Genomic DNA, 72,089 nt, shown 5'->3' on the forward strand with positions numbered 1-72,089 from the left:
GTGGAGGTGATGGAATTCCAGTTGAGTTATTGCAAATCCTGAAAGATGATGCTGTGAAAGTGCTGCACTCAATATGCCAGCAAATTTGGAAAACTCAGCAGTGGCCACAGGACTGGAAAAGGTCAGTTTTCATTCCAATCCCAAAGAAAGGCAATGCCAAAGAATGCTCAAAATACTGCACAATTGCACTCATCTCACACTAGTAAAGTACTGCTCAAAATTCTCCAAGCCATGCTTCAGCAATACATGAACCGTGAACTTCCAGATGTTCAAGCTGGTTTTAGAAATGACAGAGGAACCAGAAATCAAATTGCCAATATCCACTGGATCATGGAAAAAGCAAGAGAGTTTCAGAGAAACATCTATTTCTGCTTTCTTGACTATGCCAAAGCCTTTGACTGTGTGGATCGCAATAAACTGTGGAAAATTCTGAAAGAGATGGGAATACCAGACCGCCTGACCTGCCTCTTGAGAAACCTGTATGCAGGTCAGGAAGCAACAGTTAGAACTGGACATGGAAAAACAGACTGGCTCCAAATAGGAAAAGGAGTACATCAAGGCTGTATATTGTCACCCTGTTTTTTTAACTATATGCAGAGTACATCATGAGAAACGCTGGGCTGGAAGAAGCACAAGCTGGAATCAAGATTGCTGGGAGAAATATCAATAACCTCAGATATGCAGATGACACCACCCTTATGACAGAAAGTGAAGAGGAACAAAAAAGCCTCTTGATGAAGGTGAAAGAGGAGAGTGAAAAAGTTGGCTTAAAGCTCAATATTCAGACAACAAAGATCATGGCATCTGGTCCCATCACATCACAGAAAATAGATGGGGAAACAGTGGAAACGATGTCAGACCTTATTTTTGGGGGTTCCAAAATCACTGCAGATGGTGATTGCAGCCATGAAATTAAAAGACGCTTACTCCTTGGAAGGAAAGTTATGACCAACCTAGATAGCATATTAAAAAGCAGAGACACTACTTTGCCAACAAAGGTCAGTATACGAGTCAAGGCTATGGTTTTTTCCAGTGATCATGTATGGATGTGAGAGTTGGACTGTGAAGAAAGTTGAGCGCCAAAGAATTGATGCTTTTGAACTGTGGTGTTGGAGAAGACTGTTGAGAGAGTCCCTTGGACTGCAAGAAGATCCAACCAGTCCATCCTAAAAAGATCAGTCCTGGGTGTTCACTGGAATGACTGATGCTGAAGCTGAAACTCCAATACTTTGGCCACCTCATGCGAGGAGTTGACTCATTGGAAAAGACCCTGATGCTGTGAGGGATTGGGGGCAGGAGGAGAAGGGGATGGCAGAGGATGAGATGGCTGATTGGTATCGCCATCTTGATGGACATGAGTTTAGGTAGACTCCGGGTGTTGGTGATGGACACAGAGGCCTGGTGTGCTGTGATTCATGGGGTCACAAAGAGTCAGACACGACTGAGTGACTGAACTGAACTGAACTGGAGATTTATGGCCCATATTGTGATCTATCCTGGAGAAGTTTCCATGTGCACTTGAGAAAAAGGTAAAATTCATTGCTTTGGGGTGAAATGTCCTATAAATATCAATTAGGTCTAACTGGTCCATTGTATCATTTAAAGTTTGTGTTTCCTTGCTAATTTTCTGTTTAGTTGATCTATCCATACATGTGAATGGGGTATTAAAGTCTCCCACTACTATTGTGTTACTGTTAATTTCCCCTTTCATACTTGTTAGCATTTGACTTACATATTGCAGTGCTCCTGTGTTGGGTGCATATATATTTACAATTGTTATATCTTCTCCTGGGATTGATCCTTTGATCATTATAGTGACCTCTTTGTCTCTTTTCACGGCCTTTATTTCAAAGTCTATTTTATCTAATATGAGTATTGCTACTCCTGCTTTCTTTTGGTCTCCATTTTTCGTGAAATATCTTTTTCCAGCCCTTCACTTTCAGTATGAATGTGTCCCTTGTTTTGAGGTGGGTCTCTTGTAGACAGCATATATAGGGATCTTATTTTTGAATCCATTCCTCCTGTCTTTGTCTTTTGGTTGGGGCATTCAACCCGTCCACATTTAAGGTAATTATTGATAAGTATGATCCCATTGCCATTTACTTTGTTATTTTGGATTCAAGTTTATACACCTTTTCTGTGTTTTCTGTCTAGGGAAGATCCTTTAGCATTTGTTGAAGAGCTGGTTTGGTGGTGCTGAATTCTCTCAGCTTTTGCTTGTTTGTAAAACTTTTGATTTCTCCTTCATATTTGAATGAGATCCTTGCTGGGTACAGTAATCTAGGTTGTAGGTTTTTCTCTTTCATCACTTTAAGTATGTTCTTAAATGCAATGTTCTAAGTTGGACTGCATCCAGGAATAGAAGAGTACACTAGTGGAAAAACTGATGGAATTTCAAATAAAGTCTGTATTTTCGTTAACAGCATTGTATTATTGACATCTTAGTTTTGGCCAAAATGTACATAGTCATTAACATTTGGAAAAACTGGATGAATGGTATAAGGCTACACTTGGTCAGTCAGTTCAGTTCAGTTGCTCAGTCGTGTCTGACTCTTTGTGACCCCATGAACCGCAGCCCTGTCCATCTCCAACTCCCGGAGTCCACCCAAACCCATGTCCATTGTGTCAGTGATGCCATCCAACCATCTCATGCTCTGTCATCCCCTTCTCTTCCTGCCCTCAATCTTTCCCAGCATCAGGGTCTTTCCAAATGAGTCAGCTCTTCACTACACTTGGTACCATCTTTATAATTTTCCTGTAAATACAAATGTATTCTAAATTTTAAAAGTCTTTAAAAAATGGTTTAGCATCAGAGAAAAGGATGGACTTCCTGTGAAAAGGAACAACATATGTAAAGACTAGAAGGAAAATGAAAATGTGTCTTGTTCATATAACAATGAGGAAAATGCTTTGTTGGAATAGAGAATGCATAAGAAATAGGTGTGGTATTTGAGATGATGGAGAGTTTTGAAGGCTAGACTGAGTAGAATGTGGCTGAGAAGATCAAACACTATACTCTGGTGAAGACAGAAAGCAAGTTCGGGCCTGGCCAAGGAGTGAGATTTCTCCAGGTATCATAAATCTCTCAAGACAACTTCCTCTTCATCACTCAGCTCACCCATCCAAAGATACCTGTTCTTTATCATGTGCCAGGCTCCGACTGGGCGAGGGGACAGAAGGACAAAGCCTTGTCCCCTAGAGCTACAGCATCTTGGCAGAGGCACACAATCAGGCCTGAGTCAAAGTGACCAGGATGGGAGCTTTCCTGGTGGTCCAGTGGTTAAGAATCTGTCTGCCAGTGCAGGGGACACAGGTTTGATCTTTGGTTGGGGAAGATCCCCTATGCCATGGAGAAACTAAGCCCATGAGCTGCAAATACTGAAGCCTGAGCACCTAGAGCCATGCTCTGCAACAAAGAAGCCACTGCACCACCCACAAAGAGTAATCTTCACTCACTGCAACTAGAGAAAGCCCGAGAGCAGCAATGAAGACCCAGTGAAGGCATAAATACATAATTAAAATAATAAAATAAAATAGCAAAAATAAACATAGGGTCTGTCATCTTTATTTGTAAAGAAAGTAACCGGGATGATGGTGTGTGTGTTAGCATGGGAGACAGTGGGCTGAGGAGCCAGGCTGCTGCTTCCTCCCTCCCAGGGAGGACTTCCCAGGGGAGGTGACGCCTGCACTGAGACATGAAGGATGAGCAGGAATTGGACAGGCATACAAGAAGGAGAGGGTTCCTGAGAAGGAAATACTATGATGTACAAAGAATGGGGTTTGATGTTGACTTGAGGAACTAAAAGCAGTTTGCAGAAGACTCTGACTATGGTTCCAAGAGAGAAAATGACCCAGTCTCCCTTGATAAAGTAGAATGACACAAAATGTATTGAATATTTTGTACAGGCTAAGAACAAAATCTCACATTTATCACCTGAAACAATGTGTTTTAATATTAGGTAAGCATTAGGGAAATGATCTGAATTTCACTGACTAAAAGAAAAAAAAAATTCAAGCAATTGAAAAACATAAAAGAATTTAAAGCAAAACACTTCGCACATGGAAACTGACTCCCACAGGGGAAGAAGAAAAGAGATGGTAAGTCAGCAGTATTTGAGGAAAATTTGCAATTTTGCTTAAATATAAGTGCTTCATTGTTGTTTTTCAGTTGTTCAGTTGTGACCAGCTCTGTGACCCCATGGACTGCAGCATGCCAGGCATCCCTGTCCTTCACTATTTCCTGGAGTTAGCTCAAAGTGCTTCATGATGGGGTGTTTTTTGCTAAGTGACTTCTACCTAAATATAAATTAATAAAAGTTGGAGAAGCTATCTAAGGTTAAGAGTCCTTGAGCAGCTTGAATTTAAAATAATAATAAATGCAAAACTCAAACCTTGTTTTTAGATAAAGACCCCAGAAAAAATACTAACTGGGTTTCTCTATGATTATTGACCAGAAAACCACATCCATGCCACCTTGGAGTCCTTCCCCGGATAGCCCTCTAGCCTCCCAGCTTGTGCTGAATCAGGCTCAAGCATACAGCAGTCACAGTGAGGAACACTCAGATTCAATGCAGCACACATAACCTACACACATCCCAGAGCACAGACAAATCCAAAACAACCCAGTAATTAAGTCTGGAGAGTCAAGCGATCATCATCTGAGAGGTTCATAAGCATCTGGCAAGCACATTGCCAGTGACAGTGCATCCAACAACAGCTGTCACTTGCTATAATCAGTTTGGAATTATCTTTAAATCTCTAAGAACTAACACTGAGTGACCAATGCAACCTTCTGTGACAGATTGCAAGAGACAAGCCCATGGTATTTTGATGGGAAGAAATGTTAGAGTAAGGCTCCTCTGTCATCCACTGTCTCCCAGAGTTTGCTCAGATTCATGTCCATTGAGGTGGTGATGTTATCTAACCACCTTATCCTCTGTCACCCCTTCTCCTTTTGCCTTCAATCTTTCCCAGCATCAAGTTCTTCTCCAATGAGTCAGCCACATCAGGTGGCAAAAATATTGGAGCTTCAGCTTTAGCATCAGTCCTTCCAATAAATATTCAGGGTTGATTTCCTTTAGTATTGACTGGTTTTTACATTGAATAGCAGTGGCTGTTAGCACTCAACAAATCTTGCTTATCCTTCAGTTTGAGGAAGAGACACTGGACAAAGAAAAGGCTGTCCCCAAACTGTCTTTGTCCAGTACTTTTGCCTGGGAAATCCCATGGACGGAGGAGCCTGGTAGGCTACAGTCCATGGGGTCGCGAAGAGTCAGACTTGACTGAGCGACTTCACTTTCACTTTTCACTTTCATGCACTGGAGAAGAAAATGGCAACCCACTCCAGTATTGTTGCCTGGAGAATCCCAGGGACGGGAGCCTGGTGGGATGCCATCTATGGGCTCGCACAGAGTCAGACACGACTGACGTGACTTAGCAGCAGCAGCAAACTGTCTTTGTCAATTCTACACATTTTGTCCCTCACCGGCCCAGCCCTCAGCCCCTCTTGGAGGAGTTAATTTTTCATTCCATTCTCCACAGCCACAGGACAGATGACTTTCCAGCACCATCTAACATAAGCGATGACCACTCACTATCACAGTTTAATGGAAACTTTCTGTACCCTGTGTCTAAGGTTATGTTAGACAGTGCACATGATATACACAGCAAGCCACTTTAAGCACATGGGGATGTCTGCTTGAGTGAGATATGCTGAATGATTCAGTCCCAATGTTAGAGTAAGGCTGTCCTGGGGCTGTTGACCGTGCCCATTCCAAACTCTTCAGATCCTCTGGGATCGCACAATGCCTCCAACGCTAGTGTCTTCCTAGTCCTAGTCCCAAACATGTTGCCTAGTCCTCCTGGTATGGGTCCCTAAATACCTGTTGATCTTTATACACTATCAGATCCTTTGTGGTACTTCTGTCAGATTTTAGAGGTGCAAACTGTTCTTCAGAACACAAATGCATTGCTAAAAGGGAGGTTAGCATAGAGTAAACATTACACATCAGAAAAAACTTTCAACATTAGATACAGCCATGGAGGCTCAGGAGCAGAGAACAACTGCAATGAGCTGCATTTATACTCAAGCCAAGTCTGCAATGGCTTGCACACTTATTTTCATTGGCTGAAACAAAAAGACAGCAGTAAGAAAGAGGGGGGATTATATATTTTTTTTCTTTACATAAAGAACCCAGATGCCTGAGTGACCCCTTGGAAAAGAAGTACCAGGAATATCAAGTCATTTGGTCACTTATATGGTTACAGACTGAAATATGGGCAAGAAATACACTTTAACTGTGTAATCTCCAGAGAGTTGGGAGTTGCTTGTTAGAAAATAGCAATACCAGTGATGATGTGTTTGACGTTCAGAGCCTGGCACGGGTGAGGGCACAGGGCAAGTCTCATGTCTTTACTTATTAAATCTAGAGGGAAGCTACTGACACAAGGTGAGGTATCAATTTATGCAATTTAAAGTTTCTGTGCCACATGTACCCCAATGTTCATGGCAGCACTGTTTACAATAGCTAGGACATGGAGGCAACCTAGATGTCCATCTACAGATGAATGGATAAAGAAGATGTGGTACATATATACAATGTAATATTACTCGGCCATAAAAAGGAATGCATCTGAGCCAGTTCCAATGAGGTGGATGAACCCAGAGCCTATTATACAGACTGAAGTCAGAAAGAGAAAAACAAATATGGTATATTAACACATATATATGGAATCTAGAAAGATGGTACTGATGAACCTATTTGCAGGGCAGCAATGAAGACACAGACTTAGAGAACAAACTTATGGACATGGGGGTGGGGGAGGAAGGAGGAGGGTGGGATGTATGGAGAGCAACATGGAAACATATATTACCGTATGTAAAATCGATAGCCAATGGGAATTTGCCATGTGATTCAGGGAACTCAAACCAGGGCTCTGTAACAACCTAGAGGGGTAGGATGGGGAAGGAGGTGGAAAGGAGGTTCAAGAGGGAGGGGACATAGGTATACCTATAGCTGATTCATGTTGATGTTTGGCAGAAACCAACACAATATTGTAGAGTAATCATCCTTCAGTTAAAAATAAATAAACTTAATTATTAAAAAAGTTATAAAGTTTCTGTGCCAAGAACTGTGGTTTACTGTGAAGTGAGAGTGTGCTATGGACATGTTCCTCCTGTGGAATATCAAAACAATTGAAAGGCAAATCAATAAAAAACATTTAAATTATAATTTGTATCAAATTATCTGAAGATATATAACCACAGCTTTCTCAAATAATTTAAACATGCACACGGTGGTTACAGGAATGGACTTTGGGGTTGAGCAGACATTCTTAAATTCACGTTACATATGCATGAGCTGGGTAAATGGGTAATATGAGGTTAATGGATTAATAAGGTTGCCTTAGACTTGTTCTGAAGATTAGGTGGCTCAGTGGTAAAGAATCTGCCTGCAAGTGCTAGAGACTGGTTCAGTCCTTGGGCTGGGAAGATCCCCTGGAGAAGGAAGTGGCAACCCACTCCAGTATTCTTCCATGAAATGTCCCATGCACAGAGGAGCCTGATGGGCTACGGTCCGTAGGGTTGCAAAGAGTCAGACATCATTGAGGACACACACATGCACACACAGACTTGTTCTGAACATTAAAGAACATAGCTTGCAGTATTCTGGAATATAGAAAGCACTAAATAAATATTGGTAATTATTGTTCTGGAAAGCATTCTCTCAATTAAAATGCATTGAACCTAACTCTGATCTAAAATGGGTAGATTAAAATAAAATGTAAAAACCTAAGAAAATCTGTAAAAATAAATTCCTCAAAGTTTGATTTTTACAAGGTAAAGAGAAACCCAAGAACTGTGTCCTATTTTGCAGAGTAACCATTTGAAGCTTTGCTTATGCAAACATAGACAGGAAATCAGTAAGTTTATTTACAAGGAATAAATGTGTTACTATTTAGAAATACAGAAAGAGGATATATCAAAATTAAAGTTAGCTAAATTGTGAGGTTCTTATTTCCCCTAAAAATAGGTTCTTATTTTTTGGCAATCCATCCATCATAGATTATCTTTTAAATTGTTATTGATCAGTGTATCAGTGTATCTTTATGTGATCATAAATATAAGCTCCTTGCTTGAGAGTTCTAGGAGCAGAAAAAAAAATACATAATTAAAATGTTAGAAGTGGCTGTCAATACAAATTCTAACCAAAATTAATATAAAATTTCTCTAAAGCTAAAATCTGTCAGTGAACATAACCCTACATCCAAAAGTCCACTTAAGCATAAGTTGTACAATATTTCATCTAGTGTTGTTTTTAACGTAAGGTTCACAGGCAATTGTATTTGTTCAGCAGCCAGAGGGTCTCTTTCCAAAACAACTCTGCGCTCTTTTTGGAGGCCAGCACACCGTTCAGCCTCTTTAGTGGACTTGTACTTTGTTTTACCACAAGGAAGCAGAACAGAAAGAGAGAGCTCTGGGTTTCACAAGGGACCTTTCTATATTCTTTTAAATATTGTTTCCTTGTTCAGTAAATCTTTTTGCATCTTTTGAGTTTTGGAGCCCTCTTCTGGACATTTCTGTTTCACAATTGCAACTTCCCTAAACCCTTAACTAAGCACACGCATGGCTGACATGTTGTATACAAAATGGAATCAAAAACATAATTTCTGACCGTTAAGGTTAATACTATTTCTAATGCCTTAGGAAAACTTTCTTGCTTTTCCAACTAAATAACTATGCAAAACAGGAGTCAGTTATTTCCTAAGCTTGAGCCTATTTTTCACGGAGGTCCAGAAAGTTTGCATTCCCTCTGCAGTTAGAGAAGGTCTTATGCATTTTAAAAACAAGGGCATATAAGACTTCCCTGGTGGCCCAGTGGTTAAGACTTCACCTTCCAATGCAAGAGGCGCAGGTTCGATCCCTGGTCAGTGAGCCAAGTCCCACGTGCCTGGTGCCAAAACACCAAAACATAATGTAACAAATTAACTAAAGACTTTTAAAATGGTCCACATCAAAAACATCTTAAAAACAAAACAAGGATATCTGACATTAAAGTATGCTACTAACTTTCAGCCTAGGACTCTGAGTACCAACTATTAGCTCAGGTCTCTGTGGACAAGTATTCTGCTGAGCAAAGGGGCTGCAACATCAATGTATCCACACAATCCAAGGTGCTGCTCACTAGGGACATGAAGTCTGATGATGCAAATCAGGCCATGGTGAAATCCAAGTTCACTAGAGCCCTTGGGCCTGTGCAAGGCCCCTATAGACACTATCATTCTTACTCCATCACTCCATCATTCTTACCCAGGACCTTCCCAGAATGCTCAAGCAAAGAGAGGCATCATGTAACTAGTGGGAAGTTGCTGTATAACACAGGGAGCTCAAGCCAGTGCTCCATGATGATCTAGAGGGTAGGGAGGAAGGTTCGAGAGAGAGAATATATGTATGCTTATGGTGTACATTGCTGTACAGCAGAAACCAACACATTGTAAAGCAATTATCCTCCATCTGAAAATGAATTTTAAAAAATACCATTATCTGTTGTTATGATAGGTACCATATATGGAATGCTACAGTAAAGAGGCTTTTGAGGAAATGACTGGGGGTAGGGGTGCATCTTGTCCCCAGGTCAGGGTACTAGATTCTCCTTCAGGCTCTCCTACCACCTGAGTGCTAGACCTAGGCTGTATCTAAGCTTCACGTTTAACATAAGAGAATTGGGTCATAGGTGGTTCCTGATGTTGCTGCTGGCTCCTGCTGTGTACAGGATGCTCAAGCAGATGATTGAGATGAAATCAACTGTAACAAACGTTTGTCCAGTCTTCCCATCACTCCTAGCAACTGGACACATCTGTGTGAACAAACCAAAGGCAAAAGAGGCCAACAGAGGACATCTCACTGCATGATGAAATGTGCTCATCATCAAGCTGTTAGAATGATTCTAAAAGTTTGGCCTAAGGGTTGTGGGAGAAGCAGTAAGCCTTGTTAACAGATTGAGAAAGAGCCCAGTGCTGCACTTAAGTTCTTCTGATTTGGGCAGATATTCTCAGACATAGAAGTGCAGTGGTGGGAAGGAGTGTTAATATCAACACCACATCTTCATTAACAGCCTCATTGCTCTTGTCAATGCTGTTTGCTAACAGGTTAATTCTTTTTGCAATGTTATTTTCCAACAGGTTATTTTATTCTGACAACATGGTTAATTTTGATAAAACATAGTCTTTTACACCCATGAGGATCTTTAATTCTTCAAAAATGAAGTAGAAAGACAGTTCAGTAATGCCAGTTTGAGACAGCATGCTGGAGTACCAAGCTCAAAGCAATCCATGAGAAAAGAATAAATTGAATATGTTTCTCTCTACTGTTCATTTTTTAACATCACAAAAACTTTCACCTAAAGATAACCAAACATTTTTTATTGTAATCTTATTCTATATTTACCCCATTCTGCTTAAGGGAAAGAGTAGATCAAGCATTGGAAATGCTTCTCAACCTGAGGCATATTTATCTCTTCATTGTGCCCTTTCAACTCACCAGTCCTTAAGCATGAATCCAAGACCTTCAAAAAATACAAGGAACATCTTGGCAGATTTTCCATAATGCAGGATCCATATAGGTAATTCTTGCACAAGTAAGAAGAAAACTACATGAATTTCAAGTGCTGGAAATGAAACATGTCACACATTTATTATCATCTCATTCTACATATGTTAATTATATTTAAACATCAATCACATAATTTTGACAGAAATTGATTCTAAAATGATAAGGGGTACCCCTTAACTTAAATAATTGTTTCTGTGCAACATAGTTTGTGGTTGTGATATTAAGTCTTATAGGACAAAGGGTCTATGGTGGTAGTTTGTCTTATTGCTGTTTAGGAGCAGAATGTATTTAAAGTGGGTCTCATATAAATTTAGCCATGAGGAAACTCAATAGAATATACCCCAGGACAAGATTGAAAACAATTTTTAATTAAGTCTGATTCTTGACTGATGTCTGTTTTAACGATGCCTGATACAGGGCAACAGATGTGGAGGCACTGCAGTTGAGCAAGATGGTGGTGCTGCACATGGGACTTAATAGATACTGGATGAGGAGCAGGAAGGCAATGTTGACATATTTATTGCTTTTGCCTTGGGAAACTAAAAATACATGAATTACTTCGAAAAAAACTAGGACAGCCTTTAAAAGCATGACAGAAGTCCCAAAAGCCAAAAAAATAAAAATGATAAATCTTACTGTATAAAACTAAACACTTCTTCATGGTCAAAAACAAGAGTTTGGAAGGTCCTCTGGCTATTAAGCATCAGGGTCTGGGATGGGTAGGAGGATGAGCATTTTTTGAGAAAGAGGCTGAGGGAATATATATAAAATAACATTTCCTTAAAGAACTTAGGAATTTTCTTTGAAATTTCATATTTTGAATTCTTGTAAAAGTTCTTTATTATGATGTCTTGCTTTTACATACCTAATGCTAAGTCCTAAGGAGGTTTGTTGGAGGAATGTTCCACCCCTCTCCACTACTTTGCTTTTTGTCCCACATAAAAAAGTTCCCAAGTTCTCTTTGTTCTGTACTTGTATATGTATTGTGCAAAGTCATATCTGGAAGATGTATGTTTTGCATCTCCCTAATCAGTCCATCTTAAAGATCAGTCCTGGGTGTTCATTGGAAGGACTGATGCTGAAGCAGAAACCCCCATACTTTGGCCACCTCATGCAAAGAGTTGGCTCATTGGAAAAGACCCTGATGCTGGGAGGGATTGGGGTCAGGAGGAGAAGGGGATGACAGAGGATGAGATGGCTGGATGGCATCACCGACGCGATGGACATGAGTTTGGGTAAACTCCCAGAGTTGGTGATGGACAGGGAGGCCTGGCGTGCTGCAATTCATGGGGTCGCGAAGAGTCAGACATGACTGAGCGACTGAACTGAACTGAAACATTTGCTTGATCACTTTATTTTGCCATGTGGCTTTATTGTTTACTTTTGAAAAACATGCATGTGTTTCCTTTCTTTTTTCTTTAATTTGGTAAAACTGCTGTTGCTGCTGCTGCCAAGTCACCTCAGTCGTGTCCGACTCTGTGCGACCCCACAGAAGGCAGCCCACCAGGCGCCCCCATCCCTGGGATTCTCCAGGCAAGAACACTGGAGTGGGTTGCCATTTCCTTCTCCAATGGATGAAAGTGAAAAGTGAAAGTGAAGTCGCTCAGTCGTATCTGACTATTCGCGACTCCATGGACTGCAGCCTACCAGGCTCCTCCATCCATGGGATTTTCCAGGAAAGAATACGTCTCAAAAAAAACAGCTTTCATTTTTATTAAGCTTTCCTATTGTTTCTTTCATTTCTTTTTCATTTATTTTTGTTCTGATCTTTATAATTTTTTTCCTTCTGCTAATTTTGGGTGGGAAGTCTTTTACTGTATTGCTGTGCTCCATATTTTAGTAACTTTCACTATCTTAATCCTAAGAAATATTTTTATGTCCTTTGTGTTGAAAAGGTATACCAAGAAAGGAGATCTCAATTTTCCCCCTACTTTGCACAAATTTTCTGCACACAATTTTCAGAATACAGTAAAATAAGCATCTGTCTTTCAATTTTAAATTTTCTTTGTGATATATGCTGTTTTTGCTTTAAAAAAGTAGTCAATTCAAAAAGTGTGTAACTTAAATCCTAAGTACCTTATTATTCATACTTTTAAGTAAATTAGTATATTTCTTATGTATTCTTACATTGTTTTCACACTGAACAAGAGTAATCGTGTGTTCCTTAACATTTCTAATCCCCAGTCCACATTTAAATTTCCCAAACTTTCCCCAGTCCTCTGTACCAGGTGCTGTTTTTCCAGCTGCCATCTGACTGAGGGCAAACATTGTGCTGGATTGCAAAGGTCAAATTTCATCCAAAACACCCAGAGGTTACAAAAGAATAGAGGTAAAAAGACAGTCACTGACAAGTCCAAATGTCTGTGAGTGCTAAGTTGCTTCAGTCGTGTCTGAGTCTTTGGACCCTATGGACTCTAGCCCACCAGGCTCCTGTGTCTATGGGGTTCTCGGACTCTAGCCCACCAGGCTCCTGTGTCCATGGGGTTCTCCAGGCAAGAATACTGGAGTGGGTTGCCATGCCCTTCTCCAGGGGATCTTCCCAACCCAGGGATTGAGCCCCGGTCTCTTGCGTCTCCTACAATGGCAAGTGATTTTTTTAAAGATTTATTCCTTGGTGGCTCAGATGGTAGAGAATCTGCCTGCAATGTAGGAGAAGACCTGGGTTCAATCCCTGGGTTAGGAAGATGCCCTGGAGGAGGAAATGGCAACCCACTCTGGCATTCTTACCTGGAGAATCCCATGAACAAAGGAGCCTGGTGGGCTACAGTCCATGGGGTCACAAAGAATCCACAGGACTGAGAGACTAACATTTTCATTTATTTTAACTGAAGGATAATTTCTTTACAATGGACTTCCCTGATAGCTCAGTTGTAAATAATCCGCCTGCACTGCAGGAGACCCCAGTTGGATTCCTGGGTAGGGAAGATCCACTGGAGAAGGGATACAATACCCACTCCAGTATTCTTGGGCTTCCCTTGTGGTTCAGCTGGTCAAAAATCTGCCTTCTATGCTGGTAACCTGGGTTCCATTCCTGGTTTGGGAAGATCCCCTGGAGAAGAGAAAGGCTACCTACTCCAGTATTTTGGTCTTGTATAATCCATGGGGTCACAAAGAGTCGGACAAGACTGAGGGACTTTCACTTTCACTTACTTTACAATATTGTGATGGCTTCTTGGCAGGTGATTCTACCACTAGCGCCACCTGGAAAGCCAATTCCAAATGTCTAAAAGAGAGGAAATGCTGCCAGTCACATCGAGGGGAGGGCGCGGAGGATAACGGGAAATGTAGTCTTGAGCCCAGATGATCATCGCTCAGCACTCTGGGAACTGGTCCTCTGGGCTCCTAAAGCAAAAGTGCCTTCTCAGCCCTTCTCCTTCCTTCTGACAGCTGGGTTCCCGGGATGACGGCTTGGAAGTTTAAGCCTTACGCAGATGCAAAGCACGCAGGCCAGCGTGAGAGCCGGTGAGGGGTGAGGGGCTGAGCCTCAGGGTGTCTGGGGGACCAGTTTGGAGTGTGGACCTTTGCTGGAGTGCACCGGAGTGGCAGTCCGGAACCTGGTGGAGGAACATGCAGCCTTCGGGCGCGCTCCAGCACCTGTGGTCTCTGTGGGAAGGTGGGGCTGAACCCGGTCAGGAGCAAGCGCTTGTTTGGATGGGTGCTCTCGGGGATCCTGTTCCTGACCCTGCCTGCAGCCCCAGCGGGAAAAACGCCTGCCTACCAACTGAGAGGGGAAAGCGCGTTTGTATAGCGTTGACAAAAAATATGCCAGAGAGCGCTGTGAAAATTAATAAAAAGGAATCCTTATGTACAATGGAATCGGGAAGCCTGAAGGAAGAACTCTCACTCAAGTACCACTCATTTTTAGCCTGCGTAACCAGCACAATAAGGGAGATAAGTTATTTTGATTAGGGAGCACAGTTCCCACATAGAAATTGCATCTTGTGCTTTTAAGAAAAGGGAGGAAAATTTCTCCTTGTCCAGCAACAGTCCCAGCCAACAAGTCTGAATTCTAGGTCTCCTTTAATGAATTCGTGTAAAACAATCTTCCTAATTTCCTTCTAAAAGCTTATAAAAGCTGACCTCTCTTTTGCGCTCCAGACTTTCCTATACTTTTAAAGCTTGCATGCCACAAGCTGTAGTTCCTCTGCCATTCCTAAATAAACCCATTCTGTTGGTAAAATAACGAGATGTTTTATTTATAGGTTGACAGTGCAGGCAGTGGGTGTGCAGTGGAGGCCACACTCCACAAAGACACAGCAAACTCCAACTGTGTCACCTGTAACTGGCAGTAAGAAAAGTAACCTGGATAAGAGGTCACTTGTCTAAAAATGAGGACATTAATAACGACTACTAAATGGCATTCCTCTGAGAGTTGGGTAACTGTTTAGCCAAGTGCCAGATGAAGATACCAGCACACCCTTTGTTCCTGTGAGCAATCTCAGTTTCAGTTTGGTGAAATGAGAGCCTGAGGGGGCCAATGATTTGGCCACAACCCTAGTCCCTTTTACTTGCTTTCTATGGATTTTCTAACTCAATGGGTAAAACATTACTATGATAGTGGATAAAAATGGAGCCTGAGTCTGTTTTCTACTGTTATAATTTTAATGAAAGAGCAGTGCTTTATCTTTTTATATGCTCTAATCATCTGTTGCTGCTGCTACTGCTAAGTCGCTTCAGTCGTGTCCGACTCTGTGCGACCCCATAGACAGCAGCTCACTAGGCTCCTCTGTCCCTGGGATTCTCCAGGCAAGAACACTGGAGTGGGTTGCCATTTCCTTCTCCAAAGCATTAAAGTGAAAAGTGAAAGTGAAGTTGCTCAGTCATGTCCAACTCTTAGCAACCTCATGGACTACAGCCTACCAGGCTCCTCCGTCCATGGGATTTTCCAGGCAAGAGTACTGGAGTGGGTTGCCATTGCCTAATCCAATCATCTGTTAGTTTTTCTATTTTTTTAACTGATAGAAAAAAATTTAGAAATCTATAGATTTATGTCCCTATAATCACTTCAGTAACTTGTATGGAAAGTTTCTGTTGGTTCTACACAATTATTCCTTTTTTTTTTTTTTTTTTTCAACAGCCAAAGGGTCTTATTCCTATCAGAAACCTGCTTCCCATCTGGGGTGATGAGATTTTGTGAAAGTGAATCTGGGAGCTATAAGGCAGGACAGGTCTCTTAACCTTAGTACTCTTTCTTTCCACCCAGCTGAATCTTCACAAGGGTCCAAGAAGGACACTATACAAACACAAGTAAGCTTTTTATTCATTCTCCACTTTGTGTTTTGATGGATTTATAAAGTTTATAAAGAGTCTATACATTCAGAAAAGTAGAAATAGATATACATCAAGTTAAGCTTTAGGAAAAACATACACTCTTTTATTATTAATTCTGATTTTTACTGTTAGGATGTTAGTAAGCATCCTTTAAGTATAAATAGAGTATCTCCTATTATAGTTTACTAAAATGTTATTTTAGTGATGAATATGCAATATTATGTTCTGCTTCTGCTGCTGCTAAGTCACTTCAGTCATGTCCGACTCTGTGCGACCCCATAAACGGAAGCCCACCAGGCTCCCCCGTCCTTGGGATTCTCCAGACAAGAACACTGGAGTGGGTTGCCATTTCCTTCTCCAATGCATGAAAGTGAAAAGTGAAAGTGAAGTCGCTCAATCATGTCCGACACTTAGCGACCCCATGGACTGCAGCCTACTGGCTCCTCCATCCATGGGATTTTCCAGGCAAGAGAACTGGAGTGGGGTGCCATTGCCTTCTCCGATATTATGTTCTAGTTGTCACAAATGTGAAACCAGAATTTCAAGGTCTGAAGGTGAGCTTGGATTTTGTGCTGACAGTGTACATTAAAAACGGTGATTTGAGGCAGGGATCCTCACAGGAGGTGAACAGTGGGAAGGCAAGTGAAGCTTCATCTGTATTTATAGTCACTCCCCATTGCTTGTGTTACCACCTGAGCTTCCTGTCAGACCAGCAGTGGCATTAGATTCTCATAGGAGGTTGAACCCTACTGTGAACTGTGCACATGAGAGATCTAGGTTGCTCACTCCTTATGAGAATAAAATGCCTGATGATCTGAGGTGGAGCTGAGGTTGTAATGCTAGTGCTGGGGAGCAGCTGCAAATACAGATTATTGTTAGCAAAGAGATTTGACTGCACAGGGACCATAATAAATCAACTGCTTGTAGACTCGTATCAAAACCCTATCAGTGAGTGGCAAGTGACAAGCTGCAGCTGATGGCAGGCTTTAAGTCAGAATCCGACACATTTTATTTCATGCATGGCCCATCCATTATTTTATTTACGACTTCTGTCTGTGTGTCTTTCCCACACTGTACAGTTACAGTTTTGGTAAGCCCAGAAACTAACCCTAGCCAAAATGAGTAAAAAACAAACATCACTGGGGAGCTTCTTTCAAAGGGAGAAGACCCAATGATGAGACAGCACAAGACTCTAAGACAGCCAACAAAAAGAAAGCTGCATTTAAAAGAAAATACCAAGAGTCCTATGGGTTAAAATTAATTATGAGTTCATTGCAACAGATGATTAGATGATTCACATTCTCCAAGACTGCTTTGTTTTAGTATAATATGTCTTAACTTGTGCCGGGAGCCAGCACGGGAGTTCCCACCCATGACAAGGTCAAGCGGGAGAGGCCTGATGGGCAAGGTGAGTCAGGGCTCAAGGGGCTCCCCGGACCTGCCTGAGCATCTACCCCAAAACCAGAATCTGTTTTACTATTTTACGTCTTTCACCAACTCCTCTGATATTTATGGGGGGCTATTCCCTGACCACCTTTCTCTGTAAGAAAATCAACCTGACCACCTTTCTCTGTAAGATAATCAACTTAGAGCTCTAGTTAATAAGTCTCCAGGGTATAATAGGTGTGTTCCAATTCAAATCCCTCAGAAAGCTTTCTAACTTGCCTAACAGGTTTCCGGACTCTTACAGCTACGCATGTGATTGTTCACAGCCTCCCAACCACTAGAGGCACAGGAAGCTTAAGATATTCTAACAATGCAGAGCTTCTCGGGGAGTTAGAAATTATTAAAATAGAACTAGTAGAGGATTTCTTTGTTGAGCTAATGCTTGCTGCCAAGTTTCCATATCCCATACCCACTGTGTCCCTGGGAGTGTATTGATTAATATAGTTGATATATAGAAATATAAGTAGTAGCTTTGATGTTAATCAACCTTAGACCCTTGAGTTAATAAATTCTTCCCTTGATTATCCCCCACTGCACCTTTGCTCTATAGGAATGCAACTCTATCTAGTGCCTTCAGGGAGTGGCACCAAACTTTAAGAAAAATCACCTTTGGAGAAAATAAGTTTTTCTGGCTGACTAATCTTTATCAGAAGAAGAATGTTAGCAGGCCTCCTGACCAGAAGATGATGTAAACCACCTAAAGCCTTTGTATATGATAAGTTTGCAGAAAGAAAGCCTGGTTTCGATAAGGGTCAAGGACTGCTGATCTTGCATGACTTTGCACCCCCTATTATCTTCTATGTACAACTTAGGGTATAAAAGCTCCTTTTGAAAATAAATCTACGGAGCTTGCTCATCAGGCTTGGTCTCCCTGTGTCATTCTTGTTCCGTTTCTCTCCTATTCTTCTCTGTTCTTCCTTCAGGATGAATAACTGGAGCGTGGGGGCCCTCTGAGACCACTTACTTGCCCGGGCTTCTAAGACCCACTCGAGAAGGTGCCTAAGGTGGGGCACCTTCTGCTATTTGAGAGGGCACCTGTGGCCTCCGTGGTCAGTGCAAACCTGGTGTCACAGGTTTAATAACAGTTAGATCAAGCCTCTGTTCTCTCCCCTTTTATCTATCCTCTTTTTGCCGACGCCATCATCCGGAGGGAATCCCTGGATCCAACCGGGGCTAGACCCTGGTAGACTGGCTATTCAGTGAAGTCATGAAACCTTCAAAACTGCTTCCCCACGTGGAAACCAAGCACCTGCATTAAAAGATAAGCCTTTGGAGTTTTTCAAAAGAAAAAAAAATGGGAACACAAAGAACAGAAGCACTTATAGAAGGCCACCACTTCATCAAATGTGTCTGCACTGAGAGCATCATTCTTAGTGGCTAACCATATCACCAAAGCTAAGAAGCCCTTTACTCTTGATGAAGAGTTGATCCTGCCTGCTGCTAAGGACATTTGTCATGAACTTTTAGGAGAGGCTGCAGTTCAAATGGTGGCACATATTCCTCTTTTGGCTGGCACCATAACTAGATGAATTGATGAAATAGCATAGGATGTTGAGGCGCAAATGTTAGAAAGGATTACTGAGTCACCATGGTACACAATCCAGGTTAACAATTCTACCAATGTTGCTAACAAGGCAACAGTGCTTGTTTTTGTGCAATATATTTTCCTAGGAGGATATGTTATGTGCACTTTTGTTGCCAACCAACACCACAGCTGCAGAACTATTCAAGTCACTGAATCATACATCAGGAAAACTAAATTGGTCATTTTGTGTGAGTTTATGTGAAGAAAGCTGAGCGCCAAAGAATTGATGCTTTTGAACTGTTGTGTTGGAGAAGACTCTTGAGAGTCTCTTGGACTGCAAGGACATCCAACCAGTCCATTCTAAAGGAGATCAGCCCTGGGTGTTCTTTGGAAGGAATGATGCTAAAGCTGAAACTCCAGTACTTTGGCCACCTCATGTGAAGAGTTGACTCATGGGAAAAGACTCTGATGCTGGGAGGGATTGGGGGCAGGAGGAGAAGGGGACAACAGAGGATGAGATGGCTGGATGGCATCACTGACTCGATGGATGTGAGTTTGAGTGAACTCCGGGAGATGGTGATGGACAGGGAGGCCTGGCGTGCTGCGATTCATGGGGTTGCAAAGAGTCGGACACGACTGAGCGACTGAACTGACTGAACTGACTGATGCACAAACAGAGCAGCTGCCATGACTGAATGGCTTTCTGGTTTCACCACTTGAGTCAAAAAGATCGGTTCTGAGTGGGAATCTACACACTGTGTCATCCATACAGAAACTCTGGCTAGCCAAAGACTGTCACCTGAACTTAGCAATATTTTGCAGATGTGACTAAAATTATCGACCACATTGAAGTACATGCCCCTAACTTACATCTGTTTGTGCAGCTCTATAAGGAGATGGATGCAGAACACACACATCTTCTCTTGAGATGGCTTTCTAGAGGCAGATCACTGGCCAGGGATTTTGAATTACAAGAGCCGTTCCAGAGATTTCTTTTAGAAAAACAGTCACCACTGGCAGCACATTTCAGTGACACAGAATGGGTCGCAAAACTTGCTCACTTGTGTGACATATTCAACCTGCTCAGTGAACTCAATCTGTCACTTCAGGGAGAATGACAACTGTGTTCAAGTTGGCAGATAAAGTGACTGCATTAAAAGCAAAACTGGAATTATGGGGGAAATGAGTGTACATTGGGATTTTTTTGACGTGTTTCAAACATTAGCAGAGATTTTGAAAGAAACTTAGCAAGGACCTTCTTTCTCTCAACTCATTCATAATCACCTATCTCAGCTTTCAAATCAGTTTGAGCATTACTTCCCAACCAAGACCCCTAAACTGGGGAGGGATGGATCCATGACCCATTTGTGAATAAGCCAGGTGAATCAACTTTTTCTATGCTAGAAGAGGATCAACTACTTGAGATTGCAAGCAGCAGTGGCTGTAAAAGTATGTCTGAGACAACTTCAAATCTCTTCATTCTGGATAAAGTCAAGGCAGAATATTCTGAAATTGCCACAAAAGCATTGAAAAGCCTGCTCCATTTCCAACACCTTGTCTTTGTGAAGCAGGTTTTCTGTGGTAACAGCAACCAAAAAAAGATTACAGGATAGACTGGACATAAGGAACAAACTTCTGGTGTCATTGTCATCCATCACCCCTAAATGGGACTGATAGTTGCAAGAAAACAAGTTCAGGACTCCCACTGATTCTGCATTATGGTGAGTTGTATAATTCTTTCATTATATACCACAATGTAATAATAGAAATAAAGTGCAGAGTGAATGTAATGTTCTTAAATCATCCCCAAACTATTCCCCCCACCCCAGTCCATGGAAAATTGTCTTCCATGAAACTGGTCCCTGGTGCCAACATAGGTTGGGGACCTCTAAGACAGATACCCAACATTTTGGGCCTTCTGCTTATGCATATCCTGTCATTCTAAAATATTGAGGGGAAGGGACAAGAGATTCTGCTCCTGCTAGAATCCCCATTCCTATCTACCTGTCTCCTCTGTAATTTTCACTGTCAGTTTATCATACCCTTCAACTTTTTTATTTATGAAGAATCAATTAAATATGAATTTATTTTCTACCCATTCTTTGCAACACTTATCGTATATATTCTTACTGTAAACTTTGTGTTTTCTTTTCCATAAATATAACCCAGACACTTTGTATTGATATTCAGTGAGCATCATTTTTTTTAACAGCTATATAGCAAGACATCATCTGAAGGCACTATAGGTTACTTAATCAGCCTTGTACTGAAAGACATTTGAGTTGTTTATAATTTTATATATTCCAGTGGGTGAAACTACGGGTTAAAATTGTCAGAGGTTAAATTTTCATTTTGTTAAATATTGTATAATTGTCCTCCATAGTGTTTGTTATATTTGTATTACTGCATGCAAAGTGTTTATTCATAATTGAGATATTCATCACCTAATATGTTCCATGCACTGTTGTAGTTACTGGGTAAACACAAACAGTAGACAAAAATCTCTTCCCTCATTTGCTTATATTCAGGTGATAGGAGATAAACAATAAACTTAAAAGACTTAATGATATTTGATAATTGATTTGGAAGAAATAAAACTAAAAACGTGTTGGGAAAGATCAAATTTAATTTTAAATAAGACCGTCATATAGGCTTCCCTGAGAAAATATTTGAAAGTTGTCAAAAATACTTTGACAGTTGTGAGGGAAGACTTTCAGGCATCCAGAGAATACTTCAAGCTGAGGAAACTGCAGTTCAAGTACTGTGAGGCAGGCTGGTGCCAGAGGTGACCTACAAACAGCAGCAACAACAAGCAGGCCAGCCTGGCTGGGGAATAGTTGAAAAGGTAAAGGAGCACAGATGGTGCGGGGCATTGAAGGCCATCACAGTTCTCACTTTGCATAATACTTTGGAGATTCACCCATGTTGTTGCATCATTTTTCCAGTGAGTAGATTTATTTATTAACTAGTTAATGGACATTTGTGTTGTTCCCAGCTTATTGTTATAAACTTCCCTCTCAGAACCGCTACAGTAGCTCACATAAGGTTTGGTAAGTTCTGCTCCATTTTTTAATCTCAAATATTCTTGGATTTTTCTTTTGATATTTTAGTTGACACATTGGTTATTCAAAGTGTGGTGTTTAATATTTACAATTGTAGATTTTCCTGCTTTCAAGTTACTGATTTCTAATTTTATACCACTGCAGTCAGAAAAAATTACTTGTTACTGATACTGATCCAAACATGCATCTACTTGCATGATGCCAATCTGCAAATGTGGCACATGGGAGTGTGGTAGAGGAATGTACACTGTTCATTGCATGATATCCAGTGTGAAGCCAAACAAGAATGGGCAGCTCATCCTCAAAAGAGATTCAGCTCTACCAAGCCTGGAATGAGCCTGAGTTGTTTTTCTAATATATCTGTATGGCAGTGAAATCTGAACAAGTAGTGAGAACTACTAATTCATAGTTTTGCTTTGGGTCCATGCAATATTGTACCAAATCATAAACATAATGTATTAAAAACAATAGATAATTGCACTTGGTTTTTGTGAGACCCCTGAAGGCCTCTGCTTTTGAGGCTCTATTTGTAGCAGTAAAATGCCTCAATGATTAGCAAAATATTAAAATAATGCATCTCAACCAAACTTCCACTTGCAGCTCCCTGATTTCAAAGGGTCTTGGCACATGTTGGTGGTTTCTGATCTAAGACAGAGTATATTCTCTCACAGCATTTACAGAGGTACCATAATTACAGCCCAAATTTGGCCTCTACAGATACCTTGCTATAACACAGCTTTTAATGGGATTCATATCATTATTTAGGTGTGTTACTACATTATATACTTTTCTTTCAATAAACTGTAGATTTGTGAGTAGTCATTGTGGGCTCTATGTAATTTCTTTAGAATTTGAACCCATGTTACATGACACATTTAGTATAGCTACCTGTCAAACACACACACACACATACTGCATGGAAAAGAAAAAGATCAGTCTCTTAAATATAATTATAAATTTAACCTCTCTGTGTGCATTTTGTTGCTGTCATGTCCAACTGTTTGTGACCCTATGGACTCTAACCCACCAGGCCCCTGTCCAGGGATTCTCCAGGCGGCAAAAATACTGGAGTGGATTGACATGCCCTTCTCCAGGGGATCTTCCTGACACAGGGATTGAACCCATATCTCTTACGTCTCCTGCATTGGTGGGTGGATTATTTACCACTAGTGCCACCTGGGAAGCCCTTACCCTCTCTGCTGCTCTTCAATTTTATCTTGTAGATACAAGTATTCATCTCATCTGACCTTACTACAGCCTGAAAAACTCTTTTTTCTTGCAGTTTTAAGTAGCAAGATTTTCATTAAATAAAGCCAAAGTACAGACCTGAGAAAGGATGAGTGGGTTGTATGGAAACCAGCAGCAGCCTGGTTTTCATTTTTATATGGCATATCTGCTGTAAAAAAATCTCTCAGTTGTCATTTTTCTAACCTCATTTTTGCAATACAGCCCCTTGATATAGAATTCTGGGTTAACTTTTTTGTGATGAGAAAGATGTCATCCACCAGGTTGTTTCCAACGTATAATAAGATCTCTATATTCCCTCCAGAAGCTTTATTTAAAAATAATCTGTTGTAATTTGTCATGCCAACTCAGCCTATTGATACCTTCCTTTGTTTCCTGCCAAGAACGCCTGGGCAAGTACATTTAATGTGTTGACAAAGTGAACTCCACAGACCTCTCCCACCATCAGCACTGGGGATGATTTTATGATTGCGCCAGCCCTTTTGATTTTAATTATGATTATAGGACACAACACAGCAAGAAACCATCAGGCAACTTTGAAGAACAAGGTTTTTTACTCACAGGTCCTTGCAAGTACATGGCACATGGGGGTCACTCATTGAGTTGTGTGGAGAATGGGAGGAAGGGCACACATGGGGATCTCTGTTAATTAAAATTAGGAGGGTGTGGTGTCAATAGTTTCATGGGTTCACAAAGAATATAAATGATAGGAGTTGGAATTAAGGCATGGGAAAGCACTCCAGCGGGTCAGTTATAAAGTTACCCAGAAAAATCTTTTCCTTTATATATATATTACTTTGGATGCTAAGGGTCTTAGTTGCAGAACATAGGAACTTCGATCTTCATTGTAGCATATGAACTCTTAGTTGCAGCATCTGAAATCTAATTCCCCAACCAGTAATACAACCTGTGCCCCCTGCTTTGGGGGAATGGGGTCCTGGCCACTGAATCATTAGTGAAGTACCCATCCAGTACTTTCTAAAAGGGAAATTCTATGGGCAGGGCAGTCTGTTTCCTCCATTAGTAATTTTGCTAATAGCTCTGTCACACCACTGGCAATACCTTTGAGATGTATGTCTTTAAAATTGATGCCAGGGCAATCAGAAGCTTTGTGTAGACACTTATACTATAATCCACTCTATGATGCCAAGGAATCAGACTTAATGGTGAGGACATTAACAGTCTTGGTAGCAAATAAGCTAAGTCAGGGGTAGATACCAAGAAAGTATGCATCTGATTTCGATTATGATAACAAATCTGATAATTATACAAACAGTTGTTGGAAATCCAAACTCAAAAGGTATAGCCCTGAAAATGCATCATTACTCTTGGAGGCCTAGGGTATCTGTTGAAAGGTGTGGATAAAATTATGGAATATTTTATCGTTTTGGACCATGTAAGTCTGAACTTGTCTTAAACTAGTAATGAACATGCAACAAGTGGTCCCAAGGAAGGCACAAACTGCTTTTCCTTGGCCAGAAGACAATCTAAGGCTGGGTGGTTGTCCGAAACCACTGGAGCAACAAACACATGGGACTGTTGCACAAGGGAGAGGGTTTCATGGAAACTTTGTGTATGTTTGGTTAAGACTGACAAAGTTATATATTGGCCCAAACTACCCAATTTTAGGTGAACAGGGCCAGTACTCTCATGCCCAATTCAGTCAGAGTAGAAGGCCAAAACTCAATGAAATGAAAATGGCTTTTTGTCAGTGGTAGACAAGCAGAAAAGATGTCCTTTTTATTCTAGGGGACTGGAATGCAAAAGTAGGAGGTCAAGTAACAGGCAAATTTGGCCTTGGAATACAGAATGAATCAGGGCAAAGACTAATAGAGTTTTGCCAAGAAAATGCACTGGTTATAGCAAACACCCTCTTCCAACAACACAAGAGAAGACTCTACACATGGACATCACCACATGGTCAACACCTAAATCAGATTGATTATATTCTTTGCAGCCAAAGATGGAGAAGCTCTATACAGTCAACAAAAACAAGACCAGGAGCTGACTGGCTCAGATCATGAACTCCTTATTGCCAAATTCAGACTTAAATTAAAGAAAGTAGGGAAAACCACTAGACCATTCAGGTATGACCTAAATCAAATCCCTTATGATTATACAGTGGAAGTGAGAAATAGATTTAAGGGACTAGATCTGATAGACAGAGTGCCTCATGAACTATGGACTGAGGTTCGTGACATTGTACAGGAGACAGTGATCAAGACCATCCCCATAGAAAAGAAATGCAAAAAACCAAAATGGCTGTCTGGGGAGGCCTTACAAATAGCTGTGAGAAGAAGAGAAGTGAAAAGCAAAAGAGAAAAGGAAAGATATAAGCATCTGAATGCAGAGTTCCAAAGAATAGCAAGAAGAGATAAGAAAGCCTCCCTCAGCAATCAATGCAAAGAAATAGAGGAAAACAACAGAGTGGGAAAGACGAGAGATATCTTCAAGAAAATTAGAGATACCAAGCAAACATTTCATGCAAAGATGGGCTCAATAAAGGACAGAAATGGTAGGAACCTAAAGGAAGCAGAAGATATTAAGAAGAGGTGGCAAGAATACACAGAAGAGCTGTACAAAAAAGATCTTCACAACCAAGATAATCATGATGGTATGATCACTCACCTAGAGCCAGACATCCTGGAATGTGAAGTCAAGTGGGCCTTAGAAAGCATCACTACGAACAAAGCTAGTGGAGGTGATGGAATTCCAGTTGAGCTATTTCAAATCCTGAAAGATGATGCTGTGAAAGTGCTGCACTCTATATGCCAGCAAATTTGGAAAACTCAGCAGTGGCCACAGGACTGGAAAAGGTCAGTTTTCATTCCAATCCCAAAGAAAGGCAATGCCAAAGAATGCTCAAAATACAGCACAATTGCACTTATCTCACAGACTAATAAAGTAATGCTCAAAATTCTCCAAACCAGGCTTCAGTAATACATGAACCATGAACTGTCTGATGTTCAAGCTGGTTTTAGAAAAGGCAGAGGAACCAGAGACCAAATTGCCAACATCCACTGGATCATCAAAAAAGCAAAAGAGTTCCAGAAAAACATCTATTTCTGCTTTATTGACTATGCCAAAGCCTTTGACTGTGTGGATCCCAATAAACTGTGGAGAATTCTGAAAGAGATGGGAATACCAGACCACCTGACCCGCCTCTTGAGAAACCTGTATGCAGGTCAGGAAGCAACAGTTAGAACTGGACATGGAACAACAGACTGATTCCAAATAGGAAAAGGAGTACATCAAGGCTGGATATTGTCACCCTGCTTATTTAACTTATATGCAGAGTACATCATGAGAAACGCTGGGCTGGAAGAAGCACAAGCTGGAATCAAGATCACTGGGAGAAATATCAGTACCCTCAGATATGCAGATGACACCACCCTTATGGAAGAAAGTGAAGAGGAACTAAAAAGCCTCTTGATGAAGGTGAAAGAGGAGAGTGAAAAAGTTGGCTTAAAACTCAACATTCAGAAAACGAAGATCATGGCATCTGGTCCCATAACTTCATGGGAAATAGATGGGGAAACAGTGTCAGACTTTATTTTTTGGGGCTCCAAAATCACTGCAGATGGTGACTGCAGCCATGAAATTAAAAGATGCTTACTCCTTGGAAGAAAAGTTATGACCAATGTAGATAGCATATTGAAAAGCAGAGACATTACTTTGCCAACAAAGGCCCATCTAGTCAAGGCTATGGTTTTTCCAGTGGTCATGTATGGATGCGAGAGTTGGACTGTGAAGAAAGCTGAGCACCAAAGAATTGATGCTTTTGAACTGTGGTGTTTGAGAAGACTCTTTAGAGTCCCTTGGACTGCAAGTAGATCCAACCAGTCCATTCTGAAGGAGATCAGCCCTGGGATTTCTTTGGAAGGAATGATGCTAAAGCTGAAACTCCAGTACTTTGGCCACCTCATACAAAGAGTTTACTCATTTGAAAAGACTCTGACCCTGTGAGGGATTGGGGGCAGGAGGAAAAGGGATGACAGAGGATGAGATGGCTGGATGGCATCACTGACTCGATGGATATAGGTCTGTGTGAACTCCGGGAGTTGGTGATGGACAGGGAGGCCTGGCGTGCTGTGATTCATAGGGTCGCAAAGAGTTGGACACGACTGAGCGACTGAACTGAAGTGAACTGAGACAAACAGATTAGGAAACAGGTGCCATGTGTCCCAATGTTCACATCTCCAGAGGCAGGAAGAGGGATACAAGGGTGCACTTGGTAGGTAGCCCAGAGCCAGTGAATCAGAAGCCTGAGGTAGAGTCATGGACTGTGTGGGATTCTCACACTGTAGGCTTACAGTACAATCTAAAGGTGACCATTCTTACTGTAAAATATTCACTGGGCCTACAGTGAAACCAGGATTTCATGTCTGTCTGTGCTGAGTTTCAGTGGCATGGTTAAACGCGTACATGACCAAGATTTGTGTCTGGGCAAAGACTTACCAAGGAGGTTTGAAGGTTAACCTCAAAAGGATCCTTTAAGAGCTACTGGAGTAGAAAATGGGTGCAGCATGTAACTGAAGGGTGGCCAGGTAAAAGACATCATTTGTTAAGTGGAGTTGACTGAAATTGAATATGTCGGCAGGGTAACCATTTAAGGTAGAGTATCAGTTCAATTCAGTTCAGTCCAGTCACTCAGTCATGTCCCAACTCTTTGCAATCCCGACTGCAGCACACCAGGTTTCCCTGTCGATCACCAACTCCCAAAGCTTACTCACGTCCATCAAGTCAGTGATGCCATCCAACCATCTTATCCTCTGCTGTCCCCTTCTCCTTCTGCTTTCAATCTTTCCCAGCATCAGGGTCTTTTCCAATGAGTCAGTTCTTCACATCAGGTGGCCAAAGTATTGGAGTTTCAACTTCAGCATCAGTCCTTCCAATGAATATTCAGGACTGATTTCCTTTAGGATCAACTGGCTGGATCTCCTTGCAGTCCAAGGGACTCTCAAGAGTATTCTCCAACACCACAGTTCAAAAGTATCAATTCTTTGGCACTCAGTTTTCTTTATAGTCCAACTCTCACATCCATATAGGTAAAGTATAAGAGACTGTATGAGATTGAAAAATCAAACAAGAAGCCTAGAAATTTCTGACTTCAAAGTATGGGCAGCCCGCTTAGCTACTGGGTATAAATGTTGGTAGTATTTGCAAACCATCTTACCAGTGATGTGGAAAGTGTAGGGGAAGTATAGTGGATGAGGTTGTGAATATAAGCAGTAGTCCTGGTAGGGAATGGTGGTGGCCAGCAGGCATCATGGTTGAGAATTCTCATGTAACCACAGTAAACTGGAAGGTCCTGGGAGCAGGTGAAAGCAGGGAGTCTGAATAAGTAGTACTTCTTGGCAGGAAAGTTATCTGCTTCTGACAAGAGAGTGTAAGTACAGTCTGACAGGCATATTCGTATTAGGTAAGCTGTGCTATCAAGCCATGGCCAGAAAGTTTCTACATGGGTTTTAAGTTTATGAAGGAGTTAATGAATCTCCTCAGGAGCTTCAGAAGGCAATAGCACAGATGTCCAAAATACTTAAGAGTTGTTCATCAATTTTTTTTGCAACACTGTATTAGGGATTAGAGCCATTGCTTTGTCAAAGGGCCCAGCAGTAAGGCCAGGTAAGAACCAAAGGGCTGGATATATATGAAAATAGCCAATATGCAACAAGTTTGTACTGTGCTGTGCTGAATAGGTCATGTCCAACTTTTTGTGACCCCCATGGACTGTAGTCTGCCAGGCTCCTCTGTCCATGGAATTTTCCTGGCAAGAATACTGGAGTGTGTTGCCATTTCCTACTCCTGGGGATCTTTCCCACACAGTAAACTCACCAAGTTTATTGCACACAATACAGGTTAATCACAGCAGTGAACATTCAAAGGGGATAATGAACCACACCAAGGAGAAGTTGAAGAAAGAAATGTTTCAGCACCAGCAGCAGTCTCTGGTCGAGTAATGAGTCTATAGAGACAAGCAGGAGTGGGAAGTTGCTTCTTGCTCCCATACTTAATCTAGAAGCATCCGTCTGAACAGCTGTGAGTATGATAGAGAGGGTTATACAGCAAAGTACCTTCAAGTTGCTGAGTTGAGTGGTCTCATTTGAAGGAGTCTGCCACCAGGGCATAATGGTTACACCCCAAGGGGTCACCACATCTCTTATTAGCTGCTCCTTTTGACTCACTGAAGTCTTTTCTTGGATCTGGTCAAACAAATTCCCTATCTAAAATTAAAAAAAAAAAAAAAAAAACCAGTATAGTTGATTTATAATGTTGTTTTATTTTCTGGTGCACAGCAGTAATTCAATTATATAAACACACACACACACACACACACACATATATATACACACATACACATAAATACAAGAGAAAGAAAAAAAAAACCCAAAGTCAGAAGAAGGGAAAAAAATCATAAAGATCAGAGCAGAAATAAATGAAACTGAAACAAGAAACAGCAAAGATCAATAAAATTTAAAGCTGGTCTTTTGAGAAGGTAAAATTGATAAACCTTTAGCTGAAATCATTAAGCAAAATAAAGGGGGGATTCAAATCAATAAATAAAATTAGAAACCAAAAAGGAAAAATTACAACTGACATCCCAGACATACAGAAGATCCTAAGAGATGACTAATATAAGGAATTATATGTGAATAAGGGAGAAAGCAATGGCACCCCACTCCAGTACTGTTGCCCGGAAAATCCCATGGATGGAGGAGCCTGGTAGGCTGCAGTCCATGGGGTTGCTAAGAGTCAGACACGACTGAGAGACTTCACTTTCATTTTCCACTTTCATGCATTGGAGAAGGAAATGGCAACCTACTCCAGTGTTCTTGCCTGGAGAATCACATGGACGGAGAAGCCTGGTAGGCTGCAGTCCATGGGGTCGCACAGAGTCGGAAACGACTGAAGTGACTTGGCAGCATATGTGAATAAAATGCACAACCTGTAAGAAATGGAGAAGTAATTGGAAAGATTCAACCTTCCAAGACTAAACCAGGAAGATATTAACAGACCAGGAACAAATAATGAAATAGAAACTGTAATCTTCCAAGAAACAGAAGTCCAGTGAAAATGGCATCACAGGTGATTTCTATTAAACATTTAGACAAGAGCTAACACCTATCCTGCTCAAACTCTTTCAAAAAGTTGCAGAGGGAGGAACACTACCAAACTTCTATAAGGCAACCATCACCCTGATACAAAAATCAAACAAAAAAAAAAAAAATTCAAGTTACAGACCAATATCAATGATGAACACAGACACAAAAACCTCAACAAAGTACTATCAAAGAGAATCCAACAACAGATTAAAAGAATCATTCACCATGATAAAGTGGGATTTATTCCAGGAATGTAAGACTTTTTTAATACAGGCAAATCAATCAATGTGATACATCATTTTAACAAATTAAAACCATATAATCATCTCAATAGATTCAGAAAAAGCTTTTGACAAAATTTAAGACCAATTTATGACAAAAACTTTCCAGAAGATGGGCAGAGAGGGAACTTACCTCAACATAATAAAGGCCATATATCACTAATTCATAGCAAACATAATTCTCAATAGTGAAAACCTGAAAGCATTCCCTCTAAGATCAGTACAAGGACAAGGATGTCCCCTCTTATCATTATTATCCAATGTAATTTTTGAAGTCCTAGCCATGACAATTAGAGAAGAAAAAAAAAAAAAAGGAATGCAAAGTCGAAAAGAAGTAAAACCATTACCATCTGCAGATGCCACAATCCTATGCACAGAAATTCCTAAAGACACCACCAGACAACTCCTAAAGCTAATCAATGAATCTGGTAAAGCTATGGGATACAAATTAATGCACGGAAATCTCCTGCATTCCTATACACTAAAAACTAAAGTGCAGAAAGATAAATTGACTACATGACTCAAAGAAATCTACAGATTCAATGCAATCCCTATCAAACTACAAATGGCATTCTTCATAGCATTGAATTTTACAAAGAATTTTACAATTTGTGTAGAAAAACAAGACCCCAAATAGCCAAAGCAATTTTGTGAAAGAAAAACAGCTGAAGGAATCAAGCTCCCCAATTTCAGGTGATAATGCAAAGCTATAGTAATAATGACAGTGTGGTACTGGCACATAAATAGTAATATAGATCAATGGTACAGGACAGAAAGTCCAGAGAAAAATCCAGGCATCTATGGTCAACTATCTATAACAAAGGAGGAAATAACATGAAATGGAGAAAAGACATCCTCTTTCCATTAAGTGGCACTGGGAAAACTAGACAGCTGCATGTTAAAGAATGAAATTAGAACACTATCTAACATGATACACAACAATAAACTCAAATTGAATTAAAGATATAAATGTTAAAGACCAGATAGTATAAAACATTATAGAGGAACAGATAGGAAAAACACTCTTTGACATAAATTGTAGCAAGATCTCTTTTGACCACCTCCTAAAATAATGAAAATAAAAACAAAGAAATGAGATCCAATTATAAATAAAGGCTTTTGCACAGCAAAGGAAACCATAAACAAGATGAAAAGACAATGCTCAGAAGGGCAAAAATATTTCCAAATAAAGAAATGGACAAAATACAGAAGCAGTTCATGAAGCTCAATATCAAAAAAAAAAAAAAAATCCAATCTAAAAATGGGCAGAAGACAGGAAATAAATAGACATTACTAAATAGTCATTACTCCAAAGAAGGGATACAGATGACAAAGAGGCACAAAAAAAGATGCTTATCATCACTAATTATTAGAGAAATGTTAAACCTACAATAAGGTATCATCTCTCACCTGTCAGAATATCCACCATTAAAAAATCCACAAATAGTAAATGCTAGAAATGGTATAGAGAAAAGGAAACACTCTTGCACTGTTGTGGGAACAAACTGATACAGCCACTATGGAGAAGTGTATGAAGATTCTTTTGAAAACCAGGAATAAAACTACCATATGACCCAGCATTTCCACTAGTGGGCATATACCTGAGAGAACCATAACTCAAAAAGACACAGGTACCCCCAGTGTTCAAGGAGGCAATATTTACAATAGCCAGGATGGAAATAAGTGAGTGTCCAACAGATTAGCAGATAAAGAAGATGTGGTACATATATACAATGGAATACTTTCAGCCATAAAAGGGAACGAAATTGAGTCATCTGTACACATGTGGGCAGATTTGGAGTCCTTCTTGTAGAGTGAAGTAGGTCAGAAAAAGAAAAATATTAACCCAGGTACATGGAATCTAAAAAAATGGTACCAATAAACCTAGTTGCAGGGCAGGGAGAGAAGATGCAGACACTGAGAACCAACATGTGGACACAGGAAGGGAAAAGGAAGGTGGGATGAATTGGAAGATTAGGTTTGACATAAATACATTACTACCTGTAAAATAGATAGCTAATGGGAATCTGCTGTATAGCACAGGGAGCTCAGCTCAGTGCTCTGTGATGACATAAACGGATTGGATAGGGGGAGGGAGATCCAAGTAGAAGAAGATATATGTATACATATAACTGGTTCACTTCTTGTATAGCAGAAACTAACAAAAAATTGTAACAGAATTATACATCAATTTTTAAAAAAGCTAAGTTATCAAAATGGAGGATTGCATAATGATAAGGAGGTGGAGTCAAACAGAAAATATAACAATCCTTAAGAGTATGGTTCAGAAAACAGCTCATCAAAACAAGAGGAAAAAACTGATAAAAATTAGCTTGAAAGCTCAACAGAATTCCATTTGCACTTAATGGATTCATCAGTCAAAATAAGCACACAGTTGAACTGAGCAGCACTATCAATCAATGGGACCTAATCAACATTTATACCATATTTTATTCTATGACATTAAAACACACATTATTTAGCTCAGACAAAGTCTGACTGAGATAGACAACATTGTGGGTAACAATGCACAATTTAAAGTTCACAGAAGAAATCCTTCAAAGTAGGATCCCACTGAGTAGCCTGGCTGAAACAGTAGTCTGTCCATAAGTGATCAGTATCAAAGACTGTTCTCTTGTGTGAGTCTTCTTATGTCCAAAGTGGGCTGAAATCTGGTTCAAACATTACCCATTCACAGTAAACATAAAGGATGTCTCTGAGTTTTGTTGATGGATGGTTGATTTCTCATAGACAAAATTTCCTGTTTTATTATATTCACTGAGCTTCCTCTGAGTTCTCTGATGCTGCACTACTGGTCAGTTTCCACCCACCCCACCCCACCCCTTCTAATACATTTGTACAGTTAATCTGACAGTTCCTAAGATCTGAATTTTAGGTAAAGCTTTCCCATGATAATGGGGTTTCTCCCCTATGTGACTTCTTTGATGTATTCCTAGGCCTGGAAGGCTGCATCAGGTTTTCTAAAGTTTATTACATTCATAGCAGGTCTCTTATGTGTGGAGCGATATACTCTGAAAATTAGTTTATAAGAGAAAACTTACCAACATTCAATACCCATTAAATTTCACCAAGTGTGAGTTCTCTGAAAACATTATAGGACTGGCATTCTGTCTACAATATTTCTCACAATCAATACATTCATAGGATGTCTCCCATGTGAATTCACTGATGAAGGGTTAGATGAAAATTTCCACAGGATTTCGCACACTTATTAATTACACTCCTATGGTTTCTGTCTTGTGTGAATTTTCTGATGCCTAGTGAGGTGGCACTTCTTAGAGAGACATATCCCACACTTACTTCATAGGTTTTCTCCCCAGTATGAGTTCTCTGATGCATTTCTAGGAACAATTTCAAGGCAAAGGCTTTTCCACATTTACTGCACTCAAAGGTTTCTTCCCGGGTGTGAATTATCTGATGAACAGTGGGGTAACTTTTTGTACTGAAGGATTTTCCACATTTATTACACTCATAGGGTTTCCCCTCTGTGTGACTTCTCTGATGAATAGTGAACTAACTTTTTGTACTGAATGATTTCCCACATTTATCACAATCATAGGCTTTCTCCCATGTGTGAGTTCTCTGATGATCAGTGAGGTAATGTTTTCTACTGAAGGATTTCCCACATTTATCATACTCAGGCTTTCTCCTCTGTGTGAGTTCTCTCATGAATAGTGAGGAACTGTTCTCTACTGAAGGATTTTCCACATTTATTACACTCATAGGGTTTCTCCCCTGTGTGATTTCTCTGATGAACAATAAGGTAACTTTTTCCATAGAAGGATTTTCCACATATATTACACGGATACGCTTTCTCTCCTCTGTGAATTCTCTGATGCACAATGAGGTATGCTTTGCTAGAGATAGATTTCCCAGACTCAGTACAGTCATAGCGTTTCTCCCCTGTGTGAATTTTCTTATGTTGCTTGAGGTATGACTTGCGTGTAAAAGCTTTCTTATATTCATTACATGCAAAAGGTTTCTGCCCACTATGAGTTGTATGATGGTCAATGAGGTTTGACTTCCTAGAGAAGGATTTTCCACATTCTTCACATCCATAGAGTTTCACACTTATTTGAGCTCTCCAATGCACACTAAAGGTATTCTGAGAAGATAAGGTTTACTGAAATATTGTAACATTGCAGAAGCTCCTCTTTGTGTCAAGTTTCTGGGATATGGTAAGGGCTGCATGAGAGTTTAAGTGACTTCTAATTTCAAAGGCTGCTTCCTGAGTGACTGCTCTGATATTCTCTGCCGTGTGACTTCTGGCTGAAAGTTTTCTCACCTGTGTCTGTAGTTTGATGTTGAGTAAAGTCTTGCTGCAAAAGTTTTCCTTCATTTGCCAGGCTTTTCTTTAAGAGGTTATCAAATCTGCATTCTTATGAAAGGAAAAAAAAATGGTTAATGAAGATTACAACACACTTCTGTTTCAGGATGCAGCCTTTATATGTGTCTTATATTTTATTTGACCATTTGGTTTTTAGTCACCAAATCTTACCAAAATAAACAAATTCCAAATGTGTTCCTATACTCCTTGAGAAACAAAGACCAAAATTATGATTATCACTATAAACCTGAATTTTAAAAATAACAGAAAATTAATAAATAGATACTAGAGAACTCTAAAAAGTGGTTCACTAAGAAACATGAAAATTAGAGTTTGGGATGACTGATTCTCAGCAGTAGGTAGAACTGCAAGAGAAATCTGTCAGTAATGGTTTTCAACACTATATCAAAGAAGGAATTGGACTGTGGAATAAAATCAATGTCTAGGTCCTTATACATTCAACTAGAGATCACAGTGGTTGGATACTGAGTAGTCAATAACCTTCAGCTGGAGTTTCCTCATTTCAACTCCACATATAAACACTAAAACAAATTCATACTTGCACTGATTTTTCTCCTGATTAAAGAAGCAATTCTATAGTTCAAACCCTCCTGAAGAAATTCACAGGTATATAAATGTACAGAAGTTAAAAATTGATGAGACATAAAATAACACACTGACCTGGAATGAATCCATTTCTACATGCTGGCTCTGATGCCTTAGTTTATTACATCAGGGTTGTTCAACAACGCTGTTGAACATCAAATAAGTTTTCCCTTTCGTTATGATTACTCACTCTTCTGAGCCTAGTCTTTTTTTTTTTTTTTTTTTTTTTTTTTTGCCATACAACATCCAGTGTGAGGTCTTAGTTCTTTGACCAGGGATGGAATCCATGAACCCTGCAGTGGAACTAACGACTGGAACATCCAGGGAAGTCACCCTGAAACTTGTTTCAACCAGGACTAAGCGCCATGTAAGTATCCCATGCACTGCTGAACATATAGTAACAGTTTCTATTAAATGAGATCCTTTAATCTCATGCTTCACCCTATTTCCAAAAGCCTACTTTTATTAATTTCTCATGTTTCTTTTATGTTTGACTGCTCTTGCCCAGGATATTTCACTTCCCATGTAACATGCCAGACCTATGCCCAAACCTAAGATGGCAGTGAGCATGCCACTCTAAATACAACAGATAAAAAGGGTCAAGTGACAGCATTCTGAAAAGCAAACTTTTTAAAAATCTGCTTTTAGGCACATTGGATATTCAGGTTCAGTTCGGTTCAGTTCAGTCACGCAGTCGTGTCCAACTCTTTGCGACCCCATGAATCACAGCACGCCAGGCCTCCCTGTCCATCACCAACTCCCAGAGTTCACTCAAACTCATGTCCATCAAGTCGGTGATGCCATCCAGACATCTCATCCTCTGTCGTCCCCTTCTCCTCCTGCCCCCAATCCCTCCCAGCATCAGAGTCTTTTCCAATGAGTCAACTCTTCACATGAGGTGGCCAAAGAGTATTGGAGTTTCAGCTTCCAATGTACATCCAGGGCTGATCTCCTTTAGGATGTACTGGTTGGATCTCCTCGCAGCCCAAGGTACTTTAAAGAGTCTTCTCCAGCACCACAGTTCAAAAGCATCAATTCTTCAGTGCTCAGCTTTCTTCACAGTCCAGCTCTCACATCCATACATGGCCACTGGAAAAGGATATTCAGGTTACTATTTCATAACTCTGTGATATTTTTCTATTCTAGTCTGGCCAGGCCATATATCTCCCATTCTGTCTCTTAGTTGTTCAGTCGTGTCTGACTCTTTATGACATATGGACTATAGCCACCAAGTTCCTCTGTCTTCCTTAACTACAATAATACTTATCATTTTCAGTAAGTATCTTCTACCCACATTCTTTCTCTAAGTAACTTTACATCACAATTTTGAAATTAAAGATTAATCTAGATATCTTTGAGGCCATGCTATTTTCAAAAGTTCACCAAGAATATACATTCTAGAGTTTCCCAACACTAATTTACACTTTCACAATACTTCCTATGTCATTTATCTTAACAATGAATACATGAAGAGCACACACATTTTAAAGTAAATTACTATCACTTAAATCAGGATGCATCTTAAAATTGATGGCACATTCAGTTTTTAGCAACCCCTAAAACAATGATTTCTCTTTTAACTGATACCATTTCACATCCCAGAAAATATATTGCATGCAGCTTTGAACTCCTAAATCTGGAACAGAACTCTCATTCTGTGATTATTTTTGCACCCCTCTGTGATATAAAATAAATTACAATTCCTTAAAATACAGTCCTTAAAAAACAAAAACTAACCTCGGTTTCATTGGCTCAGATTCAAGGCAAATATACATGATATTTCATAAGTGAAAGAAATTTGACTGATGCATCAATAAATATGAAATACCACCCTCAAACCCAACTCTGTATTCAATCCAATGTAATAATACATTACCAGTTATACACAATATTCCAGAAGAGGCAGGAATCAAGTAGGGAATAATCTTTTGTGTTGCAGCATGGGCGGCTGCGACAGCGCACAAGCGTGGCTGAGAGGAGCTACCCCATGTCTGAGGTCAGAGGCAGAAGCCAGGAGGACCCCATGCCAGAGGGGTGGCGGCCAAGAGGAGCTACCCCACATCCGAGGTCAAGAGCAGCGGCCGAAAGGAGCTACCCACCGCCCGAGGTCAGGGGCGGCAGCTGAGAGTGCCAGGCTGCGACAGTGCAGGAGCAGCCGAGAGGAGCTACCCCACATCGGAGGTCAGGGGCGGCGGCCAGGAGGAGCTACCCCACGCCTGAGGAGTGGTGGCTGCGTGGGCGCAGGAGGGCCTAGAGGAGCTACTCCATGTTCAAGGTCAGGAGGGGCGGCAGTGAGGAGATACCCCTCGTCCAAGGTAAGGAGCAGCGGCTGCCCTTTGCTCGAGCAGCCGTGAAGAGATACACCACGTCCAAGGTAAAAGAAACCCAAGTAAGATGGTAGGTGTTGCAAGAGGGCATCAGAGGGCAGACACAGTGAAACCACAATCACAGAAAACTAGTCAATCTAATCACACTAGTACCACACTTGTCTAACTCAATGAAACTAAGCCATGCCCCGTGAGGCCACCCAAGATGAGCGAGTCATGATGGAGAGGTCTGACAGAATGTGGTCCACTGGAGAAGGGAATGGCAAACCACTTCAGTATTCTTGCCTTGAGAACCCCATGAACAGTATGAAAAGGCAAAATGATAGGATATTGAAAGAGGAACTCCCCAGGTCAGTAGTTGCCCAATATGCTACTGGAGATCAGTGGAGAAATAACTCCAGAAAGAATGAAGGGATGGAGCCAAAGCAAAAACAATACCTAGTTTTGGATGTGACTGGTGATAGAAGCAAGGTCTGATGTGGTAAAGAGCAATATTGCATAGGAACCTGGAATGTAAGGTCCATGAATCAAGGCAAATTGGAAGTGGTCAAACAGGAGATGGCAAGAGTGAACGTCGACATTCTAAGAATCAGCTAACTAAAATGGACTGGAATGAGTAAATTTAACTCAGATGACCATTATATCTACTACTGTGGGCAGGAATCCCTTAGAAGAAATGGAGTAGCCATCATGGTCAACAAGAGAGTCTGAAATGCAGTACTTGGATGCAATCTCAAAAACGACAGAATGACCTCTGTTAATTTCCAAGGCAAACCATTCAATATCAGGGTAATCCAAGTTTATGATCCAACCAGTAATGCTGAGAAGCTGAAGTTGAACGGTTCTATGAAGACCTACAAGACCTTTTAGAACAAACACCCAAAAAAGGTGTCCTTTTCATTATTATAGGGGACTGGAATGCAAAAGTAGGAAGTCAAGAAACACCTGGAGTAACAGGCAAATTTGGCCTTGGAATATGGAATGAAGCAGGGCAAAGGCTAATAAAATTTTGCCAAGAGAATGCACTGGTCATAGCAAACACCCTCTTCCAACAACACAGGAGAAGACTCTACACATGGACATCACCAGATGCTCAACACCGAAATCAGATTGATTATATTCTTTGCACCCAAAGATGGAGAAGCTCCATACAGTCAGCAAAAACAAGACTGGGAGCTGATTGTGGCTCGGATCATGAACTCCTTATTGCCAAATTCAGACTTAAATTGACGAAAGTAGGGGAAACCACTAGACCATTCAGTTCAGTTCAGTTCAGTTCATTCACTCAGTCCTATACGATTCTTTGCGACCCCATGAATCGCAGCACGCCAGGCCTCCCTGTCCATCACCAACTCCCGGAGTTCACACAGACCCATGTCCATCGAGTCAGTGATGCCATCCAGCCATCTCATCCTCTGTCATCCCCTTCTCCTCCTGCCCCCAATCCCTCCCAGCATCAGAGTCTTTTCCAATGAGTCAACTCTTCGCATGAGGTGGCCTAGGTACTGGAGTTTCAGCTTTAGCATCATTCCTTCCAAAGAACACCCAGGGCTGATCTCCTTCAGAAAGGACTAGTTGGATCTCCTTGCAGTCCAAGGGACTCTCAAGAGTCTTCTCCAACACCACAGTTCAAAAGCATCAATTCTTCTGTGCTCAGTTTTCTTCACAGTCCAACTCTCACATCCATACATGACCACTGGAAAAACCATAGCCTTGACTACACAGACTTTAGTTGGCAAAGTAATGTCTCTGCTTTTCAAATGTTGTCTAGGTTGGTCATAACTTTCCTTCCAAGGAGTAAGCGTCTTTTAATTTCATGGCTGAAGTCACCATCTGCAGCAATTTCGGAGCCTCAAAAAATAAAGTCTGACACTGTTTCCCCATCTATTTCCCATGAAATGATGGGACCAGATGCCATGATCTTCGTTTTCTGAATGTTGAGCTTTAAGCCAACTTTTTCACTCTCCTCTTTCACTATCATCAAAAGGCTTTTTAGCTCCTCTTCACTTTCTGCTATAAGGGTGGTGTTATCTGCATATCTGAGGTTATTGATATTTATCCCAGTGATCTGATTCCAGCTTGTGCTTCTTCCAGCCCAGCATTTCTCATGATGTACTCTGTATATAAGTTAAATAAGCAGGGTGACCATTCAGGTATGACCTAAATCAAATCCCTTATGATTATACAGAGGAAGTGAGAAATAGATGTAAGGGACTAGATCTGATAGATAGAGTGCCTGATGAACTATGGACTGAGGTTCATGACATTGTACAGGAGACAGGGATCAAGACCATCCCCATGGAAAAGAAATACGAAAAAGCAAAATGGCTGTCTGGGGAGGCCTTACAAATAGTTGTGAAAAGAAAAGAAGTGAAAAGCAAAGGAGAAAAGGAAAGATATAAGCATCTGAATGAAGAGTTCCAAAAAACAGCAAGAAGAGATAAGAAAGCCTCCCTCTGCGATCAATGCAAAGAAATAGAGGAAAACAACAGAGTGGGAAAGACGAGAGATATCTTCAAGAAAATTAGAGATACTAAGGGAACAATTCATGCAAAGATGGGCTCAATAAAGGACAGAAATGGTAGGAACCTAACAGAAGGAGAAGATATTAAGAAGAGGTGGCAACAGTACACAGAAGAACTGTACAAAAAAGATCTTCATGACCCAGATAATCATGATGGTGTGATCACGCACCTAGAGCCAGACATCCTAGAATGTGAAGTCAAGTGGGCCTTAGAAAGCATCACTACGAACAAAGCAAGTGGAGGTGATGGAATTCCGGTTGAGCTATTTCAAATCCTGAAAGATGATGCTGTGAAAGTGCTGCACTCTATATGCCAGCAAATTTGGAAAACTCAACAGTGGCCACAGGACTGGAAAAGGTCAGTTTTCATTCCAATCCCAAAGAAAGGCAATGCCAAAGAATGATCAAACTACCACATGATTGCACTCATCTCACACGCTAGTATAGTAATGCTCAAAATTCTCCAAGCCAGGCTTCAGCGATAGGTGAACTGTGAACTTCCAGATGTTCAAGCTGGTTTTAGAAAAGGCAGAGAACCAGAGATCAAATTGCCAACATCTGCTGGGTCATCAAAAAAGCAAGAGAGCTCCAGAAAAACACCTATGTCTGCTTTATTGACTATGCCAAAGCCTTTAACTGTGTGGATCACAATAAACTGTGGAAAATTCTGAAAGAGATGGGAATACCAGACCACCTGACCTGCCTCTTGAGAAATCTGTATGCAGGTCAGGAAACAACAGTTAGAACTGGACATGGAACAACAGACTGGTTCCAAATAGGAAAAGGAGTTTGTCAAAGCTGTATATTGTCACCCTGTTTATTTAACTTATATGCACAGTACATCATGAGAAATGCTGTGCTGGAAAAAGCACAAGCTGGAACCAACATCGCCGGGAGATATAACAATAACCTCAGATATGCAGATGAAACCACCTTTCTGGCAGAAAGTGAAGAGGAACTAAAAAGTCTCTTGATGAAAGTGAAAAAGGAGAGTGAAAAAGTTGGCTTAAAGCTCAACATTCAGAAAACGAAGATCATGGCATCTGGTCCCATCATTTCATGGGAAATAGATGGGGAAACAGTGGAAACAGTGTCAGACTTTATTTTGGGGGGTGCCAAAATCACTGTAGATGGTGACTGCAGCCATGAAATTAAAAGACGCTTATTCCTTGGAAGGAAAGTTATGACCAACCTAGATAGCATATTCAAAAGCAGAGACATTATTTTGCCAACAAAGGTCGTCTAGTAAGGGCTATGTTTTTTCCAGCAGTCATGTGTGGATGCGAGAGTTGGACTGTGAAGAAAGCTGAGTGCAAAAGAATTGATGCTTTTGAACTGTGGTGTTGGAGAAGACTCTTGAGAGTCCCTAGGACTGCAAGGAGATCCAACCAGTCCATTCTAAAGGAGATCAGCCCTGGGTGTTCTTTGGAAGGAATGATGCTAAAGCTGAAACTCCAGTACTTTGGCCACCTCATGCAAAGAGTTGACTCATTTGAAAAGACTCTGACCCTGTGAGGGATTGGGGGCAGGAGGAAAAGGGGACGACAGAAGATGAGATGGCTGGATGGCATCACCAACTCAATGGACGTGAATTTGAGTGAACTCCAGGAGTTGGTGATGGACAGGGAGTCCTGGCGTACTGCGATTCATGGGGTCACAAAGAGTGGGAGACGACTGAACTGAACTGGTAATACATTATAATTTACACAGAAACATTCATATATTTTGTGTATATGTGTTACTTTTAAAATTCAGGTATATAGTGATAACTGTAGTAATTTTGGTGTCATCGAAATTTTCTACTGTCCATAAAATTTTCCAATCAAGAATAATGGAGTGGGTTTCCATTTCTGATCCCAGGGTATTTTCCCAAGCCAGAGATCAAACCCGCATCTCTTGAGTCTCCTGCATTGGTAGGTGTTCTCTTTACCACTGGGCCTTCTGGGTAGCCCATACTAGCTTTGCTGCTGCTAAGTCGCTTCAGTCGTGTCCAACTCTGTGTGACCCCATAGATGGCAGCCCACCAGGCTCCGCCGTCTCTGGGATTCTCCAGGCAAGAACACTGGAGTGGGTTGCCATTTCCTTCTCCAATGCATAAAAGTGAAAAGTGAAAGTGAAGTCACTCAGTCATGTCCGACTGTTTCTAAACTTTAAGATTTATGTCCCCACAAAGAACACTGTTTAACACTGTTTCACAATGGTCACCTCTAACTGAATCATTTTCAATCTTATTTCCCCAAGAGTTGTATTGACACCTCAGCTCATGAGTCTTGTTTATAGACTCCTCCTTTAATAAAAATGGATCTTTTCCTTGTTTCAACTTGACAATTACATCTAGTTTTGTAAAACAATAATAACCTATAAATGGGAAATAATTTAGGGTTTAGTTCAGCTCCAAGTGCTTTAACATACATGAATGAAGGAAGGAACTGTTACAGGAGTGCAGCATTCTGACGGTGCTCATTTGACCTTTCCTTTGGAGGGAAACTAAATATCATTTTTTTCTGGATCAAAAAAGAAACTGATCTCATTAAACTCCTGTATCATAATCAGTCTACATATACACAGGTTTAAATAAGACTCTGCAAACAAACTTCTATATCATGGCCTTGATAGTGTAAGAGGAATGGCAGACACCCTGCAACTGGAAACAGGTCAAAAAATAAAGAAAATAAAAAGACACAAAAAGGAATCAGTTAACAGAAAACATGAGGCAGAAGAATGAATAAGTGAGCTGAAAGACAGATTGGTAGAAATCACTGCTGCAGAATAAAGAATGAAAAGAAACAAGGATAGGTAAAATAATTTTAAAAATTGGGAGGGAGGGTTCACAATTTGCAATTTCAATTACTCTGTTTACATCAAACCCTCCTGTTTCTCATTTATATTACTGTCCCTACTCACAAAATACTTCTGTATTCTCAATACTACCTCAGTTCTGATTGCTGAATATGGGTGTTTCAATTCAGTTCTGACAGTATCTGCAGATCCCATTGTCCAGGGGTTGAGTCCCACAAAATCACCTCCTCAAACTTTAGATGTCAGTTACAAGTCTAGATTGAGACCTGTGACTCAGATCAACTGACTATAAATCAGAGGCCCCATATCCTCACCCTCTGATTTAATTTGCTAGAATCAGAGAAGGCAATGGCACCCCACTCCAGTACTCTTGCCTGGAAAATCCCATGGACAGAGGATCCTGGTAGGCTGCAGTCCATGGGGTCACTAAGAGTCAGAAACAACTGAGTGACTTCACTTTCACTTTTCACTTTTATGCACTGGAGAAGGAAATGGCAACCCACTCCAGTGTTCTTGCCTGGAGAATCCCAGGGACGGGGAACCTGGTGGGCTGCCGTCTATGGGGTCGCACAGAGTCGGACATGACTGAAGCGACTTAGTAGTAGTAGTAGCTCATAGAACTCCAAAGAACAGTTTCTTACCTTTAATAGATTGCCAGTTTTATCACAAAGCACGCATCTCAGTAACAGTCAGATAAAAAAGCTGCATAGGGCAGACCTTCCAGGTCATCTAAGAGCCTCACCCTACCACCACCTCCAAATGTTCAGCAACAATGAAGTTCTCTGTACCCAGAGTTCAGTTATATTTATGGAGACCTCAACATGTAGGAATAATTGTTATTAGTAATTAAGTCAAGTAAAGCCTCCCCACCCCCTCCCTGCCTAGAAGTCAAGAGTGTGGGACTAGAAGTCACAACCCTCCAATCATTTGATTGGTATTCTTGGAACAAGCCTACATGCTCAGGTTTTCAAAGTCACCTCTTTAACATGAACTCAAGTGTGGTTGAAAGAGGTATGTTATGAATAACAAAAAGGGTTTGTTATGAATATTGTTTTGAATATTCTGTTATGGAAAACAAAATAATATCAATCTCTCTCTTATCATTTAAGAAACTGTAATCATTTTAGAACTTTGTACCAGAAACACAGATGAAGACTAAGTACTTATTATAAATCACAATATCATACATTACTACTTCTTATTATTCATCACAATATCATATTCTACTTTTTTTAAACCTTCAGTTTTCCAAATTTGTTTTAATTAACCATTTATTTTTGGTGTGCTGGGTTGTCATTGCTGTGCTCAGGGTTTCTCTAGTTACAGTACATGGGTTTCTCATTGTAGTAGTTTCTCTTGTTACAGAGAGCACATGATCAAGTACAAGGGCTTCAATACTTGTGGCTCTTAGGCTCTAAAGTGTGGGCTTGGTAACTGTGTCAGAAGGGATCTGTTGCTCAGAGGCAAGTGGAATCTTCCCACTGCAGGAATAGAACTCATGTCCCATACATTGCCAGGTGGATTCTTATCCACTGTACTACCAGGAAAGTCCTACCATACTATATTATTAAGGTAGTACTGATGTAAGAATAGACATGAAAATAGAGACCAAAAATGAGTAATGAATCTAAACATAGAAGAAAAAAAATTGTAAAATATGAAGAAAAAACCATAGCAGTGGGAATTCCTGGGGCAGGTGGCAGGGAGCGGGTGGTGGTCCAGTGGTTAACAATCCGTATGCCAATGCAGTCAATCCTGCCAATATCCCCATCTGGGAATATTCCACATGCCTCAGGCAACATGGCCCGAGTACCACAATTACTGAGTCTGCACATAAAAACTACTGAAGCCTGCATGCCCATGAGCAGGTATTCTGCAACAAGAGAAACCACCGCAATGAGAAGCCTGCACACTACAATTAGAGTAGCCTCTGTTCACTGCAACTAGAAAAAGCCCACGTGCAGCAAGAAAAACCCAGCGCAGCCAAAATTACATTTAAAAAAATGATTACTTTTTTGATTCTGAGTTAGAATTAGATTCTTAGATTTGACAAAAACAAATAAAACAGAAAACAGTTCGGCTGTATGGTATCAAAATAAGCAACTTTTGTGCTTCAAAGAGCTCCATGTAGAGAGTGAAAAGACAACTCACAGAATGGGAGAAAATATTTACAAAATATGTAATTGATAAAGAAACGTGTATCCAGAAATTTACTAAAAAAACTTTTACGTTAACAGTAAAAAAGGACAAATGACCCAATCTATAACTGGATAATTGATATGAACAGATATTTTTCCAAGGAACATATACGAACAGGCAATAAGCAATTAGCACATAAAAGATGCTCAAAGCCAGGGAGATACAACTCGTAACTATAATGAAACTCATTCATACCCATTAGGAGGGCTTTAAAAATAAAAGACAGAAAATAATAATCATTAAGGTATATGTGGGAAAATGGGAACTCTCATTCTTTGTCAGTGGGCTGCTAAAAACTTGCCACTGCTTTGGAATAGTGTTTTGGCACTTAAACAGTGTTACTATATCTCCCAGTGATTTCACTCAAAATAGATACAAAGTAGAATGAAAAACTGTGAACATAAAAATGTTTCTACAACTGCTCATAGCAGCATTATTCACAACTGTCAAAGTGGAAACAACCAAAGCTCATCCAGTGGTAAACAAAATATGATATAACCATACAATCAAAGATTACTTAACCAGAAATTGAAGTGGATGATCAGATCAGATCAGTCACTCAGTTGTGTCTGACTCTTTGTGACCCCATGAATCGCAGCTCGCCAGGCCCCGTGTCGATCACCGGAGTTCACCCAGACTCACATCCATCGAGTCAGTGATGCCATCCAGCCATCTCATCCTCGGTCGTCCCCTTCTCCTCCTGCCCCCAATCCCTCCCAGCATCAGAGTCTTTTCCAATGAGTCAACTCTTCACATGAGGTGGCCAAGTACTGGAGTTTCAGCTTTAGCATCATTCCTTCCAAAGAAATCCCAGGGCTGATCTCCTTCAGAATGGACTGGTTGGATCTCCTTGCAGTCCAAGGGACTCTCAAGAGTCTTCTCCAACACCACAGGTCAAAAGCATCAATTCTTCGGCACTCAGCCTTCTTCACAGTCCAACTCTCACATCCATACATGACCACAGGAAAAACCATAGCCTTGACTAGACGAACCTTTGTTGGCAAAGTAATGTCTGTGCTTTTGAATATGCTACCTAGGTTGGTCATAACTTTTCTTCCAAGGAGTAAGCGTCTTTTAATTTCATGGCTGCAGAAGTGGATGATAGATACATATTATAACTCTGGTAAACTATAAAAAGATCATGCTTAGTGGAAGAAGACGCAAAAGGCTATATATTTTGTGATTCTATTGATGTGGAACCTCTAGAATAGTCAAATCTCTTAGAGACACAAAGTAAATTAGTAGTTCCTAGGGGCTGGGGAGCAGAAACAGAGAGTGACTACCAATGGGTACAGAGTTCCTCTTGGGGGTGATGAAAATATAATAAAAAAAAGTAGTGGTGATAGTCCCATATGTCTATGAACATATTAAAAAGTATGTTTTTTTTAATTGTATAAACTGAATTGTATAAACTAAAAGGATCAATTTTGGGTACATGAATTATACTGCAGTCAAGTTGTTATTTAAAAAAAAAAAAAGTTCTGACAAAGAAAACTCCAGGTCCATATTGTCTCCTTAGTGAATTCTAGTATGAACATTTAAGGAAAAAATGATACTAATTTTATGGCACTGAGAATAGGAAGAAAAGAAATAGGTAACAATGAGCAACTATTTAAGTCCTATGACTAATATCATACTTGGATGTCCATAATAAATTATTTCACATTAAATCCTAGCCAAAGAAACAAGTTAAAAAAATGAAGATTAGAAAAATATAAAAATATCTTTATTTACAAATGATATTATCTCATATATAAAAGTTTAAGGATTCTTCAAAACAGCTAGTAGGAGTAACAAGTGAAATATCAAATAGAAACAACAAAAATGAACATAAATTATATATCTGTATAAATCCAGAAAACAATTAAAACTTGAAGTTTGAAAAGTATCATTGTAGCATCAAAAGACTTAAGGGCACAGCTCACAACAAAGATTGAAGATATGTAAGGGAAAACTACAACACATTCCAAAGGAACATTAAAAGCTAAGGAAAAGGAAAGACATTCACAGATCAGAAAATTCAGTATTAGATGCAAAATTTCCCCCAAATCTTCTACATATTCAATACAATCCTCACAAAATACTACTAGGATTTCCAAAAAATATTTTTTTTTTATTTATAGGGAAAGAAACTAACAATCTAAGAAAAAACTAAGAGGACTTATTCTTTCTGATGTGAAAACATACTACAGAGCCAGATTAATTTAAAAAGTGCATGATTCATATACACATAGGTATTTAGATCAATAAACCAGAATGATATTCAGAGATAAGCCTATGCATATATACACAATTTATTTAAAAAGGTGCCAAGTCAACTAAATAGAGAAAGGATAATCAGTCCATTAAGTAGATATTTGGCTGCAAAGAGAAAGACAAGTAATATTTCACACCATGTACAGAGATTAATGGGAAAAAGTCAAAGACTTAAATGTAAAACCTAAACCAAGGACATTTGCAGAAGAAAAATACAGGACAAAATCTGAATGACCTTTGCTTAGGCAATTTATTAAGTAGAGGGATGGGGGGAATGGAACAGAAACTGAAGCAAATGATACACTGAACCTCATCACAACATGAAAATATTTTGCCCAACTGTTTAGCAAACAAAATGGTCAACCATAGATTAAAAGAAAAAATTTCCAAAAGGTGCATCTTATAAAAGTCATCAAGATTACATAAAGAAGTATATTTTGAATTACTAGACAAAAAACTCAAACAAAACAAATGGTAAGAATCTGAACATACCTTTTTAAAAGCTATGTGAATGGCCAACCAGCATAGGAAAGTTGTTCATCATCGTCAAAGAGAAATGAAACCAAGTATATACAACAGACACCCAATAAAAGGATCAAAACTCATCAGGTTTACAACACAAAATGAGGGTGTACACATGGAGCAAGCAGAACTACTATATGTTGCTAATGCCCACATAAATGACACATGTACTTTAAACAAATCTGTCAATTGCTTTTTTTTTTTCCTTCATATACAGGCAGATCTTAAAAGATACTACAGGTGTGGTTCCTGCAATAAAGTGAATATCACAATTGAATCACAAACTGTTTGCCTTCCTAATACATAAGAAAGTTGTGTTTAAACGCAGGGAAGCCTAATTATGTACAGCAGCATTATGTCTAAAAAAATTATATATTCCTTAATTACAAAACACCTCATTGTTAAAATATTATTAACAATCCTCTGAGCATTTTGTGCCTGATAACTTTGCTGCTGGAGGATCCTGTGTCAATGTTGACATCTGCTGAGTATTAATGGTGATGGCTACTAAAGGATGGAATGGTTATGGCAATTTCTTTAAAGACAACAATGAAGCTTGTCACACCAATTAACTCCTGTCAGGATTTCTCCATAAAATGCAACACAAATTGACAGCATTTTTCAATAACTCTAAAATCTCTTTCAAAATTACTGAATCCTCTCAAACCCTGCCAAATCAACCTATGTACCATCACCCAGGCTTTGTTGTTGATTTATGAAGCTCAGGCAAAGAAGATTTAGCACAATTCCTAAGGGCGCTAGAATTTTCAGAATGGCAAATGAGCACTGGCTTCAACTTAAAGTCACCAGCTGCACTAGCCCCTAACAAGAGAGTTAGCGTGTGCTTTGAAGCTAAGCATGGACATCTGTCTACCCATTATCTACCTATGAAAGTCCTGCATGGTTATCTTCTTCCAAGAGAGAAGTATTTCACCTATTCTGAAACTCTTGTGAAGTGTGGCCACCTGCATTAATCATCTAAGCTATAGTAGATCTTCTGGATAATAACTTCCTGCAGCTTTTTTGTCAGCCCTTGCTGTTCCCCCTTACACATTCATCTTATAGAGATGGCTTCCTTCCTTAACCCTCATGAATCAACCTATAGTTGATTCAAACTCTTCCCTTGTAGGTTCCTTGCCTCTCTCAGCCTTCATAGAATTGAAGACACTTAGGACCTTGCCAAGGACTTAACTGAATGTTGTGGATGGTTTGATCTGCTTTTCAGAACATTGAAATAGTCTCCATATCAGCAATCAAGTTGTTTCACTTTCTTATCATTCATGTGTTCACTGGAGTTGGCACTTTCATTTTCCCTCAAAATTTTGCATTCATAAGTTGGCTAACTGGTGTAATAGGCCTAGTTTTCTCAGTATTATCTCACCTTTGAGCATAACTTCCTTACTAATAATTTCTGACTTATTTAAAGTATCATGTAACTCTTCCTTTCACTTGAACAGCTATATGCCATTGTACAGTTATTAATTAGCCCAGTTTCAATATTACTGTGTCTCAGGGAATAGAAGGCCTGCCTGAAGAGAAAGAGACTGGGGAATGGCCAGTCACAGGGGAAATCTGAACACACACAATATTTACTAATTAAGTTCACCATCTCATATGAGTGCAACTCATGGTGCCCCAAAACAATTACAATATAACATCAACGATCACAGATCACCATACCAAATATAACAATGAAAGAGTTTGAAATGTTATGAGAATTTCCAAAATGTGACACAGAGACACAGAGTGAGCAAACGCTGTTCAAATACAGATATGTGGTCCGACCCAGGGGATTGACACAAACTTCCCATTTGTAAAAAACATTCTCGGCTGGGAAGCCTAATAAAGTAAAGCTAAATAAAACCAGGCATTCCTACAGGTATAATTATTTCATGAGACCCAGGAAACCACCCGAGGGTCTTTTCACAAGGGAATAAAAATATGGCCTCACACGATGTAGATGCAAATATTCACAGCACATTTAACTATGATTAGCATCAAACTAAAAAGGATCTCAACAGCTATAATTAAAAATACATTACTCTTCAATAAAGGGAATAAATACAGATAAAACAACACCAACAGTCAGACCAAAGAATTATACAAGGAGAAAGAAGTCATACAGACAGTATATAAAGTATGATTCCATTTATATGAATTTCCAAAAAAGGGAAAAGTAGGGAATGTCCCTGGTGGTCAAGTGGCTAAGACAACACACTCCCAACGCAGGGTGCCCAGGCTTCATCCCTGGTCAGGGAACTAGATACCACATGCAGCAACTAAAGATCCGGTGTGCCACAATTAAGACTTGGCACAATCTTTTAGGAAAAAAAAGTGGAGGGGGGGAGAAAGTATTGAAACAAAAAGAGGATCAGTGATTATTAGAAAATAGGTGTCAAGAGAGGACAGAGAACAGCCAACGAAAACTTTCACATGACAGAAATAATCTGTATTGTGATTTTGGTGGCATAGCTGTACATATTTTCCAGAATTCATTCTATTATACACAGAAATGTGTTAAATTTTCTTTTCTGTCAATTACTCCTCAATACAGGTAATTTACTTTAAAAAAAAAGCAGGAACAGAAGATCAACTGCTCCCAAGTCAGAGTCCTATAATAAAGTAGGCTCACCCAGTGAGACAAGGTGGCTATGGTTCTCCAGCATCACATCTCTGTACAGGGTCCTCTGAGCAGGATTCACATGCTGCCACTCCTTCCAGGTAAACTTCACACTCACATCCTTGAATGACACTGATGTCTGTGAAGGCACATTTCTCATCAATCTGAAGAATACAAATTTAGGTGATGTGGAAAATACCTTTGGAACTAATTTCTATCAGTTTATGGTTAAAAATATAAGACAAAAACCAAAAATGTTTTCACATTATCAAAAATAAAAAACATCCAACAGTACACGCTTTATATGCAATGTCCTAGGGAAGCAGGCATGCTTTTGGTTCAACCTCCAAAACCCACACAAATACTATTTTTCTTTTGAAAAAAAGGTTAAAAGAAACATATTTTATTCAAAGAGTTCTTTTTCCAAATTATATCCATAACCACAATGCAAACTTGGGTGAGAGTTTTCACATCATTATTTACGAAGTATCATTCTCAGACTCAGGTTTAACAGCTGGCCAAAGCATCCCAGGCTCTTTCCGTTTAAGCTAAAGTGGAAATCAAGTAAAATCAGCTGGGGCTTCCCTGATAGCTCAGTGGTAAAGATTCTCCCTGCCAATGCAGGATACTTGAGCTCAATCCCTGAGTCAGAAGATCCCATGGAGAAGGAAATGACAACCCACTTCAGTGTTCTTGCCTAGAGAATCCCACGGACAGAGGAGCCTGGTAGGCTAAAGCTGATAGGGTCTCAAAGAGTCAAACATGACTCAGCAACTAAACAACAACAAAATCATCCAACCCATCATCAAACCTTGGAAGAATTGAAAGAGCCTGCTAACTCATCTGTTTCTGCAACTGCTTCACTAGAGTCCATTTTGAGAGTTATATTTTAAATTATAAGTCAGGCCATGCCCTTTCTTACCTCAAAATTCTCTAAAAAACTAGTAAACAGAGATAAATATTAAATTTATAAATTAGGAGATTCAATATGGTGGAGCTATCACTTCTCCACAAAGAGATCCACAGATTCAATGAAATCACAGGTCTTTTTTTTTTTTTTAAGAATCACAAGCTAATTCTAATATTTATGTAGAAAGGCAAAAAAGCCTAGAATATGAAAAGCATTTTGAAAAAGAACAAAGTTGGAGGACTAATATTACTTGATTTCAAGACATACCATACAGCCACTAATCAAGACAGTGTGTAATGTTTAAAAAATGAAACACATAGATCAAAAGGAAAAGCTAAAAACAATATATAAAAGCATACATGTGCACACACACACATTTCTTTAATTTAGGTGTCCAGGCAATTCCAGGAAGAAAGTATCTTCTGACAAAAATCATGCTAGCCTAAAAAACTCTATTAGAAAATAATAATAATATAACGTTGATTCATACTTTGTACCACAAATAAATAATTTGAAATGATCACAGACCTCAATGAGTCTGATTTCTACTTAGATTTTAGACTCAGAGTGTTAGAGAAATTAAAATGGAGGAAGTCTATTCAGGCATCAGAAGCAGGACAGCAGGCCTCAGACCTGCTTCTGATCTGCCTGGACACTGCCCGGATTCCATGCGAGCCTGTAAGCACAGCAAGTCAGGCAGCACTCTACATAAGAAAGGGAGTGGGTCTTAGAATCTCTTAAGCCCTCTGGAGTCTAGGAAGTCTTATGATTCACAAGGTGAAACAAACAGCATTGTAAAAGCTAAACCAGAGCTGAATTTTTATGTGCAAACTGATAATAACATCAGATTTTGGTCTGGGATTATAAGCAGGAGCCCCCAAACTGCAATTTGAAGTCTCAACCATAGGGTGGCTACACCAACCAGGACCCTTTCCCAACTGGGACTGCAGATTGCTATTAACAAGGGACAGCCCAACACTGTTCAAGTCTGGATGCTGGTTTTCCCACTTTGGTGATGTACACCCTGCTACTTTTGTTAAGTCAAACAGTCTTCTATAAAAAAAAAAACAAAACAAAAAACTGAAATTGTTGCAGATGGTAACTGTAGCCATGAAACTAAAAGACGCTTACTCCTTGGAAGAAAAGTTATGACCAACCTAGATAACATTTGAAAAGCAGAGACATTACTTTGCCAACTAAGGTTCCTCTAGTCAAGGCTATGGTTTTTCCAGTGGTCATGTATGGATGTGAGAGTTGGACTGTGAAGAAAGCTGAGCACCGAAGAATTGATGCTTTTGAACTGTGGTGTTGGAGAAGACTCTTGACAGTCCCTTGGACTGCAAGGAGATCCAACCAGTCCATTCTGAAGGAGATCAGCCCTGGGATTTCTTTGGAAGGAATGATGCTAAAGCTGAAACTCCAGTACTTTGGCCACCTCATGCGAAGAGTTGACTCATTGGAAAAGACTCTGATGCTGGGAGGGATTGGGGGCAGAAGGAGAAGGGGATGACAGAGGATGAGATGGCTGGATGGCATCACTGACTCGATGGACGTGAGTCTGGGTGAACTCCGGGAGTTGGTGACGGACAGGGAGGCCTGGCGTGCTGTGATTCATGGGGTTGCAAAGAGACACAACTGAGCAACTGAACTGAACTGAACTGAATGAATGGTTTAACAATCCTTCATTTTGAAATTGTTTATTTGTGAGTAATGAGTGGTTTATTTTGTTAACAAATTCTTCAAACAAGTGTTGAGTCTGCTGCTGCTGCTGCTAAGTCGCTTCAGTCGTGTCTGACTCTGTGCGACCCCATAGACGGCAACCCACCAGGCGCCCCCGTCCCTGGGATTCTCCAGGCAAGAGTACTGGAGTGGGGTGCCGTTTCCTTCTCCAATGCATGAAAGTGAAAAGTGAAAGTGAAGTCGCTCAGTCGTGTCCAACTCTTAGCGACCCCATGGACTGCAGCCCACAAGGCTCCTTCATCCATGGGATTTTCCAGGTAAGAGTACTCTATGTTCCCTCAATTCAGTATTTAGAATATGCTACCAATACAAATGTCCAACCCATCCTCAGACCCTGAAATTCTAGATTTCTGACAGGGCCAATGGGCCACACATTTGGTTGTTTTCTGATCAGCATTCCCTCTATTAAATAAGCTTAAATAATATATGAAAACAAAAATTATAGACATAACAAGAGACATAGACATAACAAGAGACATAAGACATATCAATAACGTTATGAAAATATATTTAAAAACAGACAAAAATGTACAATTTTCTGTGAAAATGTAGTAATTAAAAAAAAAAACAAATACCTATTTTTTTTTAATAAAGTAACTCAATAATTTACATGGTTTAGTTGCTAAGTCATGTCTGACTCTGACAACCCCATGGACTGTAACCCTCCAGGCTCCTCTGTCCATGGGATTTCCCAGGCAAGAATACTGGAGTGGGTTGCCATTTCCTTCTCCAAGGAATCTTCCCAAACCAGGGATCAAACCTGGGTCTCCTGCATTGCAGGCAGATTCTTTACCAACTGGGACACCAGGGAAGATGTACTTACAAAGTCCAATTTTAGAGGTAAGTTTAAGGAAATATGTGACAGGGAATTTTCTCCTATGAATTAAAGAGAGAAAGGGGTGAGGGACAAGAGAGAGGTGAGGGGAGAACAGAAAAGAGCAGACAGTAAGAGCTCCAATAAGACTAATAATAACTGAGATACCACAGGTGGAGACCTGGTTCAATTCCTGGGTTGGGAAGATCCCCTAGAGAAGGGATAGGCTATCTACTCCAGATGTGCACAGTTCCTGGCCATCTGATTTTCTCTTATAGGCCTCTTCCTTCCATCACAGCCTATAATGGGGGCAGGTGAAGGAAACTATCATGTCCTTCAGCCTTTGCAGTAAGGTAGAGAAGAAAACAAAATCATAGGTTAATCTAATTCATCAATACAAGAATAGAAATTCAAACCTGTGTGCTCAGTCACATCCAGATCTTTGAGACCCCATGGACTACAGCCTGCCAGGCTCCTCTGTCCATGGAATTTTCCAGACAAAAATATTGGGGTGGGTTGCCATTTCCTACTCCAGAGGATCTTCTCCACCCAGGGATTGAACCCACATCTCCTTTTCTTCTGCTTTGGCAGGTGGATTATTTACCACTGAGTCACCTGGGAATCCCCAAAATCCACTTACGCTACCTAAATTGCAGATTAAAGAAAACCAGCTATACGTTTACTTCAATAGATACAAAAAGGTATTCAATATAATTCAGGATATGTTCATGATTCAAGCAAAAGTTTAGCAAACTGATAATAAAAGGGAAATAACTTACATTCATAAAAGATGGGTAACACAAACTGAGAGCAATCTGAAATCGAGTTAAATGCACACCACAAATTGGGGGATGAATAAAGAGCTCACCTCAGATACGTTCATTTTCAGTGGGTCTTGGGAGAGTAGAGGACAGTGACGATTGAGCTGCAGGGGCAGAAAGAAGACAGGGTCAAGACACCTGGCCTGCCACACAGTTCCTACATTCACCTCCCAATCATGTTGGCAGGCCAGCTGAGGGGTAGCCTCCATACAGCATCCCTTTAGACCTTGAAAAGGGAAGGACCCAGTGGAAGCACCACCTGTCCGTTTTTCAGTTTAAAATTATTACAGGGCTTAAACCTACCACTTCTAACAGTGAAAATTTTGTCTATTGATTTAAATAGGACTTCCCTGGTTGCTCAGTGGTAAAGAATCCACCTGCCAAGGCAGGAGACATGGGTTCAATCCCTGATGGGGGAAGAGTCCACATGCTGCAGAGCAACTAAGCCACTGGGCCACAACTATTGAGCCTGTGCTGTGGAGCCCCACAGCCACAATAACTGAAGCCAGTGTACCCTAGAGCTCTGCAACAGGAGAAGCCACCACAGTGAGAAGCCTGGCACTGAAACTAGAGTAGCCCCTGCTCTCCTCAACTAGAGACAAGCCCGAACAGCACCTAAGACCCAGCACAGCCAAAAATAAATATTAATAAATAAAATAAATGGATTCAATTTTTATCTGTTGATTTCTATTTTGTCTATTGATTTAAATAATACAAACAGAAACCTAACAACAGCTGACTGAAGAACATCAAAGGATAATACTATTTCATTAAAATTCACAGTAGAATACACAACTGTATTCTTTATGTTCTTCAGTTTTCCTAGCAAAATTGTTTACCCACTGAGGTAGAGAATTTACAGGAAGCCAAGTAAAAAAGATGCCGAACTTTAAGGTAATTAAAAAAAAATGACTGAAGTGGGGTACAGTTTCTCAAAAGGGACTCTTGATAAGTGTCTTCTGATGACAGAACAGTATGAACAACAGTTCAAACTCCTGACTCTGGCATAAGCTTGGTGAGCCTAGAGAAGTCAACAGTCCTCTCAAATTCAGGACCACCTCACCAAGCGAGACTCAGATTTGCTTCTTGTTTTCTGTGTTTAATGCAGAGGGTCACCCCGTTATCACGAGATAACTGGGAGACTTAAATAAACCACCCATTGAAAAGAACACAGTGTCTTTTAAATACAACAGCTGTTAGCACTTCTTCGGCGGTTACTACCTAGCACTTTGCTAACTCCTACAAATGACGCCACCTCGAATCCTCGGATCAGTCCCATGAAGCAGACATTATCCATAGCCTTCTTTGCAGACGAGTTACCTGACTCTGCTCCACGTTAGTTCTCCCGCCCACAGTACATGTGGCACAGCGGGAACTGACCAGGTCTCTCTGGTTCCGGAGCAGAGCTGCCCAACACACCTGCTCACGCTCGGCCAGCGTGACCACCGCTTGTCCACCCAGCGTTCCCCCGTCAGATGCAGGCGAGGCCGGGTATTCGCACCCCACACGGACCAAACCCCTGCTCCTAATGGATCCCAGCTCCACCTGCGCTGGAGCCTACCTGAGCCGAATTGGGAACACCGCACCCACCTTCCCAGTGCTAAGGTCCAAGCCAGACCGGGGCACTGCGGGGTCCCGCCTGGGCCTGAGGGCGGCCCAAGACTTCCTGCTTCCGCCTCCGCCACAATAAAGCCGCTCTCACCAAAGCTCGAGGCCACTCGAGTCGCGTTGTGATGCCTAGCTCTCGCACCTGCCGGTAACTGAGAAACCCCACGAACTTCTCACCGGACCTGCAAATGCGGACGGGAAGAAGAGGGACCAAGGCTGCACATGCGCAGAGGGAGCCCGCGGAGACCAGGAGCGCTGTAGGGCGGAGAAAGACTACACTTCCCATCCTCCGCGCGCTCCCTGTGACTCTGAACAGAGCTATCAGGTTCCTGCTGCAGAGTAGGAATATGGGATAAACGTGTGTCCCAGAGTCATGGTTCTCAAAGGCCCCAGATGAGGTGTGTCTCCACACTGCTGGTCTTAGGCCGTCTCTATACCTGGCTTAGGTGAAGGTTCAAGGACAAAACTGGAAGCGTTCATGGATTAAAACCGTTCTCCAAATTGCTAAATCCTAGAAGTCTGGAGAAAATATTCTCCTAATGGAATACAATTTTCTATCTCTCCATTAGTCAACCTGCTTGCTATCATGTAGACTTCCTTTGTAAAAGACAAATAGCGTGTTTTTTTAAAAAGTGAGGTTACTGGTTTAGTCACAATTGAACACACTTCTTTTTCATTTCTTGTAATTCTGTAACCAGTTAGGACTACACAGGACCCTGCTAGATACAAAAGGCTTTCCCTGTCCCTTGAGTTTTTAGCAGGAAAAAACCATCAGTCTCCAAAGCCTTCCCTGAATTGCAAAGGGCAGATTCTGACAATTACTGGCAAGGGATGCAATGTAGAAGAAATGTGGAGCAGTCAAAAAACAATAGTGAATTACTTTGCTGTACACTGAGAACTAACACAACATTGCAAAGCAACTATACTCCAATAAAAATGAAAAAAAAAATTAAAAAAAAATAGTGCAGCTAAAAAGTAGAGACCTGGTTCCTCCTTAAGAGATATACATAATAGCTTATCTTTCAATTCTTATGAAAGAACTAAGGCAGTAACCCAGGTGGAGGATGGCAACTTCAGGCGCAGAAGGTGAGCCCCGAACACCTCACTGTTAGCTCATCACCAACCAAAGCAACACACACTGTGGCTTTTGCCTGACCTTTGCCTATAAAAACTCTTCCCCCCAAAATAATACAGAGGATTAAGTCTTTAGCACATGAGCCACCAGTTCTCCTCCTTTAGCCTTTGCAGTAAAACTGCTCCAAATCCCAGCGTTTTGGTTTTTTTGGCTTCAGTATTCAGCAGGCACAGGAATTTGTATTTGGCAGTGATTTACTACAAAAAATTGCTTGAACTCCAAATTCTAAATCTAAACATCACTCTTTTGTTGTTGTTCAGTTGCTAAGTTGTACCTGACGCTTTGTGACCCCATGGACTGCAGCACACCACACTTCTCTGTCCTCCACTATTTCCCAGAGTTTGCTCAAATTCATGTCCATTGAGTTGTTAATGCCATCCAACCATCTCACCCTCTGTTGGCCCCTTCTCCTCTTGTCTTGCCCAGCATCAGGGTCTTTTCCACTGAGTCAGTTCTTCATATTAGGTGGCCAAAGTATTGGAGCTTCAGCTTCAGCACCTTCCAATGAATATTCAGCGTTGATTTCCTTTAGGACTGACTGGTTTGATGTCCTTGAAGTCTGAGGGACTCTCGAGAGTCTTCTCCAACACCACAATACGAAAGCATCAATTCTTCTGTGCTCAATGTTCTTTATGGTCCAACCCTCACATCCGTACATGACTACTGGAAAACCCATAGCTTTGACTAGACAACCCTTAGTTGGTAAAGTGATGTTTCTGCTTTTTAATATGCTGTCTAGGTTTGTCATAGTTTTTCTTCCAAGGAGCAAGCGTCTTTTAATTTCATGGCTGCAGTTACTGTCCACAATGATTTTGGAGCCCAAGAAAATAAAGTCTGTCACTGCTTGCATTGTTTCCCCATCTTTTTGCCATGAAGTGATGGGACCGGATGCCATGATCTTCATTTTTTGAATGCTGAGTTTTAAGCCAGCTTTTTCACTCTTCTTTTTCACTGTCATCAAGAGGCCCTTTAGTTCCTCTTTTGCTTTCTGTCATAATGATGGTATCATCTGCATATCTGAGTTTGTTGATATTTCTCCTGGAAATCTTGATTCTAGCTTGTGATTTATCCAGCCTGGCATTTCTCATGATGTACTCTGCATATAAGTTAAATAAGCAGGGTGACAATATATAGCCTTGATGTACTCCTTTCCCAATATTGAACCAGTCCATTGTTTCATGTGCAATTCTCACTGTTGCTTCTTGACCTGCATACAGGTTTCTCGGGAGGCAGTTAAGGTGGTCCGGTATTCCCATCTCTTTAAGAATTTTCCACAGTTTGTTATGGTACTGAGTTGGCCCAAAGGCAAGAGATGCCAATTTGAGCAAGCAGTGAAGATTCCCCAATGAACATGCCCAAGAAAGGTGGAAATGATAAAATATCTAATCTGTGTAAACATTTAGAAATAAACTACTAACAGGAATTGGCATAACTAATGGGAAAAAGTAAAAGCTAACAGAAAATGATACAAATAAAAACAAATACACAATCAAGGAAGAGCAAAGAGAATAAGAAAGGTGATAAAGTGATTTTACACTAGAAGACTCATAAGGAAAGAGAAATGTAAAATTGTAATATAGTTCAGCAATGTAAACCCCAAGTTTATGTAACCAAAATTGCAAAGTAAATATTTAGTATAATGGGAGTAAGGAAGAAGGAAAGCTAAATAGAGATTTATAATAAAATGGAATCAACAGATAGTGTCTAAAATGAAGAAATCAAGAGGTACCACTTTAAAACTATTATCAAAATGATGTTTAAAGATGAATACAAGAAAACACAGCTAAAAAGATTGAAGGTGCTTAGTTATTTCTGTAGAACAAGAGAAAGGAAGGGAGAGAAAGAGTGTGGGGCTATAGACTGTGATTTTTGTTGTGTTATTTAATTACACTGGATTAAACATTTTAAAATTTTAATTGGAGGATAATTGCTTTACAATGTTATGTTAGTTTCTGCTGTACAACAGAATAAATCAGCTATAAGTATACATATATCCCCTCCCTCTAGAGCCTCCCTAACACTCCCCTCCATCCCACCCCTCTAGGTCATTTCAGAGCATCAAGCTGAGCTCCCTGTGTTACAAAGCTTGTTCCCACTAGCTATCTATTTTACACATGCTGGTGAATATATTTGGGGCTTCCCAGGTGGCTCATTGCAATAGAGTCTGACACTGCAGTAGACATGGGTTCAATCCCTGGGTCGGGAAGATCACCTAGAGAAGGAAATGGCAACCCACTCCAGTATTCTTGCCTGGAAAGCCCCATGGACAGAGGAACCTGGTGGGCTACAGCCCATGGGGTCACAAAAGAGTTAGTCACGACTTAATGACTAAAACAACAACAACAAAGTGTATATATGTCAATACCACTCTCTCAATTTGCTCTTCCCTCTCCTTCCCCCGATGTGTCCACAAATCTGTTCTCTACATCTGCATCTCTATTCCTGTCCCGCAAATAGGTTCATCAGTACCATTTTTCCAGAGTCCATATATGTTCGTTAATATGTGACATTTGTTTTTCTCTGACTTACTTCACTCTGTATGACAGAATCTAGATTCATCCACATCACGACAATTCACTCAATTTTGCTCCTTTTTATGGCTGAGAACTACACTGGATTTCAAAATTGTGGTCCATGTCTTCTGATTTAAAATTTAATGATCTATTTTAAATTTAAAATCTATTTTAAAATTTAAACTTAAAAATTATAGCGCTCTTTTTTTAAAGTAAATGAAAAAAGTTTTATAATCACCAGCAGGTGGCACTATTTTCCCTCAGTGTGAGACTTTTCTTCCAAATCCTGTCACCTCTGCTTTTTCCTCACTCATTTGATATTAAATTGTATAGCTAAGAAGCCCAAGCTGATTGGTCTTTACTGAGAAAATTGTTTGTTTATATTGTTTGCTTAGTCGTTCAGTCGTGTCCGGCTCTTTTGCAACCCCATGGACTGTAGCCCACTAAATTCCTCTGTGCACCGGGATTCTCCAGGTAAAAATACTGAAGTGGGTTGCCATGCCCTCCTCCAGGGGATCTTCCCAATGCAGGGATCGAACCCAGGTCTCCCACACTGCAGGCAGATTCTTTACGGTTTGAGCCACCAGAGAAGGCCAATATAAATTTTAGGCAATCACAAATATTTCCAAAGTGATTACATTAAACTGAAATTATCACATTTTCTTTTTCTTTTGTAAAGCAGAGGTGAATTCACCAAACTCTTCTCTTTTTAAAAAGTTTTTTATTTAATTTTTTTTATTTTTGGCTGTCCTGGGTCTTTATCTCTGCTCAGGCTTTTCTCTAGTTGCGGCAATCAGACTTCTCATGGCAGGGGCTTCTCTTGTTGTGGAACACTAGTCCAGGATGCTCAGGCTTCAGCAGTTGTGGCATGTAGGCTCAGAACTTGCAGCTCCCGGGCTCTAGAACACAGACTCAATAGTTGTAGTGTGAGGACTTAATTGCTCTGCGGCATGGGGGATCTTCCCAGACCAGGGATGTAACCTGAGCCTTCTATACTAGCAGGTGGATTCTTTACCACTGAGCCACCACGGAAGTCCAACTCTTCTCTTATTCATAAATCTTGGCGATCAAAGAAAACCAGCAAAATTTTTACAGAACCGTTTATTTGTTTAGCCCATCGACAGTGGAGCCTGGCGGGATATAGTCCGTGGGATCGCAGAGTTGGACACAACTGAGGGACTAAGCACACCACTTAACCTTCAAGTTCGTGAAAAACTACCAAATTTAAGGGTGACATTAAAGATTGATTTTATCTAACTCCATCTCCTACTGCTATATAACACTGGAGAAAATAGATCTTTGTGCTTTGTTCTTTCTTTATGGGTTTAGGTTAGGACAAGATTAGGGTTAGGGTCAGGGTCCTCCATATTTCTTTCTTTTTACTGCCCCTCTGAGGCAGTTATGCGTTCTCTGTTATCAAAAATCAGCAACAACATCTCCCCTATAAAGAGAAGTAACGTGTATGGTGGACTATGAAAATGATAAAGGGCTTTATAAATAAAAGTCACTACAGTGTCTGTAACAAACAGAATATTGAGACTGTTTTTTTTTTCTTCTTCTTCTTCTGATATTGGATAACTTGGTATTGGTTAAATGATGGAAGTTTTTTTTAAATAATTTATTTATTTTTGACACACACACACTTGTTTATTTATTTTTGGCTGTCCTAGGTCTTCGTCGCTGCAGGCAGGCTTTCTCTAGCTACAGAGAGTGAGGGTTACTCTCTAGTTTCAGTGCACGGGCTTCTCACTGTGGTGGCTTCTCTTGTTGCAGAGCACAGGCTCTATTGTTGCATCACATGCCTCAGTAGTTGCAACTTGCCGATTCTAGCATTCTTGGGTTTCAGTAGCTGTGGTACAGGGGCTGGTGAGCTGTGGTTGGTGGGCCCTCGAGTGTACAAGCTTCAGTAGCTACAGCACGCAGGCTTAGTAGTTGTGGCACACGGGCTTAGTTGCTCTGGGGCATGTGGCATCTTCCTGAACCAGGGATTGAACCCGTGACTTCTGCACTGACAGGCAGATTCTTAACTACTGGGCTACCAGGGAACTCCAGTGGTGGAAGCATTTTTGTCTCAGCTTTAAAATGAGACTTGTAAATGATGAGACTGAGGCTGAAAATGAATTAGCTATGAGTAGAATGACAAAGATGGAAAAAGCAATGGCACCCCACTCCAGTACTCTTGCCTGGAAAATCCCATGGATGGAGGAGCCTGGTAGGCTGCAGTCCATGGGGTCGCGAAGAGTCAGACACAACTGAGCAACTTCACTTTCACTTTTCACTTTCATGCATTGGAGAAGGAGGTGGCAACCCATTCCAGTGTTCTTGCCTGGAGAATGCCAGGGATGGCAGAGCCTGGTGGGCTGCCGTCTATGGAGTCACACCGAGTCGGACACGACTGAAGTGACTTAGCAGCAGCAGCAGAGGAACTAAGAGCCCATGTGCCATACTGCACTGCCAAAATAATTAAATAAATAAAATTGAAAAATAAAAGGGGGAGGGATATGATGAACAATTTTTTTAAAAAAAGAAAATATAAGGGCATTCTTTGTGCCACTAAAGGAAATTGAGGAAACTTGGCCTCATGACATGATGTTAAGAAACAGAATTTCGCACTTTTCCCAGACAGTGATCCTGTCATTGACTGGGATCTGCACATAAAACTTCCCTGCTTCCGACAGTGGGTCTGATCCGTAGAATCACTCAGTTTCTTCCACAGTCATTGGGTGGGATTCCTAATCGCCCCTTGGGTGGGATTACTAATCAGTCCCTTAACATGTTTATATTTATTCATTTTAAAAAGCGCTTGTTAATCCTACTATGTGCAGATACTTTGCTCTGTGATTTCTTGAGACATGAAAAAAGGAGATAGTATGGATTTGCTTTCCATGGGAGTAAGGACAACAGGTGGCGCTAGTGGTAAAGAACCTGCTTGCCAATGCAGAAGACACAAGAGACGCTGGTTCAATCTCTGGGTTTGGAAGATGCCCTGGAGGAGGGCATGGCAACCCATTCCAGTATTCTTGCCTGGAGAATCCCATGGACGGAGAAGGCTGGCAGGCTACAGTCCATAGGGTTACAAAGAGTCAGACACAACCAAAGCGACTTAGCACACATAGGGACAACAGAAAGGGATTTTAGAAAGTGACATTAAGCTACCTTGCTTCAGTGTCTGACTCTTTGCGACCCCATGGATGGTAACCCTCCAGGCTCCTCTGTCCATGGAGTTCTCCAGGCAAGAATACTGGAGTGGGTTGCCATGCTCTCCCCAGGGGAACTTCCTGACTCAGGAATCAAACCGGAGTCTCTTATGTCTCCTGTATTGGGAGGCATGTTTCTTACAATGAACATAGGAGAACAATCTGGGGTTTCTACCAGTATCATCTAACACAGAGCACAGTTTTTCACACCAGCCAGGTCTGCTCAATTAGTATTTCCTTCTTTTTATATCTTTTGCCCTACAAAATTAAATCTTAAAACTTGTCTTGGTAATACCAGTATTATGAAGTTAAAATAAATTTGACAGACATTCTTTCTTTGAACACATGTTTATTGAGCATCTACTATGTGTGAGGTATTGTTCTGTGTGCTAGGGTTACAGCAGTGAAGGAGGCAGGTAGCATGACTCAGCAGGAGCTTCTGTTCTGATGAGGGGAGACAATTAGTTAATTAACTAATAATTAAATTGGAGAAGGAAATGGCAACCCACTCCAGTATTCTTGCCTGGGAAATGCCATGGACAGAGGAGCTTGGCTGGCTATAGTCCATGGGGTTGTAAAAGAGTCAGACATGATTTAGTGACTAAACAACCACAACAAAATAATTAAGCTAACAAGAAATTTTCAGATAGTGGTAAGAGAGTGGAGATATCTATGACTGCCCTGCTACCTGTTGAGTTTAGTGGACATCTAGGGCTGAGATCTGAAGGATAGAGTGGTTCGCATAATGAGATAGATGGAAACTGCTTTCTGGGCATAGTGAACTGATGGCATAAACACCTAATGTGCAACCAAGCCTGAAGCTCAGATAGACCTCTGTAAGCAGAACAGGCTCACAGAGGTGAGAGTGGGAAGATAAACTGGCAGGAAAGTAGGTAGCAACCAGGCAGTGCAAGATTTAACATTTTGGATATACGTGCATGTAAAGACAAAAACAAGTATATCATAAGTGTTGCTCAGTGCACAGCAATGTAACATACATATGAATTTCAGCATTGTTAAAACATTTTTAAGGTGCCTTCAAATTAATATAATACTTTAAATGTGTTGCAGAAAGTTATATGTAAATAGCATGTTTTAAGTAATTTTAAAGGAACTGTAGTTTAATGTGTATTTGTTCAGTCTTTTCTGAAGTAAACTATCACTTCCATTTTATTGTTACTAGAATGAAACTCAAATGTAAAGAGAATGCTACTTTGTCAGGTGAGTAGATTATTTTAAAAGTAATCCAGTTCAGTTCAGTTCAGTTCAGTCGCTCAGTCGTGTCCGACTCTTTGCGACCCCATGAATCCCAGCACGCCAGGCCTCCCTGTCCATCACCATCTCCCAGAGTTCACCCAGACTCACGTCCATCGAGTGAGTGATGCCATTCAGCCATCTCATCCTCTGTCTTCCCCTTTTCCTCCTGCCCCCAATCCCTCCCAGCATCAGAGTCTTTTCCAATGAGTCAACTCTTCGCATGAGGTGGCCAAAGTACTGGAGTTTCAGCTTTACCATCACTCCTTCCAAAGAACACCCAGGGCTGATCTCCTTTAAAATGGACTGGTGGGATCTCCTTGCAGTCCAAGGGACTCTCAAGAGTCTTCTCCAACATTAGAGCACCTAAAAGACAAAGTCTAAATTTTTGAAACTGAAATTTAAATCAAATAAAATTAAATGCTCAGAAAAACTTTCCAAGCTCACTTTAAGGTGCAAAAATAATTCCTTATAATGACTCAGTAGCTATTTAAATTTGCTCTTGGTCAAAATATTTGTATGCTTAGTATTAGGAGAAGTAATAGACTTATTTCTTTAAAAATAGGTGTAAGTTAGAATGACTAGTCTAGAACAACAAAAATTTGTAAGAAATCTGGGAATCTTATTTCTCTGTACATTTCTTTACAGTTACACTCCCAGGCCAGAAACCATAGGAAAAAAAATATGCCATGAGCTGGGAAAAATTAAATCATTTCTAGACAAATTTTAGAGAGTTGACCATGTTGAAAATACAGTGATGAGGTCAATATCAACTTTTACCAGTTACCTGGTATTTAATTATTTGCAAATAACAAGAAGCTGGGCATGATTTTGCTTTGTTAATGCACTGTAACACTAAAATATAATTGCTAGTACAAAACACTGCGTATTTTAAGTGTGAAATTAACACGAAGGCTAGTCTAGTTTGAAACAAAGAAGAAGGAGGCCCACAAGATATGTAGGAATTTGATAAGTAGCTTAGGAATTCATGAGTTTATAGGTTTAACATCATTTTGCCTACAACTTGGAAGCTCTAGGAGCAATGTAGAGAGGCTGCTATGGAGGTCACAGGACTTGTTCTGTTTTGTGACCTTCTTGTGCAGAGACTTGGTTCCTTTGAACAAGAATCCTCTCTTTTCTGAACTTCAGATCTGACACTCCAGGATTTTTTTTTTTTTTTCATTTTATTATATCATATTATTTTACTATTTAAACACTTCTCTCATATCACCTTCAATCAGTTCAGTTGCTCAGTCATGTCCAACTCTTTGTGACCCCATGAACCTCAGCAGGGCAGGCCTCCCTGTCCATCACCAACTCCCGGAGTCCACCCAAACCCATGTCCATTGAGTTGGTGATGCCATCCAACCATCTCATCCTCTGTCGTCCCCTTCTCCTCCTGCCCTCAATCTTTCCCAGCATCAGGGTTTTTTCCAATGAGTCAGCTCTTCGCATCAGGTGGCCAAAGTACTGGAGTTTCAGCTTTAGCATCATTCCTTCCAAAGAACACCCAGGGCTGATCTCCTTTAGAATGGACTGGTTGGATCTCCTGGCAGTCCAAGGGACTCTCAAGAGTCTTCTCCAACACCACAGTTCAAAAGCATCAATTCTTCAGCGCTCAGCTTTCTTCACAGTCCAACTCTCACATCCATACACGACCACTGGAAAAACCATAGCCTTGACTAGATGGACCTTTATTGGCAAAGTAATGTCTCTGTTTTTTAATATGCTGTCTAGGTTGGTCATAACTTTCCTTCTAAGGAGTAAGAGTCTTTTAATTTCATGGCTGCAATCACCATCTGCCGTGATTTTGGAAGAAAAATAAAGTCAGCCACTGTTTCCACTGTTTCTCCATCTATTTGCCATGAAGTGATGGGACCAGATGCCATGATCTTAGTTTTCTGAATGTTGAGCTTTAAGCCAGCTTTTTCACTTTCCTCTTTCACTTTCATCAAGAGGCTCTTTAGTTCTTCAATTTCTGCCATAAGGGTGGTGTCATCTGCATATCTCAGGTTATTGATATTTCTCTTGGCAATCTTGATTCCAGCTTGTGCTTCATCCAGCCCCGCATTTCTGATGATATACTCTGCATATAAGTTCAATAAGCAGGGTGACAATATCCAGCCTTGATGTACTCCTTTTCCTATTTGGAACTAGTCTGTTGTTCCGTGTCCAGTTCTGACTGTTGCTTCCTGACCTGCATACAGGTTTCTCAAGAGGCTGGTCATATGGTCTAGTATTCCCATCTCTTTCAGAATTTTCCACAGTTTATTGTGATCCACACAGTCCAAGGCTTTGGCATAGTCAATAAAGCAGAAGTAGATGTTTTTCTGGATCTTTCTTGCTTTTTCGATGATCCAGCAGATGTTGGCAATTTGATCTCCGGTTCCTCTGCCTTTTCTAAAACCAGCTTGAATATCTGGAAGTTCATGGTTCATGTATTGCTGAAGCCTGGCTTGGAGAATTTTAAGTATCACTTTATATTAGCATGTGAGATGAGTGCAATTGTACAGTAGTTTGAGCATTCTTTAGCATTGCCTTTCTTTGGGATTGGAATGAAAACATATCACCTTGGTCTATCTCTATTTTCAGCCCCAGCCTTCTGGGAGATTTTGTGCAAGTTTTGACCCATTCTACAGAGCCAGCCTTTCACTTAAAGAAGCTATGTCTCTCTGCATTTTGATGTAGGATTTTACCTTCTCCACTTTGGGCTCTGGCTGTAAGTACTGTCTGGAAATGTAGGGCCATTAAACTTCACTTGGGACTTCTCTGGTGGTCCAGAGGTTATGAATCCTGTGGATTCGATCCCTGGTAGGGGAACCAGGATCCCAAATGCTGTGGGGCAGCTGAGCCAGTGCACCGTTGCTAGAGAAGGCTGTGCACTTCGATGAAGAGCTTCCACACTTCATTGAAGACCCAGCACCACCAAAAACAAAAACAGCCTCACTTCCTCACTTAACCAAAAAGAGGTTGAACTGTCTTGTAGGATTTTTTTTTTTTTTTTCTGACTGTGCTGGGTGTTCTTTGCTGTGGGAGGTTTTCTCTAATTGCAATGCTTGGACTTCTAATCACAGTGGCTTTTCTTGTTGCTGAGACTGGCTCTAGGATGTGAGGGCTTCAGTAGTTGCAGTGCATGGGCTCAGTAGTTGTGGCGCACAAGCTTAGTTCCGCGGCATACAGGATCTTCCCAAATTGGGGATCGAACCTGTGTCTCTTGCATTGGCAGGCAGATTCTTTACCACTGAACCACCAGGGAAGCCCTGTCTTGTAGTTTTGAGGGCTAATTCTCAGTGGTATTCTGCCCACTTCACAGGAGATCACAGAATTGGCACCCCTCCCCCACCCCTGGCAGCTCCCAATAATAATCTCTCATTGTGCACCCTTACTATTGACTTTTTCTCTTGCCTTTCTCACTCTCTACTCCCTTACTCATACTTCTTAAAATCATGTCTTGTATTAGAGTGCTATTGCTCCCTACCAAATTACCACGTTTATTACATGTAATAAATGTATCACCTATTCCATAAGTCAGAGTTCTGGGTGGGGTGCATGGATTTTCTAATTGCAGTCTCACAAGGCTGAAATCAAACTGTTAGCCAGGCTGATCACTTAGGTGGAAGATTTGGAAAAGACTCCACTTCCAAGCTTAGCTCCTTGAAAATGAAGGTCCCTGCTTCCTGGCTATAAGTCAAGGGGCCATTCTTGGCTACTAGAAGCTAGTCTCAAGGCTATTCCAAGGCCTGTCTCCTTCCATTTTCACAGCCTATGATGGGGGCATGTCAGCTCCTTCTTGTGCTTTTAATCTCTTTGACTTTCCCTTCTGCAGCCAACCAGAGAAAACTTTCTGCTTCAAAGGACTCATGCTATTAGACTAGGCTTACCTGAATCATCTCCTTTTTGATTAACTCAAAGCCAGGAAATTAACAGGCTTCCCAGGTGACAGTGGTGGTAAAGAATCAACCTAGCAATGCAGGAGATGTAAGAGGCATAGATTTGATCCCTGGATCGGGAAGATCCCCTGGAGGAGGGCATGGCAACCCACTCTAGTATTCTTGCCTGGAGAATCCCATGGACAGAGGAGCCTGGCGGGCTACAATCCATAGGGTCACGAAGAGTCAGATATGACTGAAGTGACTTAGCACGCATGCAAGTAATTAATAACTCAAAGCTGCAAAATCCCTTTTGCCATGTAGCATTAATGTAACCGTGGTCATATTTCATCATATTCACAGTCCCAGGATTTAGGATGGAAAATCTTGGAGGAATTCTGCATACCAACTTCCCAAATAAACTAATTGTATCCAAATCTTTGCCCTCCAGCTCTGCTTTCAAGGGGGCCAAAAGTAAGACATCCCATAAATAGCAAATGACTACTTTTCCAAATTCTAATATTATGAGCTTTCCATCGTTCCAAGATTCAAGATCCTAAATTCAAGATTCTAGAGATGTTTTCTAATTTAGCTGTCATTTTCATGACTGGAAAGTTGTCAGAGAAGTAAGTATAAAAATTAAACAATTTCTGGGACTTTCCTGCTGGTCCAGAGGTTAGGACTCCATGCTTCTAGTGCAGGGGGTATGGACTCAGTCCCTGGCCAGGGAACAAAGATTTTGGCATGCTACACAGTCAGCCCAAAAAAAAAAAAAAAGATTAAACAATTTTTCAAGCTTTTACAGATGTCTGAACTATTTAAACCTAACTAAGGCTAGTAGCTCCTTTCCTTTTGACCTTCTAATTTTACAGTACATCACAATTAATATTTGTATATTCTTCTAATCTAGCAGATTTGTTGAATTTATTTCATTTCCTCTTCACAAGAAGCCTGAGAAACTTTATGCCCCTAATGTTAGAAACAGAAACTTTCCATAAACAGAAATTTTCAGACAGTAACAGAAAATTTCTTAAGACTATATGGCTAGTCAAGGCAAAAATGGATTGAAAGTCCAGTTCTCTCTGATTTCAGATGCCCACTCCTTCCATTTTACCTTACCAGTCTCCACAGCTGAGCAAATAGACAGGTAATCTGGGAGAAGGCGGTACTGCTTAGCCCTACATAAAGACACTTCAAGGACTGAGTTGGACAAAATGATGTTCAACACAGACTAGCTTTACAGAAATTACAGGGACTTACCTGGTGGTCCAATAGCTAAAACTGCACTCCCAATGCAGGCAGGCCAGGTGCGATCCCTGATCAGGGAAGTAGAACCTGCATGTTGCAACTAAATATTCCATGTGCTGCAGCCAAAAGACCCCACATGCTGCAACAAAGATTAAAGACCCCGTGTGCAGCAACTAAGACCCAGCACAGCCAAATATATATACATTACAGAGTTTCCGTGGTGGCTCAGTGGTAAAGAATCTGCCTGTCAAGCCAGGAGACACGAGTTTGATCCCTGATTCAAGAAGATCTCATATGCCACAGAGGAACTAAGCCCATGTGCCACAACTATAGAGCCTGTGCTCTAGAGCCTGGGAGCTGCAACTCCTGAAGTCCATGTTCCCTAGAGCCCATGCTCCTCAACAAGGGAAGCCACTACAATGAGAAGCCTGCACACAACAACTGGAGGGTAGCCCCTGCTTGCCACAACTAGAGAAAAGCCCAAGAAGCAACAAAGACCCAGCACAGCCAAAAATAAATAAATAAATTTATTAATATAAAAAAAAGAAATTATAGTCATAGTACTGATCCCAGATCATGGTCCTGATTTTCTTTTACAAGCCTCCTTCCAGAAAATGTAACAAACCTCAGAGAACTCAAATATAGTACTATAATTGTTTCCATGATTGCATTTCAACTAAACTGTTCATTAAAGAGTAATTTAGTTGCTCAGTCATGTCAGATTCTTTTGTGACCCCATGGACTGTAGCCCACCAGGTTCTGTTTGTCCATAGGATTCTCCAGGCAAGAATACTGGAGTGGGTTGCCACTTCCTTCTCCAGGGCATCTTCCTGACCTATGGATAGACCTGAGTCTCTTGCATTGGCAAGTGGATTCTTTACCCTTGAGGCACCAAGGAAGCCCAGTTTTATTCTACATGTAATCATTTTATGCCCCAGCTCTCTCCTCAGTTCCAGCACACTCTCTTCTGAATGGTTTTCAAACTCTCTTTCATGAGAAGCAGCATGGTGACCTGAAAAGTCATGGGCTGTATTCTGGAGTCTCAGCACTGCCATTACTCACTAGGGATAGACCTTGTGGAAAGCTAGTTCTTTATGCTTCCATTTTTGAATGTTCTCTATGCCCCTTTAGCAAGAACATCCTGGGAGTTCAGCATTTGGTTAACTTTATAACTATCTATTCCCTTTCCTCTGAAGATTCCCCACAAATTCAACCAGAGTCAAAATAATCTAAAATATTGCTGTTTAAAGAGTTGCCCATAGACAATCAGCATGGGCATCACCAAGAAGCTAATTCAAAATCTCAGGCTGACCTCAGACCTACTGAGTCAGTATCTGCTTTTCAATGAGGTCCTAATGATTGATTATACATTGAATTTTAGAAGTTCTTATCTGAACATATACTTAGGCATTAACTCCAGAGCTTGGGAGCACAGTTCCTGGCAGTCTGAGGGAACAAGTCTCGCCGGGTCACACGATGGAGGGTGTCCAGAAGATTCAAGGAAGCCTATTTTTTATGATTAGAGTTTTTAGTCATTGACGTCAGTGACCTTAGAAATTCTTCCTGGTGCTATACCTGGAATGATGTCACTGTAAGATTCAGGACCATGTCTTTCAGCAGCAACAAAGAGCCAGAAAGAATATGCCTCCAAAATAAAGGGAAAGCCAATGAGAAATGAGCTAAAAGAAAAATCCTCCTAGTTCTTCCTGCCTCGAGGAGATTTTATCCTCCTGTCTTTTTATGTCTTCTGTCTTTCTCTGGCCTCCCATTTCTCTATTCCCCTTCCAAGTGGGGATATTGCTGAGATAGACTCTCTCTTCTGCTTCCTTTCTGACTTCTTTGAATCTAGCACTAACATTTTTCCTTGAAATAATACTCACTAAATAAGATAATTATCAAAAACTCGTAAAAGTTGCCAAGATATCTGGCTTAGAACCAAAGTCTGGCCTGGCTCTCCTCTTGAGACCAAAAGAATATTGCCCTACAACTACCTGCTGTGTTCCCCTCAAAGATGGCATATGTTGCTGTAGTTTCAGCTGCCATTGTTAATGTCAAGTCAAATGTGAAGGTGAGAGATTGAATTTAGCTAATAATACAGCAATAAATTCTGAATTTTCCATTATCTCACAGCTTCAGCCTTCCTCTTTACAAGAGAGAAGCAGAAGCTAATTTTTAAAGTACTCTGAGCTGAAAAAATAAACATTATATAAGCACCATGCATGAGAGTTGATGCA

General features: G+C 40.6%; 1 protein-coding gene across 13 annotated transcripts; it reads right to left on the reverse strand.

Annotated features, from left to right (window-relative positions):
• Positions 1 to 29,203: 29,203 nt before the first annotated feature.
• On the reverse strand, positions 29,204 to 57,556 carry LOC129650320 (zinc finger protein 100-like). 13 transcript variants are annotated; one of them, XR_008713717.1, is made up of 5 exons: positions 56,622 to 57,540; positions 55,079 to 55,135; positions 50,759 to 50,910; positions 29,985 to 30,107; positions 29,204 to 29,385 (listed from the first exon to the last, which is right to left on the reverse strand). XR_008713717.1 is itself a non-coding variant. In XM_055578664.1 (5 exons), exons 1-4 carry the CDS (start codon positions 56,923 to 56,925, stop codon positions 30,007 to 30,009), a joined length of 477 nt encoding a protein of 158 aa, XP_055434639.1. In that variant the 5' UTR covers positions 56,926 to 57,556; the 3' UTR covers positions 29,204 to 29,385; positions 29,985 to 30,006. The 13 variants fall into 13 exon arrangements, 6 of the variants coding, with proteins under 6 accessions (XP_055434639.1, XP_055434640.1, XP_055434643.1 ...); XM_055578664.1 differs by having other exon boundaries at positions 50,759 to 50,885; positions 56,734 to 57,556; XM_055578665.1 differs by lacking the exons at positions 29,204 to 29,385; positions 29,985 to 30,107 and adding an exon at positions 35,738 to 36,588 and having other exon boundaries at positions 50,759 to 50,885; positions 56,734 to 57,556.
• Between the last annotated feature and the right edge of the window lie 14,533 nt (positions 57,557 to 72,089).

This window comes from Bubalus kerabau, chromosome 4 (genome assembly GCF_029407905.1).
Source record: "Bubalus kerabau isolate K-KA32 ecotype Philippines breed swamp buffalo chromosome 4, PCC_UOA_SB_1v2, whole genome shotgun sequence".
In the NCBI taxonomy this organism is placed as follows: Eukaryota; Metazoa; Chordata; class Mammalia; order Artiodactyla; family Bovidae; genus Bubalus; species Bubalus kerabau.

What these genes read in the sequence shown, in the direction of transcription:
- LOC129650320 (XM_055578664.1), bottom strand. Translation starts at nt 56,925, where the DNA reads ATGGGAAGTGTAGTCTTTCTCCGCCCTACAGCGCTCCTGGTCTCCGCG. An exon ending in TCGAGTGGCCTCGAGCTTTG is followed by an intron (nt 55,136 to 56,733) that starts GTGAGAGCGGCT and finishes CTGCCCCTGCAG; the next exon opens with CTCAATCGTCACTGTCCTCT. An exon ending in TGAAAATGAACGTATCTGAG is followed by an intron (nt 50,886 to 55,078) that starts GTGAGCTCTTTA and finishes GTGCCTTCACAG; the next exon opens with ACATCAGTGTCATTCAAGGA.